The following is a 72,089-nucleotide window of genomic DNA, read 5'->3' as shown; positions in this document are numbered from 1 at the left end:
TCCAATCTACCAAGAGAAATTTCACCGGAAATGAAAGGGTCTTTTCTTGAGTTCCAAAAGCCAGTGCACAAGAACACAATGGAGATCTCTGACTCAGTGGAAACTCTGGCTCAGTGCCAGCAGCCTAACCCCAGCCCCATTCTCTGCAGCCCTTTTTGCCCACCCTAGCTCCTACAAGTTGTGCACAAGTTGTTCATATTCCCAGAATCCTGTTAAGCATGTATTACTTGGGATATTGAAATAAATTCTTTTCAAAATTGTCTACTTTTCAACTCATTCAACACCTATAGCATTTTAATCATTATCACAGAAACAATATTCTATGATCACATCTGCATTAGTCTGTTAAGGCTACTATAACAAAATTCTAGTCATGTGTAACTTAAACAACAAAAAGTCATTTTATCATAGTTTTAAAGGCTAGAAGGCCCATGTCAAGGTGCCAGCAGATTCTATTTCTGGTAAGAGCTCCAGCTTGCAGGCAGTCCTCTTCTCACTGTGGTTTCTTCTCTGTATACACACAGAGGAAGCTTCCTTGTATCTCTTTATTATCTCATAAGGGCACCAGTCCTATCAGCTTAAGGTTCTACATTTAAAAGCTTATTTAGCCTTTATTACTTTATAGATTCTATTTCCAAATACAGCTACACTAGGGGTAGCAAGATGCTAAGTCACTTCAGTTGTGTCCACCTCTTTGCGAGCTTATGGACTTTAGCCCACCAGGCTTCTCTCTCTGTGGGATTCTCTAGGCAAGCATACTGAAGTGCTGCAATTTCTTCCTCCAGGGTATCTTCCTGACCCAGGGATTGAACCCGGGTCTCTTAAGCCTCCTGCATTGGCAGGTGGGTTCTTTACCACTAGTGCCACCTGGGAAGCCCCACACTAGGGGTCAGGGCTTCAAACCATGAATCTTGAAGGCACACAATATGGTTTATAACACCATCCAATTAAATTTAAAAGCAATAAAGCTGTCTAACCCATACATATTAGGAAATTAAAACTTACTTTAAATAATGTAAAAGTAAATAAATCTTCACTACTTTTACAAATTTATAACACCAGTTATTTCTTTTGTTTTGCGTTTCTAAGGCAAGAGTGGAAAGATGTTTGCTGTTAGATTATTATAGCAAAAGTTAAAGTTAAATAAGTTAACAGAGTAAATACATTTATTTAAATACCTTACTTCTGTAGTTCAGTGTCCATCCTGTCTGGCTCAATTGATAGTACTTGGTTTAAAAATATTTTATTGTACAGGTTTGATTATTCCAATTATTAATGTATAAATTTTCATAAATTTGGTTGTCACTGTTTGGTTAGTTGGAAATAATCTGACCTCTGGATCATGACAGACTATATCCTCCTGTATAATAATTATTTTCTACTGCTCCTCTTTTCACATGGTTAACATTATTAAGGTATTAGTAAATATGCTAAAAGCCTTCTAAATGTATGTTTGGATATGTATGTATGCATGTGTGTGTGTGTGTGTGTGTGTATACCTTCTTTATATAAAATTTCAATATTAAAATTGCTATGCAATTATTTCTATTCTTTTTATACAGACATCCCAATGAGGCAAATAGGCTCTCTTTTGATTAGTTTTATCCATAGAACTCAGTAGGAACAAGGGTGATATGAGTATTCATTGTTCACTTTTAGAATTATGTAAGTATCTTGAATTACCCTATGTTACCACTTACCAACTTTCAGTGCAAAATAATTGCTTGTGTTGTTAACTGAGAAAGGGAAAGGTGGCCACTGGTTGGATCTCCTTGCAGTCCAAGGAACTCTCAAGAGTCTTCTCCAACACCACAGTAAACCTTCCAATTCTAGTACACTCAGGAATGTTTCCAATTGTATTTCCTAAGTAAATGTAATATCCAGCAGACTCAGTTCAGTTCAGTTCAGTTCAGCAGCCTCAGTTCAGTTCAGTTCAGTCGCTCAGTCATGTCCGACTCTTTGCCACCCCATGAATCGCAGCACGCCAGGCCTCCCTGCCCATCACCAGCTCCCAGAGTTCACTCAGACTCACCTCCATCGAGTCCGTGATGCCATCCAGCCATCTCATCCTCGGTTGTCCCCTTCTCCTCCTGCCCCCAATCCGTGCCAGCATCAGAGTCTTTTCCAATGAGTCAACTCTTCACATGAGGTGTCCAAAGTACTGGAGCTTCAGCTTTAGCATCATTCCTTCCAAAGAACACCCAGGACTGATCTCCTTCAGAATGGACTGGTTGGATCTCCTTGCAGTCCAAGGGACTCTCGAGAGTCTTCTCCAACTCCACAGTTCAAAAGCATCAATTCTTTGGCGCTCATCCTTCTTCACAGTCCAACTCTCACATCCATACATGATCACAGGAAAAACCATAGCCTTGACTAGACGGACCTTTGTTGGCTAGACAAATTCAAAACTAAGTTAGGTCTTCAGTGCTCATCATGAAGAATCAGATTCTAGATTTTTTTTTTTTGTAGCACTTGATGATAAACTCATTGCTTCATTGTACATTAACTTCTTTTACACAAAACTTTGGTTGATGCTATTTTATCAAAATTTCAACAACCAATGGATCATCAAAAGAGCAAGAGAATTCCAGAAAAACATCGACTTCTGTTTATTGACTATGCCAAAGCCTTTAGTTGTGTGGATCACAACAAACTGTGGAAAGTTCTTCAAGAGATGGGAGTACTAGACCACCTAACCTGCCTCCTGAGAAATCTGTACACAGGTGAAGAAGCAACAGTTGAAACTGGACATGGAACAACAGACTGGTTTCAAATCAGGAAAGGAATGCCTGAAGGCTATATATTGTCACCTGCTTATTTAACTTATATGCAGAGTACATCATGAGAAATGCTGGACTGGATGAAACACAAGCTGGAATCAAGATTGCTGGGAGAAATATCAATAACGTCAGATATACAGATGACACCACCCTTAGGGCAGAAAGCAAAGAAAAACTAAAGGACCTCTTGGTGAAAATGAAAGAGAAGAGTGAAAAAGTTGGCTTACAACTCAACATTCAGAAAACTAAGATTATGGCATCCAGTCCTGCCGAGAGCCAGTATGGGGAATCCCACCCATGGCAAAGGTCATGAAGAAAGGGGCCTGACAAAACACAAAGGTGGGATCAGGCCTCAAGGACCCCCCCTGGACTTTCTCGAGCATCTACACCCAAAACCAGAGCCTGCCTGCTTTACTGTGTTATGCTTTAAACTTATTCTTCTAACATTACAGGGGGGCTATCCCCCACCACCTTTTTCTGGAAAAAGTTAACTTAGAGCTCCAGCTAACAGTCTCCTACATTATAAAAGAGATGTCTCAGCTCAAACCCCTCTGGCATCTTTCTAACTTGCCTGAGAGGTCTGTCCAGACCTTTTACAACTGCGCATGTACATTGTTAACAGCCTCCCAACTGTGAGAGGCACAAAAAGCTTAAAAAATTCTAGAAAAAATCATTAGACTAAAACTGATTAAGGGTTTCATTGTTGAGCCAATACTTGCTGCCAAGTATTCATATATTTTAATGTAACTTTATTTAGTACTTTGAGGGTGATGCAGATTAAAAAAAAAAAAAAAAACTTCAGAGAAAATGAGATTAACATTCATTAAGGAAGAGAGCCATAAAATGTTAACAGGCCTCTTGGCCAAAAGATAATGTAAATCACCTGAGACCTTTTGTATACGGAGAGATATGCGAAAAGAAAGCCTGATATCGATAAGGGTCAGGGCTGCTGACCCCGCATAACTTTGTATTATCCATTGATCTCTATGTACAACCAAAAGTATAAAAAAATTTCCTGAAAAATAAAAGACGGACCAGTTTTTTCAAAAATCTGGCTTCCCCCGTGTCAACTCTCTCTCTCTTTCTCCCTCTCCCTCCCTCTCCTTTTCAGGCTGATCCCTTGGAACATGGAGGCTCTCTGAGTTCACTTTTCTGCCCAGGCTTCTAAGAAGCAAGAGGGAGCCCAAGGCAGGACACCCTCAGCTATTCAAGCAGGTGCCGGTGGCCTACACGAACAGAGCAAGCCTCTTGTCTTGAGACTTTATTAGCTTTCTGTGTAAACCAAAAAATATCACCCTCTTTTCTCCTCTATTTTTTCACTATATTATTTTTCTCTAATCTCTCTTTAAATTTCTAATTAATCTCTCTTCGCCAACTCTGTCCCCACTTCAAATTCCCTAGATCCACTAGGGCTAGACCTGAACACAGTCCCATCACTTCAGGGCAAATAGATGGGGAAACAATGGAAACAGTGACAGACTTTATATTTTTGGGCTCCAAAATGTGACTGCAGCCAAGAAATTAAAGGACACTTGCTCCTTGGAAGAAAAGCTATGAGAAACCTAGACAGAATATTGAAAAGCAGAAACATCACTTTGCCAACTAAGGTCCATCTAGTCAAAGCTGTGGTTTTTCCAGTAGTCATGTATGGATGTGAGACCTGTACTATAAATAAAGCTGAGCATTGAAGAATTGATGCTTTGGGACTGTGTTGATGGAGAAGACTCTTGAGAGTCCCTTGAACGGCAAGGAGATCCAACCAGTTTATCCTAAAGGAGATCAGTCCTGAATATTCATTGGAAGGACTGATGCTGAAGCTGAAACTCCAATACTTTGGCCACCTGCTGCAAAGAGCTGACTCAGTTGAAAAGACCCTGATGCTGGGGAAAATTGAAGGTAGGAGGAGAAGGGGATGACAGATGATGAGATGGTTGGATAGTATCACCGATGCAATGGACATGATTTTGAGAAAACTCTGGGTGTTGGTGATGAACAGGGAGGCCTGGCATGCTGCAGTCTATGGGTTCACAAGAGTCAGACATGACTGAATGACTGAACTGAACTGAACTTGGTTGGTGTTAGGGGCTTCTTTGGTGGCTCAGTAGTAAAAAATATCTACCTGTGTGGATTTCCAGCAAAGCAGGAGACACAGGTTCAATCCATGGATTGAAAAGATCCTATGAAATAAGAATTGTCAACTCATTCCAGTATTCTTGCCAGGAAAATTCCAAGGACAGCCTGTTGGGCTGCATCCCATAGGTCACAAAGAATTGGACATGATTGAGCATGAAAGACTAACCATTATATTTTTAAACAGAAATTATCTAGTTGAGGATTAAACCAGAGAATTCTACTCTTTTTTGATGGCTTCTGAAACTCTTTTAAGTACAATTTTGGGTGTCAAAATGACTTTGAATGTCATGGATGCTATGTGGCCAATCAATGCATTTGACAGCATAAATGATTTATTCTTTAAACACTGGCCTGGAAGAAGCACAAGCTGGAATCAAGATTGCAGGGAGAAATATCAATAACCTCAGATATACAGATGACATCACCCTTATGGCAGAAAGTGAAGAGGAGCTAAAAAGCCTCTTGATGAAAATGAAAGAGGAGAGTGAAAAATTTGGCTTAAAGCTCAACATTCAGAAAACGAAGATCTTGGCATCTGGTCCCATCACTTCATGGGAAATAGATGGGGAAACAGTGGAAACAGTGTCAGACTTTATTTTTTTGGGCTCTAAAATCACCGAGGATGGTGACTGCAGCCATGAAATTAAAAGACACTTACTCCTTGGAAGAAAAGTTATGACTAACCTAGATAACATATTCAAAAGCAGAGACATTACTTTGCCAACAAAGGTCCGTCTAGTCAAGGCTATGGTTTTTCCAGTGGTCATATATGGATGTGAGAGTTGGACTGTGAAGAAAGCTGAGCGCCGAAGAATTGATGTTTTTGAACTGTGGTGCTGGAGAAGACTCTTGAGAGTCCCTTGGACTGCAAGGAGATCCAACCAGTCCATTCTGAAGGAGATCAGTCCTGGGTGTTCTTTGGAAGAAATGATGCTAAAGCTGAAGCTCCAATACTTTGGCCACCTCATGCGAAGAGTTGACTCATTGGTGAAGACTCTGATGCTGGGAAGGATTGGGGGCAGGAGGAGAAGAGGATGACAAAGGATGAGATGGCTGGATGGTATCACCGACTTGATGGATGTGAGTTTGAGTAAACTCCAGGAGATGGTTATGGATAGGGAGGCCTGGCATGCTGCGATTCATGGGGTCTCAAAGAGTCAGACACGACTGAGCAACTGAACTGAACTGAACTGAATGTGTCCCATATCAGAATCATTGACAGAGAGAGAATGTCATTTAATATTCATTCCTTTTATGATACTCTGGGAATTAAGAAAAAAGCTTTTCATTATCAGGCTGTCTATGCAAATAGCATTATATAATAAACTAATTTTTTTTAAATTAATTTTAATAAATAAACAAAACACGTGTTTATTTTATTGTAAATAAATTATAAAAATAAAATTTTATTAAAATTAGTTTATTTAATAAACTAATATCCCTGAAGAAAGTAAAAATTAATTTTGATAATTAAAACTAGATTTTAAAAGTAACCTATTCTTTCTATAAGTGGATATATCTTTAATTTACTGCTGTTTTAATTTACTTCTATTCTAACTTGTGTGTAACTAATACCATGCCATATAAAATTACTGCATTCCTAGCACTAACTACGTATACAAGGAAATCCAAATTACAAACATGATTCATCATGGGTTCTTTTTTCACAGCTGTGATGCTAAAGAAGACAAAATTAGTATTTTTTTTTTGTCTAAATCAAACAAGAGGACAGGCTATGTATATATTTAAACCTTAGCACCGAAGTAATTTGCTGGTAGACTGGATGTGGTGTGTCAGAGGAAAAAGATATGATTCAGACCAAGTAGAAATGTGGAATTGAATTAAATGAGAAATATTGAAAAACGAAGAATTTGGGGGAACATAAATAACATTGTTTTTGCTTTGTAGTGTACTGTTAGTCACTCCTGTCATGTCCAACCCTTTGCAGTCCCATGGACTATAGTCTACAAGGCTTCTCTGTCCATGGGACTCTCCAAGCAAGAATATTAGAATGGATTGCCATTCCCCTCTCTAGAGGATCCTCCCAACCCAGGGATTGAACCAGGGTCTCCTGTGTTGCAGGCAGATTCTCTACCATTTGAGCTACAGGGAAGACCAATTTTTGCTTTGGACAGCTTGATTGGATATCCATGTGGGAGAGAATTATTAGGGAGACAATTGAATTTAAAGGCCTGCAGTTCAAGAAGATACTGGGTTTGAAGATAAAAAAAAATTAGAACTTTTCATCTTTGATTTTTAATACCAGTGTACTAGATGAAATTACTGAAGGAATGTGTGTAAACAAAGAAGAAATTATAACCTAGGAGGAAACATAGAATAGTCTTCGGAGGCCAGATGAAAACACCTACTCTGTCTCCAGCTTCTAGTATGTAAGGTGTGTGAGAATAAACCCTGTCAAAAATGCTTTCAGGGCACCATTAAGGTTTAATCAGGGCAAAAAGGGAAATAAAAAAACAATTAGACAAGTGGCATGTAGGAGATTTTATTAATAGTTCACTGTGCATTCAAGACAGTGAATGTGTTCAAAACAGTGACAGTGAATTCAAGACAGCAGAGAGTAAGAGTTTCTGCAGTGAGGTGGGATATGTGACTGGACCAGAATAGGAGAACTACAGGGGTATATGGGAATGAGAAGTCAGGCAATGACATATAACAGTTGAGTCTTGTGATTCTTATGGTGACAGGATATAAGCAGAGATGTCTTGTATGTTGAGAATAGTCTTGATGATCTATGTATGGAAAGGGTCTGATCTTTCTATACAGTGGTGAGGAAAGAGGGAAGAGGCTTTATCACTTGGAAACTGTGGGTCTCCTTTTCAGTGACAGCAATGACAGTGACAGGACTATGAGAAGCTCTGTGAACAACCATGTTTTCACCTCTGGTGATGATGTGGAGAACCAGGGCCATGTGAGTCTCTCTTTATCACCTTCTGTCAACAATTTGGTGAATCTGCCAAGGTTCATAGCTATGCATTCTTACCAAAATGCTGAGCTCTGAAAGTCTCAGATTAAATCAGGCTATTACACTGTCAAAATTATCATTAAAATTTGCTCAATAATTTTCTTAGTAAAGCCCCATGGAATACACAATTTAAAATTTCAATATGTTGAATTTCAGTGATGTGACTAAGGAGCACAGAGTACATAAACAGCATGGTCAAGATGTTGCAAAGATGTTGAGCATTCTGTAGGACACCCCATTGTTTTTTCTTAAAGATCTAAATATTTAATTGGCAATCTAAGCTCATATTATAGCATCATGAAACTATTGTCTGATACTATTCTTTTCTCTTTTTACCTCCTTTGATGTTTTTAAAAAAGGATGTGAAAGTAAGCATACCTCCACTCATATGTAATGCCTATTTAAAATATTTGTGTTAATATATACTAGCTGGTTTTGTTTGGGGTTTCCCAGTGGTTCAGATGGTAAAGAATCTCTCTGCAGTGCAAGAGACCCAGGTTTGATCCCTGGATTGGGAAGATTCCCAGGAGAAGGGCATGGCAACCCACTCCAGTATTCTTGCCTGAAGAATTCCATGGATAGAGAAGCCTGGTGGGGCTACAGTCCATAGGGTTGCAAAAAGTCGTGTTGAAAAGATGGTGTTTAAAACTCAAGATTTGTAGGAAAGTAAATTTTAGTCTTATTGGGCTATGTGATTGATCCTAAGCCTGGAATGGTCAGTATTTCCTGTCTACAGGGTTATTCAAGGCTGGATTACTTTCAAAAGCAAGCATAAATCTACATAATATTCTTGCTGTAGGTTCACTTGCATTCAATTACTTTCTGTTATAGTAAGCAAAAAGAGAAAAGAAATATTAAGCTTAGAGACTGGTGATAATATAATCAAAATCAAGATGAGCTGAGTGAAGCATATAGAAATCAATAATGTTATCAATGATTACTATTACAATTAAGTGTAATTTAGGATTTTTGACTTAAGTTATGGTTTAAATCTAATATGCATGAACTAGGGGCATACCATTAATTGATTGATCCATTTTTAAATACTCATAAGTTGTCTCAGGACAGTATAACACAACTAAGCAAGTTAAATTATACACATGTGATACTACAGTTAATGGTAATGTTTCATGGATGCATGAAACATTTGAAGATAGGTGAAACTTTGTCACTAATAATAAGGTTTAAAACTAGCACTGCCATTGTATTATTTTCATAATTAAAATCCAGCAAATTAAAATGATAATTGCTGATAATGTGTATTTATCTCAATAAAACTTGTACTGCAATTACATTTTTACAAATCCAGCTTCAGAAATGCCCTTGTTATACTGCACTATGGTCTTCATCTTTTTTTCCATTAACAGACAGTAGACTTGCATAGTCAAAGCTCTCTTTAATAAAGTATGTGGTCTACAAACACTGAAGTTTCTTTGTGAGTAATAGCATATGATAAGGTTCTCAACAGGATTCAAAATATACCACTAAATTTTCATTTCAATGAGCAGCATGTTCAATTCCCAAGGCTGGGGACATTGTAACTCTAATTTATAGAGAAAATATACAATATAGTGTAGTTCCCACTGGAGAAGAGAATGGCAAACCACTTCAGTATTCTTGCCTTGAGAACCCCATGAAGAGTATGAAAAGGCAAAAAGATAGGACACTGAAAGATTAACTCCACAGGTTTGTAGGTACCATACTACTGGAGATCAGTAGAGACTTTATTTTTTGGGCTCCAAAATCACTGCAGATGGTGACTGCAGCCATGAAATTAAAGGACACTTGCTCCTTGGAAGAAAAGTTGTGACAAACCTAGAAAACATATTAAAAAGCAGAGACATTACTTTGCCAACAAAGTTCATCTAGTGAAAGCTATGGTTTATCCAGTAGTCATGTATGGATGTGAGAGTTGGACTATATAGAAAGCTGAGCACTGAAGAACTGATGGTTTTGAACTGTGATGTTGGAGAACACTCTTGAGAGTCCCTTGGACTGCAAGGAAATCTAACCAGTCCATCCTAAAGGATATTAGTCTTGAATATTCATTGGAGGGACTGATGCTGAAGCTGAAATTCTAGTACATTGCCCACCTGATGTGAAGAGCTGACTCATCTGAAAAGATCCTGATGCTGGGAAAGATTGAAGGCAGGTGGAGAAGGGGATGACAGAGGATGAGATGGTTGAATGGCATCACTGACTCAGTGGACATGGGTTTGGGTGAACTCTGGGAGTTGGTGATGGACAGAGAGGCCTGGCATGCTACAGTCCATGGGTTCACAAAGAGTTGGACAAGGCTGAGCATCTGAACTGAACTGTTAGGTTAGTTTCAGTGAGTATCATATTCTTCAGTAATTTGTTCTCTGTATGTATTTCTAGATATGCTTTCAGAGTAGATATATTGTTCTCACATTTGCTTTTAATAATACTAGGGAAAGGGCAACTACTCCCAATAAAGACATTTGTACAGAATGCAGTAAATTCCTTACAGGACCCCTATATATTTTGCCATAGTATAAATCATGGTTTGTCACTGCTAGGCATATATCTGCATACATAATGATTTACAATTTTACATGTCACTATTTCCAAAAAATCTTTATTTGGCTCGATCCCTTTGCTCAAAAGGTTGAAAGTGTTTTAGTGCCAAGCCAAATTTTCTGAGCTCATTGGAGAAAATACAACTGGAGAAACTGTGACTATTACTGTAAGCAGGCAGTCTTTAACTCTGGAGTCTTTAACTCTGTGATTTCCTCCTGGAAATATTAGTAACTAGTCCTCATGTATCACATAAATATTTCAAACACTTCGTAGTTATGGAATGAGAGAAATGAATGATTATATCATGGAACATATAAAGTAAAATACATCAATCTAAAATCTGAAAAAAAAAAAAGCTAATTTTGGCATTCAAAACAGTTCATGAAAAATAGATATGAGTTTAATTTATCCATATATGCATGCTAAGTCACTTCAGCTGTGTCTGACTCTTTGTGCCATGGGATTCTCGAGGTAAGGATATTGAAGTGTGTTGCCATGCCCCATTCTGGGGGACCTTCCCAACCCCGTAATCAAACCTGTGTCTCTTATGTCTCTTGCATTGGCAGGCAGATTCTTTACTACTAACACCACCTGGGATGCCCAATTTAGTCACAGTAGACATAATTATGTGATAAATTTGAAAACGCCTTGACTTCTGAAAGTATAAACAAATAGTAGCAAAACAAGACATAGGAGATAACGAATCCTAAAAGTCATCATTTATTGGAACATAGGTATTTTTATAACTAATGTCATAGGCTTATTGGTACAACTAACATCCGACTAGTTTGACCATAATTATTTTGTAAAGGTGAAGTCTTATAACACCAAATATTAATAATAAGCATTGTACTACTTAGTAGGAACATTTTCATTGAAGATTTGAATTGAATGTTGTTACAGTTAGCCAATATGATACACTAAGGTTCCAAAATCACTGCAGATGGTGATTGCAGCCATGAAATTAAAAGATGCTTGCTCCTTGGAAGGGAAGTTATGACCAACCTAGATAGCATATTCAAAAACAGAGACATGGCTTTGCCAACAAAGGTCCGTCTAGTCAAGGTTATGGTTTTTCCAGTGGTCATGTATGGATGTGAAAAGTTGGACTGTGAAGAAAGCTGAGCACCAAAGAATTGATGTTTTTGAACTGTGTTGTTGGAAAAACTCTTGAGAGTCCCTTGGACTGCAAGGAGATCCAACCAGTCCATTCTAAAGGAGATCAGTCCTGGGTGTACATTGGAAGGAATGATGCTAAAGCTGAAGCTCCAGTACTTTGGCCACCTCATGAGAAGAGTTGACTCATTGGAAAAGACTCTGATGCTGGGAGGGATTGGGGGCAGGAGGAGAAGGGGACGACAGAGGATGAGATGGCTGGATGGCATCACCGACTCGATGGACATGAGTTTGGGTGAACTCTGGGAGTTGGTGATGGACAGGGAGGCCTGGCGTGCTGCGATTCATGGGGTCACAAAGAGTTGGACACGACTGAGCAACTGAACTGAACTGAAGGTTCAATTTATGTTGTCTTCATTTATGATATCTTACTCTTTCTGATATTGCTAATTATAAATCTCTTGAATAAACCTGATTAGTGAAATTGTATGTTACCTATTTAAATAACCATGACATTTCTAACTCAAAGTAAATAATAGCTCTGGGCAACAATAAAATGTGACAGATGGCCCTGTTCATTTATTTGAACACTGTAAGCAAGAGCAGAATCACTCATGGAAAATCATGATTGGTGGAATGAATAAGTGGTAATTGCTTCACATTAAATAAACAAAAGACACTATCATATATTAATACATCACAGTTTATTACAGTTTAGACAGTTATTATAATCAGCACTGACAGCAATTGAATAGATTGGTTGCACCCAATGGTGCTGTTTATTAATTTATCTTAACAAATAATGGTATTGTGTCAAGGTAAATTATGTTTCTTCATGTTTCAAGTTTTTATTGAAACTTAAGTTGAACAGAATGCTTACTCATTTGTCCTTTTTATATGTAAAATTACTTTAGATCAATATTTTAAATAGAAATAGCTCTGATTTTGAATGGATTTTTAAATAATAGAATAAAGGATGCTATTTGAGCTGTTAGTCAAACTGTCAAATTTTATTGAGAAATTCATAGTTTTGTCTGTAAACTAGGAGTAATAATCTTTCCCATGTAAATTTTAGTGTGTTTACACATGTAAATATGGTAGAATAGGAGAATAAGTGATTGTTTTAAAAAATAGTATAAAGATTATGATACAAGAAATTTAATTGAAGATAAAGGACCTTTTTTTGGTTGAGGACCATTTTTAATGGACTTTATTACATTTGTTATATTATTGTTTCTCTTTTATGTTTTGGTATTTTGGCTGCAAGTCACGTGGGATCTTCCTTCCCCAACTAGGGATTGAACATGTGCCCCCTGCATTGGAAGGTGAAGTCTTTACCACTGGGCCACCAGGAAAATCCCTAAAATAAAGAACTTTTAAGCACTGGAGTGGCCAGCAGCTGAGAGGAGATACCCCACTTCCAAGGTAAGGAGCAGCGGTCACACTTCACTGGAGCAGCCCTGAAGACGTACAAGAGATATCCCATGTCCAAGGTAACAGAAGCCCCACTAAGACGGTAGGCACTGAGAGAGGGCATCAGAGGTCAGACAGACTGAAACCACAATCACAGAAATCTAGTCAGTCTGATCAAATGGAACACAGCCTTGTCTAACTCAATGAAACTAAACCATGCCATGAAGGGCCACCCAAGATGGACAGGTAATGGTGGAGAGTTCTGACAAAATGTAGTCTACTAGAGAAGGGAATGGCAAACCACTTCAGTATTCTTGCCTTGAGAACCCCATGAACAGTATGAAAAGGCAAAAAGATAGGACACTGAAAGATGAACTCCCCAGGTCAGTAGGTGCCCAATATGCCTCTGGAGATCAGTGGAGAAATAATTCCAGAAACAATGAAGGGACAGAGAGAAGGAACAACAACATCCAGTTGTGGATGTGACTAGTGATAGAAGCAAGGTCCCACACTGTAAAGAGCAATATTGCATAGGAACCTGGAATGTTAGGTCCATGAATCAAGGCAAATTGAAAGTGGTCAAACAGGAGATGGCAAGAGTGAACGTCGACATTCTAGGAATCAGCAAACTAAAATGTACTGGAATGGGTGAATTTAACTCAGATGACCATTATATCTGCTACTGTGGGCAGGAATCCCTTAGAAGAAATGGAGTAGCCATCATAGTCAACAAAAGAGTCTAAAATGCAGTACTTGGATGCAATCTCAAAAATGACAGAATGATCTCTGTTCATCTCCAAGGTAAACCATTCAATATTGTGGTAAACCAAGTCTATGCCCTGACCACTAACATTGAAGAAGCTGAAGTTGAATTGTTCTATGAAGACCTACAAGACCTTCTACAGCTAACACCCCCAAAAGATGTTTTTTCATTATAGGGGATGGGAATGCAAAAGTAGGAAGTCAAGAAACACCTGGAGTAACAGGTAAATTCGGCCTTGGAGTATACAATGAAGCAGGGCAAAGGCTAATAGAGTTTTGCCAAGAGAACGCACTGGTCATAGCATTCCAACAACACAAGATAAGACTGTGCACATGGACATCACCAGATGGTCAACACTGAAATCAGGTTGATTATATTATTTGCAGCCAAAGATGGAGAAGCTCTATACAGACAGCTTAAAACAAGACTGGGAGCTGACTCTGGCTCAGATCATGAACTCCTTATTGCCAAATTCACACTTAAAATGAAGAAAGTATGGAAAACCACTAGACTTTTCAGGTATGACCTATATCAAATCCCTTATGATTATACAGTGGAAGTGACAAATAGATTTAAGGGACTAGACCTGATGGACAGAGTGCATGATGAACAATGGACGGAGGCTCGTGACACTGCACAGGAGACAGGGATCAAGACCATCTCCAAGAGAAAGAAATGCAAAAAAGTAAAATAGCTGTCTGAGGAGGCCTTATGAATAGCTATGAAAAGAAGAGAAGTGAAAAGCAAAGGAGAAAAGGAAAGATATACCCCTTTCAATGCAGAGTTCAAAAGAATAACAAGGAAAGATAAGAAAGCCTTCGTCAGAGATCAGTGCAAAGAAATAGAGGAAAACTAAAGAATGGGAAAGACTAGAGATTGCTTCAAGAACATTAGAGATACCCAGGGAATATTTCATGCAAAGATAAAGGACAGAAATTGTATGAACTTAAGAGAAGCAGAGAAGGCGATGGCAGCCCACTCCAATACTCTTGCCTGGAAAATCCCATGGATGGAGGACCTGGTCGGCTGCAGTCCATGGGCTCGCTAGGAGTCAGACACGACCGAGCAACTTCATTTTCACTTCTCACTTTCATGCATTGGAGAAGGAAATGGCAACCTGCTCCAGTGTTCTTGCCTGGAGAATCCCAGGAACGGGGGAGCCTGGTGGGCTGCCTTCTATGGGGTTGCACAGAGTCGGACACAACTGAAGCAGCTTAGCAGCAGCAGCAAGAGAAGCAGATGATATTAAGAAGTGATGGCAACAATATGCAGAATAACTGTACAAAAAAAGATCTTCATGACCCAGATAACCATGGTGGAGTGATCACTCACTAAGAGCCAGACATTCTGGAGTCCAAAGTCAAGTGGCCTTTGGAAGCATCACTATAAGCAAAGCTACTGGAGGTGATGGAATTCCAGTTGAGCTTTTTCAAATCCTGAAAGATGATGCTGTGAAAGTGTTGCACTTAATATGCCAGCAAATGTGGAAATCTCAACAGTGGTCACAGGACTGGAAAAGGTCAGTTTTCATTCCAATCCCAGGGAAAGGCAATGCCAAAAAAGGTTCAAACTACAATACAATTGCACTCACCTCACACACTAGCAAAGTAATGCTCAAAATTCTCCAAGCCAGGCTTCAACAGTATGTGAAACAAGAACTTTTCATTTCAGATGTTCGAGCTAGATTTAGAAAAGGCAGAGGAACCACAGATCAAATTGCCAATATCTGTTGGATCATTGAAAAAGCAAGAGTGTTCCAGAACAACATCTACTTCTGCATTATTGGCTACACCAAAGTCTTTGACTGTGTGGATCACAACAAACTATGGAAAATTTTTCAAGTGATGGGAATACCAGACCACCTGACCTGCCTCCTGAGAAATCTGTATGTAGATCCAAAGCAAGAACCACACATGGAACAACAGACTTGTTCCAAATCAGGAAAGGAGTACTTCAAGGTTGTATATTGTCACCCTTATTATTTAACTTATATGCAGTGTACATCATGCGAAATGCCAGGCTGGATGAAACAGAAGCTGGTTTCAAGATTGTTGGAAGAAATATCAATAACCTCAGATATGCAGATGACACCACCCTTATGGCAGAAAACAAAGAAAAATGAAAGGGCCCCTTGAAGAAAGTGAAAGAGGAGCATGATAAAGTTGGCTGAAAACTCAGCATTCAGAAAACTAAGATCATGGCCAGTCCCATCACTTCATGGCAATAGATAGGGAAACAGTGGAAACAGTGACAGACTTTATTTTCTGGGCTCCAAAATCACTAAAGCAGGTGACTGCAGCCATGAAATTAAAAGATGCTAGCTCCTTGGAAGACAAGCTATGGCATACCTAGACAGCATATTAAAAAGCAGAGACATTACTTTGCCCACAAAGGTCCATCTAGTAAAAGCTATTGTTTTTCCATTAGTCATGCATGGATGTGTGACTTGGGCTATAAAGAAATCTGACTGCTGAAGAATTGATGCTTTTAAACTGTGGTGTTGTAGAAGACTCTTGAGAGTTCCTTGGACTGCAAGAAAATCCAATCAGTCCATCCTAAAGGAAATCAGTCCAAATATTCATTGGAGGGACTGATGCTGAAACTGAAACTCCAGTACTTTGGCCACCTGGGGCAAAGAACCGACTCTTTGGAAAAGATCCTGATGCTGGTGAGGATTCAAGGTGGGAGGAGAAGAGGGTGACAAAGGATGAGATGGTTGGATGACATCATTGACTCAATGGACATGAGTTTGAGTAAACTCTGGGAGTTGGTGATGGACGGGAGGCCTGGCGTGCTGCAGTCCAAGGGGTCGCAAAGAGTTGGACATGACTGAGCAGCTGAACTGAACTATTGTATATAATGGAGAAGGAAATGGCAACCCACTCCAGTATTCTTGCCTGGAGAATCCTATAGACAGAGAAGCCTGGACATAGTGATGGCAAAGAGTTGGATATGACTGGGTGACTAAACAACAGCATCATATGTAAAGTTATATGTAGCATCATATACTACAGTTATATGTAGCAAGGATCCTGCCAAACAATGTGGTCTACTCAAATTATATTTGCTTTTCCTTGCCTTTGTTCCGTACATGTACTGCTCAGAATAATTCCTGTTTCTGTTTCCTAATGTAGCCAGTCTTTTTAAAATGTGATTTGGTATGAATGCTTAGTATGTGATCTATCTTGACAAAATTTTAAGTGTACAATAGGCCATTGTTAACTAAAGCCACAATGTTCAATAGCAGAGCTCTAGAATTTATATAATTGAAACTTTGTACCCACTGAACATCGTCATCTCATTTCCCTCACCCCTCATCCTCTAGCAGCCACTGTTTTACTATCTGGTTTTATGAGTTCAACCATTTTTATTACTATAATACATACAAGTGAAATCATATGGTATTTGTCCTGGTGTGAATGGTTTACTTTACTTAGCATGCTATTCTGCAGGTTCATCCATGTTTTCACTTATGGCAGTATTTTGTTCTTTTGAGTGAATATTCAGTTTTATGTCTATACCATATCTTGACTAATGATTATGCTGTAAGAAATATGAGTGAAGTTACCTTTTCTTATATTCAATTCTTTTAGATATATATTTAAAAATGGGATTGCTGGATCATATGCTGATTCTATTTTAGTTCTTTTAGAAACTTTCAATTATAATGCCAATGAAAAAGCTCTTTGCATGGAAACAATGTGATCTGATTTATATTTTGAATGCTTGATTTTGTTGCTTATGGAGGACTGATTGGCTTGAATCAAGATAATGGAGATAATGTAGATAACTGCATTCCAGACAGTAGATTTATTTATGCATCATAGATGCTTTTTAAAACTGCTAAATCATGATACAAAATGCTAAAGAAAGATATATGATTCTTTTTCAGAAATTACAGATTTACAATTTACTGATCAATTGAATTGGTTTATTTTCTATACAAATCTATTCTTTAATTAAAATATGCAGTTATCTATGAGTGATTTACATTGTTGACTAAATATCCTCATATTTGAAGATCACATATTCCAAAGAACACAGCTGTTACATGCCAATGTATATGTGAAAAAGCATCTGCACAATTAATTTAAATTTTGAAATTTGACTACAAAGCAAATATCTGAAGTATTAAAATTAAATGTTAATGATCATCAGGCTAGGAAATAGAAAAATCCTGTAGGTCATAAGGCAAGTGCAATATAAATAATTTACATCATTTTATTAATATGAATTTTCTGGGTTATTGACATACACTGCTCTCCATTTTGCTTATTTCTGCTCTATCAAAATTATATATAACTATTGGTTCCCTGAGTATGTTGAAAGGGCAGTATCTTTTCAATTTATATAGACACCAAAGAAAAAAATCGAAAGCTATCTTGTTATGGAGCTATTTCTACTGACATTTCACCACAGTCCAGAATTTTTCAATTTTGGATGGATTCACATTAGCAAATTTCACAGTCATCTTTTTTTTTTTTTTGGAGTTTATGTAAAAATTTATTTGACCAAAATGTAGAAAAAGTGATACTATTACATATGATACAGTTGCAAGAATCTAAATGGAAAGTGTGGGTTTTATTCAATTGCACAATTTGCCAGTGTATCTCCTGGGTTGTGTGGCGCTTAATAAATAGGAGTGAGGGGCAGAGGATTCAGATAAGCTAGAAGCAGGGTGATTTTTTGAGTCAGAATTGTAAACTTGAGTTGGCTCCCACACTGCTGGGGAATGTGGAATGTTTCAGCTCTGAGATGTTAACGGAGAAAGCAGAAATATAACAAAATACAACACATTATGTGCAGCCCTGTGTACAAAATACTCCATATCCAGTTTAATCAGGAGTTTCTTGGTCTTTCATTAACTTGGTCCTGAAGAGGAATTAAAATTCTAGATAAGTAAATCTCCAATTTGCCATTCTCTCGAGTATAGAGATGAAGTTACACCAATTTTTTGGTTTTTACTTTGCTGTCTGAGAGGGCCATTCTGCCTAATATTTGTTCACAGAAAAACAGTCTTGCTCAGTTACTGATGGTTCTGAAAAAGACTGCTTCTCTGAATAGGACTGACTGCTCCAACATTCGCTCCTCCTGAGTGGATGGCCTCCTATCAGAGCAGATAAGCACGGATCATTATTGGAATAAGACGTCAGCTCCTCAGAGAACTTTAGATTGAAAGAAACATATAGAAGAGCATATCAAGGATCTAGTCAAAACACATTCGGCTAATTATTATGACTCTTTTCTAAGCATTCTCATGTTGACTGCTCAGAGGATGTCTGTTCTGTTCTGCATGGTGGAGTGCGGAAAACAGCTGGGATGATCAAGTTAACCTCTCTGTGGTTTATGACTTCCCACAGTAACCCCACCCCCCCTTTTTTGGTCTGGATGGAAAATCCCCACCCATTTTAATGTGATGATCCCTAGCCTCCTACCACATGACCAACGGTGGACATTCTCCAACCTTTTAAACTGACCCATGACTAGACATCAGAATCTGTGTTTTTGAAAGTGTGGGGTTGTCTATTCTCCCAGGAACCAAATGCCCTCAGTCTTAAAAGAGAGTATGTATGCTCAATAGGAAATACCCTGCCTACCTTAGGAATATATGCAATTTAAGGATAAAAAGAGAGCTGAAAAAAGGTGTCATTTTGAAAAACAGGAAGGAACAGATTAACTGGTGCTCAAAGCTTCTCTGATACAAAATATTTGGTCATGAATTCATAATTTGCTTGACATTTCCAGCAAAGCGAAGAGGCAATAACAAAAGAAACTTCTTACAAGAGAAGAGAAAGACACGGCGCTCTGGAGCTTCTGTTGGAACAAGACTCTTCTGTTTCGGTTATATACAGTTTAGTTCGTTTAGTGTCTGATCCAGTGTCTGATGTAAGCCCACGTTCTAGAGGCTGCATCTGAAAAGTATTCTGAAAATGAGGACAAATACGAAGAAGAAATTAAACTTCTCTCTGACAAACTGAAAGAGGCTGAGACCCGTGTCAAATTTGCAGAGAGAACAGTTGCAAAACTGGAAAAGACAATTGATGACATGGAAGAAAAACTTGCACAGTCATCTTTAATTGTCATATGAATTGGAATATTTTTTCAAATTGACTAACAAGTTCTCTTTATGTAGGATGATAAACCAGAGGAGAGAAGTATAATCAGAAGTTTATAATATAGTTAGTGGTATGATCTGCCTTTATTTGTGCTTAGTCACTCAGTCGTGTCTGACTCTTTGTGACCCCATGAACTGTAGCCTGCCAGGCTCCTCTGTCCATGGGGCTTCTCCATGCAAGAATACTGGAGTGGATTGCCATGCCCTCCTCCCTACCTTTATATCAGATATGTATAATTTTCTTCCAGTTATCTGAACGTAGTAAAGAATGTGTTACCTTAAGACTTCCTAGGTTAAAGAACTCACTTTTTTAGTATAAAAGATGAAAATACTAAATATTTGCTTAATCAAATACTCCAACTTTTAGAGCAGAGCCATGGGGCCAGATTCAGAAAGAAAAAAAATCCAAACAAAACAAAACAGATATCTTGAATCCAAAATTAGTGGTGAAATCCCAAAATAGAAACAGTGAAGAACATGAACACTTTATGTAATTAGTCATGAGTGGCACTCACTGATTGATTTCCAGGCTTTAGGAAATCATATAAGGTTTTCAGATTGTACAAGGTGGGACACTACATTAATCAAGTAACCCTAATAAGTGATTCTGTTAGGTCATTATGTCATCCTTATTTTATAAGTGAAGAAAAAGAGGTATAGAATGTTTATACAATTTGCCAAACTAATAGGCAGTGAGTAAATATAAAATGGGCTGTTAGGGTTCACAGTTTTCCCTCTTAATCACTACACTATGCTGCCTTCTTCACCCATATAAAAATAAATGTTTTCCAAAGCTATTAATACACTTTTCAAAGATTCTGACACTTTACTCACTAATGAATTCCTCAAGGTTTTGGTGAAGTAGACATATGAATGTTCCTATAAGGGGATTTAGATGCAAAATGAGTGATTTATGGATTATAACCCCACTCTAACTTCTTTATTTTTATAGATCTCTATTCGGAGATTATTTTCATCCCTGTTGGTTTCCAGTCAGTCATCAGAATAAGCTATTCATCGTTTGCTTGGTTGATTTTTCTGGGACTGAATCTCAAGAGTGGCCAATGATTATATACTGTAAATCCCTTAATATAATGACACTCTTGAAATTCTCTTCAGTTAAAGATGGCTTATTGATTTTTAGTTGGCATGGCAGGATCCATGAGAGGCAAAACGACCAGGGTGAACTGAATACTGTAAACAACAGGGTCAGGGTGAAAATTAGAAGCATCTCATGTGCCGGAGTTGAGTAGCAGCTAAGATCACATGATTGGTAAGCTGCTAATCTTCTACTTATGAATAATTTAGAAAATGGAACCTGTATTTGAAATCATAAAATCATGAGTACTGAATTAATTCCTAAGTCAATTTAGTTCACAGATTCAGAAGACCTAGAGTAATAAGAAAAATACATTCTCAGAATCTTCTTCCTGGCATTCTCCAAAGAGAAAGGACTAAATGTACAATCAGAAAATGAAACCCTGAGATTTTCTGAGTATTTTTCAACGGTGGCTCTATTTTTTTTTTTAAATTAATCTGGAGATTAGAACATGCAGTGTTCTAATCTTAATTTACAGTGGAGGCTATAGCACCGAGCAATGAACGATGGCTTGAATGGAATTCATCTCATGATAAGCATACTTGGACTCTAAAACTAATCCATTATTATTTCAAAAATTTACTAGATCTATAGCTAAGGAATAAATATGTTCTACAATCATAATGTTTTCCATATTGTCATATGACCAAAGAAATAAGTTTATTATGAGGAAGTCCAAATGGAAATTCCTACAAACATGTGTTTATTTCCCAATATGGTAGAACACAGTTCTTGAATCAGAATACACAGGTTAAGATCACTATTCTAACACTGAATGCTTTGTGACATTATTCAAATATCTTAATAATTTTGGCCTATAAATTCTATGTATGTACTTGAATATTATATATTTTAAATTTCTGTACATTTTAAGGAACACATAACGATGTCTGCACACAGTAATCATATATTAGTGTTTGATCAATCTATCAATCAAAAACCACAGCTTTGGAAAAATTCAAGAAACATTATTCAACTATCTAAAATATTTTATTGGAGTATAACTGTTAGATGTTGGGTACATACATCTCCTCTTCCTTGGATTTCCTTTCCATTTAGGTCACCACAGACCACTGATTAGAGTTTCCTGTGCTGTACAGTCAGTTCTCATTAGTTACCTATTTTATACATAGTAATCTAGATATGCCAATACCAGTCAACCATCTAAAATTTTTAACCAAAATAATAAATATTTCTCTCACATCCCCTTATAGTTATCAATTATTTCAGTTCAGTTCATTCACTCAGTCGTGTCCAACTCTTTGCGACTCCATGAATCGCAGCACGCCAGGCCTCCCTGTCCATCACCATCTCCCAGAGTTCATTCAGACTCACGTCCATTGAGTCCGTGATGCCTTCCAGCCATCTCATCCTGGGTCGTCCCCTTCTCCTCCTGCCCCCAATCCCTCCCAGCATCAGAGTCTTTTCCAATGAGTCAACTCTTAGCATGAGGTGGCCAAAGTATTGGAGCTTCAGCTTTAGCATCATTCCTTCCAAAGAACACCCAGGACTGATCTCCTTCAGAATGGACTGGTTGGATCTCCTTGCAGTCCAAGGGACTCTCAAGAGTCTTCTCCAGCACCACAGTTCAAAACCATCAGTTCTTCGGCACTCAGCCTTCTTCACAGTCCAGCTCTCACATCCATACATGACCACAGGAAAAACCATAGCCTTGACTAGACGGACCTTTGTTGGCAAAGTAATGTCTCTGCTTTTGAATATACTATGTAGGTTGGTCATAACTTTCCTTCCAAGGAGTAAGCGTCTTTTAATTTCATGGCTAAGTCACCATCCTCGGTGATTTTAGAGCCCAAAAAAATAAAGTCTGACACTGTTTCTACTGTTTCCCCATCTATTTCTCATGAAGTGATGGGACCAGATGCCATGATCTTCGTTTCCTGAATGTTGAGCTTTAAGCCAACTTTTTCACTCTCCTCTTTCACTTTCATCAAGAGGCTTTTGAGTTCCTCTTCACTTTCTGCCATAAGGGTGGTGTCATCTGCATATCTGAGGTTATTGATATTTCTCCCGGCAATCTTGATTCCAGCTTGTGTTTCTTCCAGCCCAGCATTACTCTTGATGTACTCTGCATATAAGTTAAATAAGCAGGGTGACAATATACAGCCTTGACATACTCCTTTTCCTATTTGGAACCAGTCTGTTGTTCCATGTCCAGTTCTAACTATTGCTTCCTGACCTGCATACAGATTTCTCAAGAGGTAGGTTAGGTGGTCTGGTATTCCCATCACTTTGCATGGATTTATCTCTGGGCTTTCTATTTTGTTCCATTGATCTATATTTCTGTCTCTGTGTCAGTACCATACTGTCTTGATGACTGTGGCTTTGTAGTAGAGCCTGAAGTCAGGCAGGTTGATTCCTCCAGTTCCATTCTTCTTTCTCAAGATTGCTTTGGCTATTTGAGGTTTTTTGTATTTCCATACAAATTGTGAAATTGTTTGTTCTAGCTCTGTGAAAAATACCACTGGTAGCTTGATAGGGATTGCATTGAATCTGTAGATTGCTTTGGGTAGTGTACTCATTTTCACTATATTGATTCTTCTGATTATGAACATGGTATATTTCTCCATCTATTAGTGTCCTCTTTGATTTCTTTCACCAGTGTTTTATAGTTTTCTATGTATAGGTCTTTAGTTTCTTTAGGTAGATAAATTCCTAAGTAGGATAAGTATTTTAGATGCTATGTTAGAAGAGAGGAGACTCTTTTCATGAAAATTCTGATGTCAACAGTATTTGTGGAGTAACTGAGCATTAAGTAGATTTGGAAGTATTGAGATATTCACCTACAGTAACATGTGTCTGCATGTTATTTTATGCTCCACTAAAACAAGTCGTGAAATGCTTGGTAGGCTTTTCATAGACTTGAAGGCAACACATATAATAATTCTCTGTTCAAACTAGGGAAGCTATAGAAGTTTAGCATTGAATCAGCCCAGAAAGCTTTCTGAATGATGTAAAGTGCCATTATACAACTGTACTGTTAATCCATTATAACCCCATTGGTCTAGTGTTGCTTAAGTGTCTATTGCAAAGGTAAGTTTGGCTTAACTCTATGGCAAAGCTCATTAAAATAGCATAAAATTTTCTTAGGATAAAGTTCTCAATGTACCCCAAGGATTGGGAGAAAAAAAATCTATGCTATCTTAATAGTTTTTGAAAAAATTGTTATTTCCTTGTTCCTGGACAATAATATAAGCTAAAATGTATAACTGTGAAATATGAGATGATTATCCAAACTGAACTGCACATGGTGACTTGGGAGTTAATAAGTTTTATTAGCAATAAATTTAGACATTTCCAGCAGCATTTTATTTTAAGATTAGGGTAGTACATATGAGATTATTTCAGGCAATCTAGATAGTTACACGAAATTTGCATTAGTTGATTCATACTCTCCACATGCCTGTGCTGTCCTTCGTGTCTCATCTCGAAACACATATGTGACTTTATCATTAATCTTTATGACCACTGGTCTAAGGAGAAAAATACCCAAGCCTAGTTTACGGATAATGTTATACTGTTTCCTTGACCTATTATACTGTTTGTGTGTCCTGCTGAAAAGTTTATTACAACCGCATTGAAATCCTGCTTTTATGTAATTCTAAATTATGGTGAAGAAAGTAAAACCTCTTAGTAGTCAGGACCTCAACAGCACAATCAAATTTTCAACTTTTACCTCAAACAAGAGAAGAAGGCCTGAGATGAAGTATCTATGAATAATACTTTGATAAGGTAATCAGACATTTAAAAGAAGTAAATGAATGGATTAAAAAGGAGTTTGCAAAGGCGTATATTAATGAATCTCCTAATTTATGACCATAGGAAAGTATAAATATTCATGTTTTGTTGAATGGTCAGCAAAAGCTCTAAAAGCAGAGAAAACTTATAATAACACAAGATGATCTAGATTATTCATTTTGTGATGTTAGTTCAGCCTTATTCCCTAGGTGGCAAAGAAAAGAGACTCTGGTTGCAAGACTGGAGATGGCAGAATCTCAATGGTATGGCCATCCTGTTAGTAAGACTGACTTGGTTATTGCCAATGCTTACTCTACAGTACCATAAATCTCATCACTGGTCATACACCTAGTGGAAGATGATCATATTGGAATCTTTACCATTCTAAAGAAGGCAGAGACTTATTTGCACCAATATAGAGAGTTATATTATTATTATATTATATTATTATTATATTATATTATATTATATTATAGAGAGTTGTTATTATTATAGTCACCTAGAGCCAGACATCCTGGAGTGCAAAGACAGGTGGGCCTTAGGAAGCATCACTACAAACAAAGCTAGTGGAAGTAATGGAATTCCAGTTGAGCTATTTCAAATCTTAAAAAATGAAGCTGTGAAAGTGGTACACTCAATATGTCAGCAAATTTGGAAAACTCAGCAGTGGCCACAGGACTGGAAAAGGTCAGTTTTCATTCCCATCCCAATAGGCCCATCACTTCATGGCAAATAGATGGGGAAACAGTGGCAGACTTTATACTTTTGAGCTCCAAAATCACTGTAGAAGGTGACTACAGCCATGAAACTAAAAGATGCTTACTCCTTGCAAGGAAAGTTATGACTAACCTGGACAGCATATTAAAAAGCAGAGACATTACTTTGCCAACAAAATTCTGTCTAGTCAAAGCTATGGTTTTTCCAGTAATCATTATGGACCTGAGAGTTGGACTAAAAAGAAAGCTGAGTGCCAAAGAATTGATGGTTTTAAATTATAGTGTTGTAGAAGACTCTTGAGAGTCCTTTGGACTGCAAGAAGATCCAACCAGTCATCCTAAAGGGGATCAGTCCTGAGTGTTCATTGGAAGGACTGATGTTGAAGCTGAAACTCCATTACTTTGGCCACCTGATATGAAGAGCTGACTCATTTGAAAAGACCCTGATGCTGGGAAAGATTGAAGGTGGGAGGAGAAGGGGACAACAGAGGATGAGATTGTTGGATGGCATCACCGACTCACTGGACATGGGTTTGGGTAAACTCTGGGAGTTGGTGTTGGACAGGGAGGACTGGCATGCTGCAATCCATGGGGTCACAAAGAGTTGGACACAGCTGAGTGACTGAACTGAACTGAACTGAGAAAATTGTTGAGGATTATACTGCCCCCATTACCCCTGCAGGATTTTTGTTCTTATATTTGCAAAATATCACATATACTCAGTGGCAGCCCACCAACACTGTTTCTGAGTGAAGAACTTACTTTACTATAATGAAAGAAAAAAGGACAAATAATTGGTTTTATATATTAATATTTCATGGCCCTGATATTGGCAGACTATATTAAAATCTTTTAATTTCTCTTAAATATGATTCAGAATGCTTGGTGTGGTCTATATAAACTTACCTTATCTGGCTTTTGCCTTCTTTTTTACTTTTAGTTTTTTTTTTTTTTTCAATTTTTATTGGAGTGCAGTTGATTTATAATGTTGTATTAGTTTCAGGTTACATCAAACTGAATCAGTCAGTTATACATATGACTACAGTTATAGCCATTCTTTTATAGATTCTTTTCCCATATAGGCTATTGCAGAGTATTGAATAAAGTTCCCTGCATTGTACAATAGGTTATTATTAGTTATCTATTTTGTATATATTAGTGTGTCTATGTCAATCCAAATCTCCCAATTTTTCCCTCTCCACCTCTTTCCCCCTTGGTAACCATATTTGTTTTCTACATCTCTGATTCCATTTCTGTTTTGTAAATAAGTTCTTTGTAAATAGGTTCATTTTTTACTATTGTTTTTAGATTCCACATATAAGCGATATCATATGACAATTGTCTTTCTCTGACTTCACTAAATATGACAATCTCTAGGCCTATTTATGTTGTTGCAGATAGCATTGTTTTATTATTTTTCATGGTTTCTGTCTTTCTCAAAGCCTAACCTCCAAATTCTCTTTCCTCAAGTCACAGTGATCCATCCAGACAGACTTTTTTTATGCTTTTCCTGGTACCTACCTCATCCAACATCAAAACGCTTGTATGAGATGTTCCTGAGCCTGTAATTCTCTCTACTTCTCTGTCATTCCTTAAACTCAAATTTAATCATTATTTAGATGTCAGATGAAATGATATTATCACAAAGAAACCTCCCCTTACTTCATACACTACATTAGGGCTCTTTTTCCTCTCTATACTTTTTCCTCTTATCACAATATAATTAGTTGTTTAATAACTATTTCTTGTGTGTCTCCCTTTGGAATTCAGCCTGCAAGTCATAGATCATTTTTTATGTATCTATTTCTAAATTTATATCATTTAACAATATATTTATACATAATAGGTACTTAAAGTATTTTTTAATAAATGAACAAAAAAGTAATTTATTTCATTGTAAGTTAATTTTTCATAACTGTAGTCTTATAGTGAATGAAAAAGAGGAAGGATGTTCTTCCTGTCACTTCCTCATTCTTTCATGATATCATGGTGATGAGTTACATGGAGAGGACCTTTATTCTAACATATCCTCCTAGTATACAGACTTATATCTGTGCCCCATGTCACTTCATCTAACACTAATTGATACAGTAGTCTGCCCATGGAGAGTACCCTAAGCACTTCAAAAATATTGCATGTTCTGTTTTCTGTCTATATTATCAAATCATTTATGACCTCTTTGATTTTTATGAGAACATTTTAAAATTATGGGCAAGTAGGACATTTGTACTTTGGCCACCTCAAGCAAAGAGTTGACTCATTGGAAAAGACTCTGATGCTGGGAGGGATTGGGGGCAGGAGGAGAAGGGGATGACAGAGGATGAGATAGTTGGATGGCATCACCGACTTAATGGACATAGGTTTGGGTAAATCCCGGGTGTTGGTGATGGACAGGGAGGCCTGGCATGCTGCGATTCATGGGGTTGCAGAGAGTTGGACATGACTGAGCGACTGAACTGAACTGAGGACATTTGTAATAAGCAAATTATATGCTAGTAATGTGTTCCTGTCTACTTAAAAAAAAAATTAGTTGCACATCCAAACCTATTGTTCAGATTATGATGATACACTCGTCAAAACACAGTGCAGTTATGAATAGGAGGTTGATTTCATGTTTTAATTTTAATGGAGATTGGATATTTGAATTCTGTAGACATGTGTCTGAGTTTAATAACCATCAAATGCATGTTCAGATTGAATGACTGAGTCAATGATTTCTCCAAAAGTAGTTTTTAAGAGAATTTTAAATACATAAGAATAGTAATAGAGCAACTCATGAATACTATATGTTTCCAAAATTAATCACAAGTCAACTTTATTATTTATATTCGTGGGATCTTATTATATTATTTGGAGATATTGATTGAGTTACAAAGGAATGGAATGCTAATACCTTTTGGAAGGGGTAAAACAACTAAAGGACATTAATAAGCTAGGCAGAAATTAGCCCAGTAATCTCATTAGCTATTTATTTTTAATTTGAACTTCCATTTTTCTGAAAGAGATTATTTTCTAAACTGTAGATTTAATAGTTTGTGAACAAAATCTTAAAGTACTAAAATAAACAAAATTTTGTATTTTGTAATTTTAGAGTAGTAAAATAATGTTTTTTTTTAAATTCTTTTATCTGCAGTATAAGTTGTTTATTACATGATGTTGGTATAGTTCCAGATTATTTTGGATATTTCAAATACTTTAAAGATGGTATAAAAAAGTTAAACTAAAACATGTTTGCCTTCACAGACTCCCCACTAACACCATGTCACTTTACCACTGCATTTAGATGCCACCAGTTTTCCTTGTGGCTCAGATGGTAAACAATATGCCTACAATGCAGGAGACCCAGATTTAATTCCTAGGTTAGGAAGATTCCCTGGAGAAGGTAATGGCAACCCACTGCAGTATTCTTGCCTGGAGAATTTCATAGACAGAGGAGCCTGGCAAGAATAGTCTATGGGGTCCAGGAGAGTTGGACACCTGAGTGACTAAATCTTAATCTCTTACTGGGTGTATAGTGACTGAACAACAACAACTAGATGTATATAGGGAAGAGATGGAAGAAATGGAAAGGAGCAGGGCTAAATAATCATTATAATACAGCACTTTGCTGTTGTTTATTCACTAAGTCATGTCTGACTCTTTTGCAACCCCATGGACTATACCCCACCAAGCTCCTCTGTCCATGGGATTTCCTAGGCAAGAATATTGAAATGGGCTGTCATTTCCTTCTCCAGGGGATCTTCTTGACCCAGGGATAGAACCCACATCTCTGGCATTGGCAGACAGATTCTAATTTACTGTACCACCTGGGAAACCCACAATATGGTACAGTCCAAGATTAAAGAAACATACAGTAAACATGTAGTATCTGAGAGGAGATTGTACTTCAGGAGACATGCTAACTATATTTTGCTATTTTCTTGACGAGATCTACAGGAGTTTTTAAATCTATTCCTTTAAGAAAGAACAAGAAATAGAATATTGCCTATAGAGCTAAGGAAAATGTTGGTGTTAAAAAAGAAGATATTTATGATTGATTATAAAAATATTTATTAAATGAGTTATGGTTTTAGAGAAGTTATTAAAAGGGCATTTTCCAGGAATAACTTTTAGCTAAGTAAACTAAAACATGAAAGTGATCATCTAACATGATATAGTATCAGTTCAGTTCAGTTCAATTCAGTTGCTCAGTCATGTCCGACTCTTTGTGAACCCATGAACCACAGCGGGCCAGGCCTCCCTGCCCATCACAACTTCCGGAGCCCACCCAAACTCATGTCCATTGAGTTGGTGATGCTATTCAACCATCACATCCTCTGTTGTCCCCATCTTCTCCTGCCCTGGTGTTTGAGTCCCTTTGAATGCAAGGAGATCCAATCAGTCCATCCAAATGGAAATCACTCCTGAATATTCACTGAAAGGACTGATGCTGAAGCTGAAACTCCAGTACTTGGAGATTGTCCACCTGATGTGAAGAAATAACTCATTTGAAAAGACCCTGATGCTAGGAAAGCTTAAAGGTGGGAGGAGAAGGGGATGACAGAGGATTAGATGGTTGGATGGCATCACCAACTCGATGGACATGAGTTTGAGCAAGCTCCAGGAGTTCATGCTGGACAGGAAGACCTGACTTGCTGTAGTCCACTCGGTCACAATGAGTTGGACATGACTAAACTGAACTGATAGTAGTTCAGATGAAAAATTTTCTGAGTATTCTAACATTGGATTATTCGAGAAAATGGAGAAGATTCTAAACTTATTCATAAGGAGGGGCTCAATGGAGTTTAGTCTGATTTGGAGGCCATAGCTATTTGCATAGGGAGTGATGAAAGAAGTAATTCTGAATAAATCCAAGATGCAAGTGACCAAATAGAGATAAATAGAGATATTTTGGTAAACAGAGATATTTTGACCAAATGTAGAATAAAGTAGTGAATATTTTGACTGGTTGGTGGTTTTGTTTATTTGGGTCTAGAAGAGGAGGGCAATGGGGAAATAGACATGATAAATTTAGAGATGGATATGAATTTTAAAGAATTTTGTAAAGATAAATACTTTCCCCAAATATATGGTAATTTGACAAAACATTCAGCTTTTATTTATTTATTCATTTTTACAATTGAGTCTTTTTCTTTCTCCTTGTTTTTGAAGTGTCTCCCAGGTGAGAGGGCAAAGATTCATGGTTCATGTATAATTTACTTTCAGAAGTTGTAAGGAAGAACTAGCACTTATAAGACAGTATTCTTAAAACTCACAAAGGAGCTACAGATGTATGCGTCTTAAGGAATATTCAGAAAATTAAAGTTTTATTCTTTGGTGCTATCATTTGGCAGTCCTGCCAGGAGGACACAACTATGGCTTTTCTCCTTCAAATCAGTTTTGTTTTAAAAAGACTAAAATACAAACACAAGTAAGGAGGACTAGATAACTGTAACTAGCTATTTTTGAAAAAGATTAGTATAGCAAAATTTCTTCTAATATTAATTTAAGTATAATTGAGAGAGCATTCTTGCATTGTACCATCCATCATAGGCACCGAATTTTGAAAAAATAAATAATTAAAAACACATTTATTATCTTGTCTAACTTCTTGTTCCACTGTGTTCATCTAGGAGAGTTGCTAAAAGGGCAAAGAATTTGTTTTTCAAATTCAAACACATTTTATGGTAGCAAAAAAATAAATGCACATTATAATGGAAGTCTTTACAAGTATTTTCTTTAATAATCTAAGATCAGTTCATTGAAAAATTAAAACACATTGGTAACTGTGAGTCTTACTAGAAGGAGAGCAAACATTTGCTAATCTCCTTTCATTTTGGTACACATTCTAAATTTTTCCATATTATCTTATTTAGTTATCACAGTGACTACTTAAGATAGAAATTATTGTTTCAATCATTCAAATGAGGAAGCAAATGTTCACAGATTTTATATGCTGTAGGTCCCTCAGCTAGTAAGTAGTAGGTAGAGTTTGAACTTGGATGATACTTAATTCTATCTCATGTATAATACACAAATAGAAAATTAAAAAAAAGACTTTGAAAGGTAATTCCACAAGCAAATATTTTAAAATTTTGCCTCTGTACTTATAAATATGTCATCATTTCTCCTGTAATCTTTCAAGGCTTCATTCTTAATCTCTTATCCTGATTTGATCACTTCTGTTTATTCCAGGATTTTGTTCAAATATTTTTTTCTCTTCTCTCCTATATATGCAGTCCCTCCTTCTTCACTGGATTCTGCGTTCACAGCTGGAGAATCTGTGTTAACAGCTGAAAAGCTTGTCAGTGTTTGAAGCTGACTTAAAACTAAAAATGTAACAGGTTTCTTGACCATAAACTTTTCTAACTATTGCCCTACCTCCTTCCCTTTTCAATCAGTTTCTCTACAATATGGTAAAGAAACTGCTGTCATTGTGGGACATCCAGTTTTGATCCCTGCCTCTGGAAGATCCCCTGGAGAAGGAAATGAAACCCAGTCCAGTATTTTTGCTTGGAGAATCCCGAGGACAGAGGTGCCTGGCAGGCTGCAGTCCATGGGGTCACAGAGTCAGATCTGACTGAGTGCCTAACAGTTTCAGTTTCTCTACAATATAAATGACCATCTCTGTGTTCACTCTCTCACTTTCATTATACCCTAAACATTTAAGAATTTAGTTTTCACTTGAAGAATTCAAATAAAACTAGTTTCCTTGTTGGTATAAAATATGCACTGAATTTTTCAGTTTTATTCTAATTTAACCAGTATAAAGCACTTGACCCCATTGACTAATTATCTCTTGAATTTTCTCTTTAACTTATCTCCTACTGATATTCTACCTTAATTATTGCTCCTCTCTTTGATTGTTTGTTTTTGGCCTCCCTTTGTCATGTGGAATCTCAGTTTCCTAACCAGGGATCAACCTGGATTCTCTGCAGAAGTGTGGTGTCTTAACCACTTGACAGCTGCTAAGTTGCTTCAGTCGTGTCCGACTCTGTGCAACCTCATAGACAGCAGCCCACCAGGCTCCACCATCCCTGAGATTCTCCAAGCAAGAACACTGGAGTGGGTTGCCATTTCCTTCTCCAATGCATGAAAGTGAAAAGCGAAAGTGAAGTAACTGAGTCGTGTCCAACTCTCAGCAACACCATGGACTGCAGCCTACCAGGCTCCTCCGTCCATGGGATTTCCAAGCAAGAGTACTGGAGTGGGGTGCCATTGCCTTCTCCGACTTGACAGCTAGGGAAGTTCAACTCCGATTGGCATGCATTAAATATTTTCTTCAGGCCATGTATATGTGTTGACATTTGTTTTTCTTACTGACTTCACTCTGTATAACAGGCTTTTGTTTAATCACTTCACTAGAACTGACTCAAATTCATTCCTTTTTATGGTTGAGTAATATCCAGATGTTCAAGCTGGTTTTAGAAAAGACAGTGGAACCAGAGATCAAATTGCCAACATCCGCTGGATCATGGAAAAAGCAAAAGAGTTCCAGAAAAGCATCTATTTCTGCTTTATTGACTATGCCAAAGCCTTTGACTGTGTGGATCACAATAATCTGTGGAAAATTCTGAAAGAGGTGGGAATACCAGACCACCTGACCTGCCTCTTGAGAAACCTGTATGCAGGTCAGAAAGTAACAGTTAGAACTAGACATGGAACAACAGACTGGTTCCAAATAGGAAAAGGAGTACGTCAAGGCTGTATATTGTCACCCTGCTCATTTAACTTGTATGCAGAGTACATCATGAGAAATGCTGGGCTGGAAGAAGCACAAGCTGGAATCAGGATTGCTGGGAGAAATATCAATACCCTCAGATATGCAGATGACACCACCCTTATGGCAGAAAGTGAAGAGGAACTAAAAAGCCTCTTGATGAAAGTGAAAGAGGAGAGTGAAAAAGTTGGCCTAAAGCTCAACATTCAGAAAACGAAGATCATGGCACCTGGACCTATCACTTCATGGGAAATAGATGAGGAAACAGTGGAAACACTGTCAGACTTTATTTTTGGGGGCTCCAAAATCACTACAGATGGTGATTGCAGCTATGAAATTAAAAGACGTTTACTTCTTGGAAGGAAAGTTATGACCAACTTAGATAGCATATTCAAAAGCAGAGACATTACTTTGTCAACAAAGGTTCGTCTAGTCAAGGCTATGGTGTTTCCAGTGGTCATGTATGGATGCGAGAGTTGGACTGTGAAGAAGGCTGAGCGCCAAAGAACTGATGCTTTTGAACTGTGGAGTTGGAGAAGACTCTTGAGAGTCCCTTGGACTGCAAGGAGATCCAACCAGTCCATTCTAAAGGAGATCAGTCCTGGGTGTTCTTTGGAAGGAATGATGCTAAAGCTGAAGCTCCATTACTTTGGCCACCTCATGCGAAGAGTTGACTCATTGGAAAAGACTTTGATGCTGGGAGGGATTGGGGGCAGGAGGAGAAGAGGACAACAGAGGATGAGATGGCTGAATGGCATCACCGACTTGATGGACATGAGTTTGGGTGAACTCTGGGAATTAGTGATGGACAGAGAGGTCTGGCACACTGAAATTCATGGGGTCACAAAGAGTTGGACAGGACTGAATGACTGAACTGAACTGAATATTCTATTATATAAATGTACAACAACTCTTTATCCATTCATCTGTGATAGACATCTAGGTTGCTTTTGTCTCATAGCTAGTGCAAATAGTGTTGCAATGAACACTGGGGTACATGTGTCTATTTTTTTAAAATTTTAATTGGAGGTTAATTTCTTTAAATTATGGTTTTCTCAGTGTATATGCCCAATAGTGGTATTGCTGGGTCATATGGTAGTTTTATTCATAGTTATTTTTATTTTTATTATTTTTTTTAAGGAATCTCCGTTCCATTCTCTATAGAGGCTGTATCAATTTATATTCTTACTAACAGTGCAAGAGTTGTTCGTAGATTTTTTATGATGGCTGTTCTGACTGCGTGAGGTGATACTTCATTGTAGTATTCACATTTCCCTAATAATGATTAATGTTGAGCATCTTTTCATGTGTTTCTTCACATCATATTTTAAGACAGAATGCTCATAATTCTTAGTATAATTTTAAGCTTTAATAACTTCATAATTATAAGTAATATGAATTGAAAACTATTTGAGAGTTTAATTATTTAAATTTCTTTTACATTGAATTTATTGAATTTTAAGTAATAAAATTTTAGGTTTTCTTTTTAACTGCTTTGAAGAAAGCAAAGAAAAAATATATAATTACAGATTTATTATTTGAGATACAGGATACAGGATGCTTGGGGCTGGTGCATGGGGATGATCCAGAGAGATGATATGGGGTGGGAGGTGGGAGGGGGGTTCAAGATTGGGAACTTATGTACACCCATGGCGGATTCATGTCAATGTATGGCAAAACCAATACAGTATTGTAAAGTAAAATAAAGTAAAAATAAAAATTAAAGAAATAATTGTTTCACTCTCTGTGGTTAAAGATGGAAATGCTGACCAAATAGCTTTATGTGAGTTCCATTCTCATTTACCTATTAGACTCCTTGAAATTCTTCTGTTAGCAGTTATCCAGGCATATAAAAATCAACATGCCCATATCTTTCTTGATTCTTTCTCATATCAATTCTCCTCAAATGTTTCCCTTATTTCAAAGGATAGAATCTATTTATCTAAGCTAGAGATCTTTTTCTCCTTCAACTCTTAATATGCAATAAGCCACAAGTTCTGACTACTCTTCTCTTTACACAATTGTATATATCCCCTCCTTTGCTGTCAGTAATACTGATGATGTAATTCAGAGACTCATAATAGATTGTCAGTATAATTCAGTAGGCTTTAAACTAGTCTTCCTATATTTTCTAACTTCTGAAATGTCATATTTTAAAATGTGGACAGCACAGTATTAAATATGAATATAAACATATGTACAAACACACAATTTATAGATTTTCAAGTTCAGGTAAAGCCCCGTTGGTCAAAACAGACCAGTGTTCCAGCAAAACACTCCTGTACAAGAATGGTAGATTTAAAAAAAATCATTATTAACTTTATTTGTCATTCTTTATAGACATTTGTCCATTTTTACATTAAAAGTAGGGAGTATCTACTTACACTTAACTTTCTATAGAACAATTTTGTACCATAAACCCTTTTTACACAAGGGAAAAAATGACTGAAATCATGCCCCAAGATGTTCCCCAAATGTTTTTGTGTATATGATTACACGTGTCTATAACTCTACAAAGCTAATTCCTTCTTATATCAATGTAGTGTGTTCAATATCCACACTTGACCATTCAGATCACCAAACTTTCAGAAGAGATTAAAATAATAGCTATCATCTCTCAATCAGATGCAATTCCAAATCTGAGTGACTGTGTAAGCACATTCATAGTTAATAGCTGCTTGAAGTTAAAAACCTTTTCCTGTTTCAGAGATGTTTACATTAAGACATTTAGAAATGGTTCATAGTACACAACAGTCCAAATATCACTTTTAACCTGTCCTGTGTAAGGAAGTTAAACATTTCAAATTCAGCGCATTTTTCCAACATGAATAACACAAACTATTCTAAATGTTACTTATTACAGTGCATATTTCCAAATAGTAAATGGAATAAAACTATATTAAATGGTTATATCATCCTATTTGAGCATATTATGGAATCTATATCACAAAAGTCACCTCACAGCAATACTATATAATTCATTCTAAAAGAACAGGCACACACAAAAGAGAACGAAATTTGATTTTTTAAAATAAATTTAAAGTGTACTATTTAGTTCAAACTACAGTAAAAAATTTATTTTAATGAAACAGCCAATTCCAAACCCTCTTTTTTTCCAAGTTTGGCATAAGGAAAGTTCAATCCATTCAAATCTTCTGGTTTGTCATTCTATAAATGATTCTATCATTCCCAGGATCAATGTTCCAAATATTGTAACAGGTGACAATCAGAGTCAAGGCCAAGCCGATCATCATCCAAAGTACCAGGCTGAAAACCACTGGATATTCAAAATTATATTTATAGGCAAGGTTATAGGGAGTTGAGAGGTCCTTCACTTGTTTTGTCTCAAGGATAGTCTTTGTCTTCCTCATAAGAGATGTGTCCAATGATCTTACAGTCACTAACTACCACTGCATTCCCACCATAGAGATTGTACATGTCATCTGCACACTTTTGCAGAGCATCAGCAAGGATCTTAGAGGCATCTCTAAATTGTTTGCAGTCTTCCCCATAATTTTTACCAACTTCTTCCAGACCTGGTAGCTCCAGTGAGTATAAATCAGGAGAATGATCCTTGGCTAGATGCTTATGTCAGGACAACAAACTTGAAATATCGTGTAGCACTTGCAGTTCAGAAAGAAAAAGATCAACTTCATTGTTCCTACTCAGAGAATTGAGGGGAAGTGAAATGAGAGCAGAGGTTTCTTGAAACAGTTGATTGTGGAGCTATCTGAGCATTACTGAGAAATCTTTGAAAATCGAGTTTGCTTTCCCCACCATGTACACTCTTTCCTCACTGGGAGCCAACTGAAAAAACCACTGGAGTTTATTCAAAAATAAAGAGTGAATGGAATTTGCCATGCCGTCAAGACTAAAAGGAACTGCATTCTCCAAAGTGTATGAAATGACCTGCCTGGGGGTAGAGCAAGCTTGTCCACTCCTTTCACCATCACCATAACAGTAGACTGAGGATGGTGGCATAGGTTACCTACTGCGAGGCCCGGCCAAGAAAAGTCTTCTTTCACAGAGAAGCCCATGGACAATGCAGCCACGTTTGGGATTCGCTCTCCCGGAATAGGGCAATTTCCATTCTGGAAAACAACAGATACTGGTGATCTTAATATACTAAATATGTTCCCTAAGATGCCTGATACAGGTAAGCATAATAGTGCTGGCTAAGAACTCTCTGTTCCCTGATGACTTTTACTCCACCCTTCAGGGCCAGGCTCGCAGTGTCACTCTCAGGATCCAGTGAGACACCCATGGGCTGGGTTTAGAAGAGAGGTGGATCAGTTCCTTGTGCTGCCCTAATACTGTGCAGTCTAAACAGCAGGGAAGATGCATGAGGCAGGACCCAGATGTCAATGATGGGAGCCTCACAAACTTGCGGTTGAAGTCAAGGGCAGTCACAGCCAGATGGCAGGGTCACAAGGAGGTACATCACCAAAGATTACGGAGCCAGACACAGCGAGATCATATAAACATAAGGGTCTGTATAGAAATGACAGTCATCAAGTTCCATTTGCTGCTTATGTCTGGAGTAGAGACAGCAGATGCCCTCAGGAAGCTGCCGTCGATATTGGCAACACTTTATTTCACTCCGTGCAGGAAACACAAAACAGACACAACTCCCTGTGCCCTCCAAGAGCCGCTGTGTGTATTTGTTGAATGAATGAACTCAGTTCAGTTCAGTCACTCAGTCGTGTCCCACTCTTTGCAACCCCATGAATCGCAGCATGCCAAGCCTCCCTGTCCATCACCAACCCCCAGAGTTCACTCAGACTCACGTCCATTGAGTCAGTGATGCCATCCAGCCATCTCATCCTCTGTCGTCCCCTTCTCTTCCTGCCCCCAATCCCTCCCAGCATCAAAGTCTTTTCCAATGAGTCAACTCTTCGCGTGAGGTGGCCAAAGTACTGGAGTTTCAGCTTTAGCATCATTCCTTCCAAAGAAATCCCAGGGTTGATCTCCTTCAGAATGGACTGGTTGGATATTCTTGCCATCCAAGGGACTCTCAACAGTTTTCTCCAACACCACAGTGCAAAAGGATCAATTCTTCTGTGCTCAGCCTTCTTCACAGTCCAACTCTCACATCCATACATGACCACTGGAAAAACCATAGCCTTGACTAGACGGACCTTAGTCGGCAAAGTAATGTCTCTGCTTTTGAATATACTATCTAGATTGGTCATAACTTTTCTTCCAAGGAGCAAGCATCTTTTAATTTCATGGCTGCAATCACCATCTGCAGTGATTTTGGAGCCAAAAAAATAAAGTCTGACACTGTTTCCACTGTTTCCCCATCTATTTCCCATGAAGTGATGAGAGTGGATGCCATGATCTTCGTTTTCTGAATGTTGAGCTTTAAGCCAACTTTTTCACTCTCCACTTTCACTTTCATCAAAAGGCTTTTTAGTTCCTCTTCACTTTCTGCCATAAGGGTGGTGTCATCTGCATATCTGAGGTTATTGATATTGGGTGACTGAATACGTGTGTCTGAATACGTGTGTCTCGGCTCCCCACTCTCCTCCCAACTAGGGGATTTTGGGAGCAAGTGGCAGTGAAATCAAATTCTGAAGGAAAGCATCTGCTCCTAAGAAAACACAAGCAGGGAGGTCAGGACTGACATGAAGGTAAGGGAGTCAGGTTTTGTCCCCACACTGCCCAAGATACCCTAATGCAGGAGGCCCCTTTTCATTGCTTTTCCAGTGATCTGCCAAGATGGTGACAATTTATCCCTGCTTTCTCTGAGGGAGGCTCACGCCACAGCTCAGCTTGTCCACAAATGTCAACCAGCCTGGTCCCTCTCCTGGCCACTCTTGGAATCACCTCGGGAGCTTTAAAAGCTGCTAATGCCTCTAGAATAGTAGATTATTTAAAAAAATACATTTTTATGAAGGTGAGTTACATTGATGAAGTGTTCATTGTTCTCTGAAAGTCTTTTTCTTTACCTTTTTAAAAATATATATATTTATTTATTTTAATTGGAGGTTAATTACTTTGCAATATTGTATTGGTTTTGCCATACATCAACATGAATCTGCCACAGGTATACACGTGTTGCCCATCCTGAACCCCCCTGTGCTAATAACACTTATTTTACTTGGAATGTGAACCTTACTCTCTTCAGTGCAGTATACATTTCTTTAGGGAGGGCCCATTTTATATTTATTTTCTTATTCCTACAATCTTATATAAAGTTTGTTATATAGTTATTTAACTGTTCAAAAATGAATGGGAGGATAATTAAATGAACATAGACATTAATAAAGGGAACAAATAAATGACTATCAAAATATGTTTAGGAAATACTTTTTAATACCAGTGCAGCCCCCAAAAGGTAGTTTACATGGTACTTTTCATTGATTTCTATATGGCACATTCTGTCAATACCATAATCATAAGTTGCTTTTGGTACTTTGTTGATTCATTAAGTAAAATATTTTATTCCCAGTGGATTTTTAAAAAAGCATAAAAGTGTTAACTGAGATAGAAAACGTGTATTGTAGCTCTGTTGGTAAACAATCTGCCTGCAAGGCAGGAGACTTGGGTTTGATTCCTGGGTTGGGAAGATCCCCTGGAGAAGGAAATGGCAACCCACTCCAGTATTCTTGCTTGGAGAATCCCATGAACAGAGGAGCCTGGCAGGCTACAGTCCATAGGGTTGCAAAGAGTCAGGTACTACTTATCGACTAAACCACCACCACCACTTCTTATGTTAAGAAGCATGGGGCACTTTCAATATTAAGTAAAATATAAAAGAGCATAAAAGTGTTAACTAAGATAGAAGATGTGAATTTCTCATTAAGAAGCATTGGGCACTTTCAATATTTAAGTAAACACTTTTACAAAATTAGAGTTAAATCGTTTGAGAAAGAATTTGGAACTTAATATGATGTACATGGATGGGGATTCCCTGGTAGTTTAGCTAGTAAAGAATCCCCCTGCAATGCAGGAGACCCAGGTTCGATTCCTGGGTCAGGGAGATCTGCTGGGGAAGGGATAGGCTACCCACTCCAGTATTCTTGGGCTTCCCTGGTGGTCAGCTGGTAAAGAATCCACCTGTAATGTGGGAGACCTAGATTGGATCTCTGGATTGGGAAGAACCCAGGAAAAGGGAACTGGCTACCCACTCCAGTATTCTGGCCTGGAGAATTCCATGGACTGTATAGCCCATGAGGTAGCAAAGAGCCTGACACAACTGAGAAACTTTCACTTTTCATGATGTACATGGTCCATAGAATCTACTTTGATGCTGTTCTGATTAGATTGCCTTGCTGTGGTCCTGTTGCTGGGTGGTAGCTTGATTGTTTGCTATGTGATAGACTTTGGTTGCTGTGTGATAGACTTTGTAATGCTCAACTCTGTCAGTCAGCCATACAACTGGAGCTAAAGATAAATTCAGGGCTCTGTTTAGCTCTGTGACCTTCACTGGTAATGAATCCTGTAGCCTCATTAGTTGCAATTTAAAGCTTTTTAAAATTAATTGCCTTTTCTTTAATGAAGTTTTTGCTTGCTTGGAAATCAGAACAATGCTAAATACTTCAACAAACTTAACAAAAATTTATTACAGGCTAGTTGTGACCTTGAAGAGGCTTTTTTCCCCAATTATAATGGCATGTATTATATAGAATGCATAGGAAGGACTTTATTTTAATTATTATAATCATTCTTTATGAGTTAAAAACATTATATTGCAATCTTGTGTACTTCACTATGATACATTAAAATCTCTTCTAAAATCACTTATGCTTATATTCAGGATTTTACATTTTCATTTGTTTAGCTTATTTGGCCATGTGATTGTCATATTGCTCCAGGCACAGAAGCAACCACTCTGACACTAATGTTTTTTAAACTACATTACATTATACATATGCCTAACAGAAGTATGAATCAATGCCAGCATTGCAAAGGAAAAAGAATTCATGAAATGTAGTGTTACATAGAAGAATAATTTACTCTGGAGGAAACCAGGGTTTTAATTTCCATAGTTTGAACTTCTATTTTTACCTGTGCACAAAAACAAGTTGAAATATTTATTCATTGAATCAATTGCATAGTGTGTGTATATAGATAAAGATAGTCATAATTTTTTCAGCCAGAGTTTGTGTCTTTGGGTATGGGCTATTCTATAGCTGCTAGATTATTATGTTTCATAATTATGTTGGGACATATTTTTTCTCTTTAACTGCAGAAGGCATTCACTTTCATTATTCAGAGTGCATATACCTGGGTTGTTTTTATGAGAGTAAGGTGAATTTTCAATGCATCATTCATAAACCAGAGTTACCAAGATATCATTCCTTTAGAGCTACGAAATGAGATAAGCTTTAGGATGAATTTAAAAGTTCAGTGTATGAAAAAATCCCTGTATCTCACTGGGTCGTTATAATAATTAAATGAGAAAATGTCTCTGAAGCAATTAAGACAAAGCTAACTCAGATAACCAGTGTATTAGGAAGTTCAATAAAAATAAGTTATTTGTATAGTGAAATAATGTTGATAAAATATGTCCCACTTAACCAAAAATATGTTTTATAAAAATATTCCATTAAGTCTGGATTAATTTGGTACTTCCTTGGTGGTACAGTGGATAAGGAGCCACCTGTCTATGTAGGGGACACAGGTTCAGTCCCTGGGCCAGGAAGATTCCACATGCCACAGGGCAACTAAGCCCATGTGCCACAGCTCCTGGGTCTGTGCTCTAGAGCCCATGCCCTGCCACAAGATAGTAACCCCCACTCACTACAACTAGAGAAAGCCTACACAGCGACAAAGACCCAACACAGCCAAAAATGAAATCTAGAGGAATTTGAAAGTCAAAATAAAAGCATACAATTAACTGGACATTAATATACAGATAAATTATCTGGTTAGATTTTTCCCCCATATTGGCTCAACATATCCCAGGTTATTTATGAACTCACTTATTTTCCTTTAAATGGCTTGCCATTGAAAATATTTCTATATATCCATTTGCTGAAAAAAATTTATCAAATACCATCACTTTCAGTCCCAATATTAAAACATTAGCACTTAAAAAAGGAAAGAAAACTACTGAACTTTCAGGGTATTTAAGCTACAGAGAATTTCAGGAATATTCAACCTTTCCTTCCCATTTTAGTATGAGGAAATTGAGGTAGAGTGGCATAGGTGGTATAAGTAATGTCTCTTGCTTATTCAAATTTTAGTACACTCTAATCAGTGCTATAAATAGATATGGACATTTTCAGAAGCAGACACTCTTTTTTCAATAGGTAGGAAGAAGGGAAAGAAGTGAGGGAAAAGAAAAATGAGAGAAAAACAAATGGAATTACAAAGCCAATCACATAAGGCAAGGAGAGGAAGGAACTATGTGTGTTATGGTCCCCAAATACATTTACCTAGGAAGCTCAGAATATCACAACCTTCAGACTTAGATGTGCATTTTAAAGCAGACTATGAGTTTTAAAAAGTTACAAATTGCCGGGGTCCAGCCCTGGTGGATCCGGGGAATTCAAAGCGGGGACAGACTGCGTAGGCAAGGAGAACTTATTTGTTAATATAAGATTAGATTAGGAAGAAATAGTGTAGTAGGAAAACTAAGTGGAGAAAGAGGGCTGAATAACTTGGATTACGTGGAAGACCAATAAAATTCCAGACAAGGAATTTGCACCATCTATGTTGGGCCACCGTTGCTCGCTTGAGTATCTAAGGGTGTCTCGCCTTAGGCTCCCTTTCGCACAGGTCTTATCAGCCAGGGCAAGTAAGTAGACTTGGCGAGCCTCCACACCCCAGATGGGAATTCAGCCTGCAATTAAAGAGGAGAGGGAGAGAAAGGGAGAAAAGGAAAGAGAGAGAGACACAAGGGGAGCCAGATTCCCAAGAAACTAGGCCGAGAAACTGGTCCATCCTTTATTGTTCAGAAGGCTTTTTATACTTTTGATAAAACATGGAGATCAATGGGTAACACAAAGTTATGCAGCATTAGTAGTCCAGACTTATCAAAACCAGGCTTTTCTCTCTGCATACCTAATTGTATACACAAGTCTTAGGTAATTTACATCATCTTTCGGCCAAAATGGCCAATTAACATTTTACAGCCTTTTTTCTGATAAGGGTTTGTCAACCAGAAGACTTATTTGTGTTGATCTTCCCAAAGTCTGGTGCCATTCTCAGAAAGCACTAAATAAAGTTACATTCTTACATAGCAAAGCTACAACAGTTTATAACAAGTGAAAGGAGTACAGTGATTTATAACAAAAGAAAAGTAATTAACTCAAAAGTCTAGTGTTGCTAACATCAAAACTACTATATATCTTTTTCCATATCCCATTTACATTGATTAACATCCTCCCAGGTGCCTAAAAGATAAAGAATATGGAGGCCTGGCGGCAATCATTAAGTCAACAGTGAAAACCCATCACCAATATGATTTTTAGCTCTTTAGAAAAGGCTTTAAGATGCTTTTAAGCTCTGTGGCTCTCGCGGTTGGGGGCCTGTAACCAATTCACAAGCTGTAAGAGGTCTGAGGAACCTGTTAGGCAAGCTAGAGAGTTATCAGAGGGGGTTTAACTGAAACATCCCTTTCAAATGCAGAAGGCTAAAGCCCTGAGTTGACTTTTTTCCAGAGAGTATCAGAAGAGTGGAAAAGCAGAGTACAAAAGCCGGCAGATTTTTGTTTTTTTGTTGGGGTACATGCTCAGGAAATTCTAGGGGGACCCCTGAAGTCTGATCACGACCTTGCGTGTGTCAGCTTCCTTCCTCATGACCTTGTCACAGGTGGGATTCCTCACACTGGCTTCTGGCAACAAATAATACCATATTCTTGCATGTGATAGATGCCTAGCAAAAGCAAACCAGAAAGCAACCTTCTTCTGTTCTCTGTGTGAAAAAGACTTCTAGATAGTAGTGTTTGTTTCACTAGTCATAATCCATATCAGTATTTTATTGTTTATAACAATTGAGATGTTTTATTTTAATAATTGAGAGTGTATAAAATAAACTTCAGCAGAGCATAGGTGTTTACACACTCCATAAAACATTCAGTTCAGTCAGCAAACCCATGGACTGCAGCATGCCAGGCCTCCCTGTCCATCACCAACACCAGGAGTCTACTCAAACTCATGTCCATAAGTCAGTGTGGCCATCCAACCATCTCATCCTCTGTCTTCCCCTTCTCTTCCTGCCTTCAATCTTTTCCAGCATCAGAGGGTCTTTTCCAGTGAGTCAGTTCTTCACATCAGGTGGCCAAATTATTGGAGTTTCAGCTTCAGCATCAGTCCTTCCAATGAATATTCAGGACTGATTTACTTTAGGATGGACTGGTTGAATCTCCTTGCAGTCCAAGGGACTTTCAAGAGTCTTCTCCAACACCAGTTGAAAATCATCAGTTCTTTGGCACTCAGCTTTCTTTATGGTCCAACTCTCACATACATACATGACAACTGGAAAAAAAAACATAGTTTTGACTAGACAGACCTTTGTTGGCAAAAAAATGTCTTTGGTTTTTAATATGCTATCTAGGTTTGTTATAGGTTTTCCTCCAAGGACCAAACATCTTTTAATTTTGTGGCTGTAGTCACAATCTTCAGTAATTTTGGAGCCCCCCAAAATAAAGTCTGTCACTGTATCCATTGTTTCCCCATCTATTTGCCATGAAATGATGGGACCAGATGCCATGATCTTAGTTTTTTTAAAGTTGAGTTTTAAGCCAGCTTTTTCACACTCCTCTTTCACTTTCATCAAAAGACTCTTTAGTTCTTCTTTGCTTTCTGCCATAAGGGTGGTGTCACTGCATATCTGAGGTTATTGATATTTCTCCCGGAAATCTTGATTCCAGCTTGTGCTTCATCCAGCCCCCCATTTCGTATGAGGTACTCTGCATGTAAGTTAAATAAGCAGGGTGACAATATACAGCCTTGACATACTCCTTCCCAATTTGGAACCAGTCTGTTGATGTTTGGTTCTAACTGTTGCTTCTTGACCTGCATAAGATTTTTCAGGAGGCAGATAATGTGGTATGGTATTCCCATCTCTTGAAGAATTTTCCACAGTTTGCCATGATCCACACAGTCAAAGGCTTTGATGTACTCAATAAAGCAGAAATAGATTTTTTTTTCTGGAATTCTCTTGATTTTTGATGAGCCAACAGATGTTGGCAATTTGATCTCTGGTTCCTTTGTTTTTTCTAAATCCAGCTTGAACATCTGGAAGTTCATGGTTCATGTACCTTTGAAGCCTAACTTGGAGAATTTTTAGTATTGCTTTGCTAGTGTGTGAAATGAGTGCAGTTATGCAGTAGTTTGAACATTCTTCAGCATTAAAATGGTTAATTTTTTGATGATAGGGATTTTCCTCAACAAACATAAGCAATCACTGTGCCTTCAATTCTGTTAGCCATGTTGTACCTTTCAAGACAGCTTTGTTAGAATCATTGCCAAGCTTTCTTGAAATTGAGTCCTGGCTTAGGCATGTGGAATTACTACATTCTCTCTTGTCATGTTTTGTGATGACTTTTTTCCTAAGCTCTTTTGGTGTATGCAAAGAGAATGTAGTCAGAGCAGTTGGCCAGAAATTCACAGATTTCCTTTGTGAAGGATGATGAGTTGCTCATTTGTCCAATCTCCTCTTTTATTTTTTACTGAAGTTCAGTTGATTTACAGTATGATATTAATTTCACATGTATACCAAAGTGACTTGGTGATATGTATAAATATGTATATATTCTTACTCATTTGAAAATTCTTTTTCATTAGAGTTTATTACAAGATATTGAATATAGTTCCTTCTGCTATACACTATATCTGGTCTTTTGTTTTATGTATGATAGAGGGCATCTGTTAAACTGATACTGCCTATTTACTCCTTCCATCCTCTTCCCCTTGGTAACCAAAAGTTTGTTTTCTGTCTGTGAGTCTTTCTTTTTTGTAAATAAGTTCATTTGTACTGTATTTTAGATTCCACATATAAGTGATATCATATATTATTTGTCTTTGTCTGACTTACTTCATTTAGTATGATAACTTCTAGGGCTATCCATGTTGCTTCAAATGCCATTATTTCATTCTTTTTATGACTGAGTAGTATTCCATCATGTGTGTATGTATTAAATAATGTATTATATATACCACGTCTTTTGATTGACACTTAGATTTGCTTCCATGTCTTGGCTATTGTAAATAGTATTGCTGTGAGCACTGGGGTACATATATCCCGTTTCAAATTGGGGCTTTCATATTTTTCAGATATATGCCTAGAAGTGGGATTAGTGGATTGTACAGCAATTCTATTTTTAGGTTTTTAAGGACCTTTGATAGCATTTTCCAAAGTAGCAGCACCAATTTGCATTCCCACTAACAGTGTAGGAGGGTTTCCTTTTCTCCTCAGGTTCTCTACCATTTATTATCTATAGACTTTTTGATGGTGGCCATCTGACCACATTAGGTGATACCTCATTGTAGTTTTTATTTGCATTTGTCTAATAATTAGTGATGTTGACCATCTTATCGTGTGCCTGTTGACCATCTGTATGTCTTTTGAAAAATGTCAATTTAGGTCTTCTGCTCTTTTTTTCGGGGGGGGGGTTAGGTTTTTCCTTTCCTGTTATTAAATTGTATGACCTGTTTGTGTATTTTTGAAATTAAAAGCCCTTTCAGTCACATCATTTGCAAATATTTTCTCCAGCTCATAAGTTTTTTCTTTTCAGTTTGTTTATAATGTTCTTTGGGCTTTCCTTGTGGCTCAGCTGGTAAAGAATCCACCTGTAATGTGGGAGAACTTAGTTTGATTCCTGGGTTGGGAAGATCCCCTGAAGAAGGGAAAGTCTACCCACTCTAGTATTCTGGCCAGGAGAATTCCATAGACTGTATAGTCCATGGGGTCCACAAAGAGTTGGGTACAAAGAGTCGGACTGAGCGATTTTCACTTCACTTCATTTCATGACGTTCTTTGCCCTGCAAAAGTTGTTAAGCCTGGCTAGGTCCCATTTATTTCTGTTTTTATGTCTGTCGTCTTGGTGACTGGCCTAAGAAACCAATGCTACAAAGTGTCATATCTTGTATTTAAGTCTTCAAGATCTAATCCCCTCTTGACATGAAAGGTAACAATGGGTAAAGAGATCATTGAAATTTGCCTGGAATCTGAGTTAAGGATTATGTATTATAGGTAATCCCTGAAACTATGTATTGATAATGCATGGCTTCATAGTCACAGAAGCTACATTAAGGAGTCCAAGTTCATATTTCTCACCACATGACAGGCCAATAAATCAAGGGACAAGTTGTTGGGGCAAGAAATAGTGACTTTATTCAGAAAGCCGTAAGACCAAGAAGATGGTGAATTAGTGTCCTTAAGAACCATCTTTCTGCGATCTGGATACTAGTTTTTTTTGTTGTTGTTGTTTTTTCTTCTTTTTATAGAACAAACAGGGAGGAAGTGAGGAGGAAGTAAACTAAAAAGGTCAAAATTTTTGCACGTATTTCCTGGTTTTGGCCAGACTCTATAAGGCTTGTGTTCATTTCTTCTATTCTGCAGCCATTCAAAGTTCAGTACAGTTCAGTCACTCAGTAGTGTCTGACTGTTTGTGACCTCATGAACCACAGCACGCCAGGCCTCCCTGTCCATCACCAATTCCTAGAGTCTACCTAAATCCATGTCCATTGAGTTGGTGATGCCATCTAACCATCTCATCCTCTGTCATCCCCTTCTCCTCCTGCCCTCAATCTTTCTCAGCATCAAGGTCTTTTCCAATGAGTCAGCTCTTCACAGCAGGTGGCCAAAGTATTGGAGTTTCAGCTTCAACATCAGTCGTTGCAATGAACACCCAGGACTGATCTCCTTTGGAATGGACTGGTTGGATCTCCTTGCAGTCCAAGGGACTCTCAAAAATCTTCTCCAACACCATAGTTCAAAAGCATCAATTCTTCTGTGCTCAGCTTTCTTTATAGTCCAACACTCACATCTATACATGACTACTGGAAAAACCATATCCTTGACTAGATGGACCTTTGTTGGCAAAATAATGTCTCTGCTTTTTAATATATTGTCTAGGTTGGTCATAACTTTCCTTCCAAGGAGTAAGTGTTTTTAATTTCATGGCTGCAACCACCATCTGCCGTGATTTTGGAGACCAAAATAATAAAGTCAGCCACTGTTCCTGCTTTTTCCTCATCTATTTGCCATGAAATGATGGGACTGGATGCCATGCTCTTAGTTTTCTGAATGTTGAGCTTTAAGCCAACTTTTTCACTCTCCTCCTTCACTTTCATCAAGAGGCTCTTTAGTTAGGCTGGATCAAAATGTTTCTTGTAAGCCGAAGAAAGGTGTTGTTTAGGCATGGAAAGCAGGGTCCCTGGAGATGGACCACTGTGTATTCTTTAAACTATAGTCAATGTTCCTCTGGACTAGTGACTCAGTTCAGTTCAGTACAGTTCAGTCGCTCAGTTGTGTCCAACTCTTTGCGACCCCATGAATCGCAACACGCCAGGCCTCCTTGTCCATCACCAACTCCCGGAGTTCATTCAGACTCACGTCCATTGGGTTGGTGATGCAATCCAGCCATCTCATCCTCTGTCGTCCCCTTCTCCTCCTGCCCACAATCCCTCCCAGCATCAGAGTCTTTTCCAATGAGTCAACTCTTCACATCAGGTGGCCAAAATCCTGGAGTTTCAGCTTTAGCATCATTCCCTCCAAAGAAATCCCAGGGCTGATCTCCTTCAGAATGGACTGGTTGGATCTCCTTGCAGTCCAAGCGACTCTCAAGAGTCTTCTCCAACACTACAGTTCAAAAGCATCAATTCTTGAGCACTCAGCCTTCTTCACAGTCCAACTCTCACATCCATGCATGACCACAGGAAAAACCATAGCCTTGACTAGACAGACCTTAGTCGGCAAAGTAATGTCTCTGCTTTTGAACATGCTATCTAGGTTGGTCATAAACTTCTTTCCAAGGAGTAAGCGTCTTTTAATTTCATGGCTGCAGTCACCATCTGCAGTGATTTTGGAGCCCCCCAAAATAAAGTCTGACACTGTTTCCCCATCTATTTGCCATGAAGTGATGGGACCGGATGCCATGATCTTCGTTTTCTGAATGTTGAGCTTTAAGCCAACTTTTTCACTCTCCTCTTTCACTTTCATCAGGAGGCTTAACTTGTAGCAAAAAACATAGAACACAAAAGTTAAAGAAACATCTAATATGGAGTCAGATTTATTCTTCCCTATTAGAGCTGTGCCATTTTCTGGCATATAAAATAGATTTTTTTTTTTTTTGTAGCATAAATATTTGCCAACTTTGGTACAATAACTCACATACTTCATCTAGAAAACTCATCTATTCTGGGTCAAAGAACATTTAAGTAATGCAAGAAAGTACTTTCACTATTCTCCAGATCCTTCACTTCTCTTATTCTGTTGGCTGCTTCAGTTCTTTACATCAGTATAAACTTTGAGAGAAGACAAGATTTCTATTTTAATGAATCTAATTTGAAAATCTGAATCTTTGTATACTCAGTATTCCCGCAAAAGTTTTAAAGTATTATTTATGACATTGTTAAACACAGCAAATTAAATTTGAAACTAAACACTTCATATGAGGCTAAAACAGTACAAGGGCTTCTCTGGTGGCTCAGATGATAAAGAATCCACATGCAATGCAAGAGACCTGGGTTGAATCCCTGGGTTGGGAAGATCCCCTGGAGGAGGGAATGGCAACCCACTCCAGTATTCTTGCCTGTGGTCTCCTTAAAATGGCCAGCTATTATTGTAGCCCCTTTTGAGGAATTTTGTTTGTATAATCATTTCTTTCTCAATGCTGCATAGATATTTAATACAAAAATTCATATATCCAGTTGTATAATTTAAATTGTCAAAAGTAGATATTTAGTGAGATATATATTGAGTTATCTAGTGAGATATCTCTACTAGAGAACCTATGGTAAGACTAAATATTGCAGTTAAACATGCACTTAATAACTGATCCTCTTCAGTTAAAAGCAATGTAGAAACAATCATCTCATATTTAAAACAATAAGTAAAGGAGGGCTTACAGTTTCTATACTATTGATAAAATTTACTCATCAATTTAAATAGAAAATTGTTGTTAGCATTTTATACTAAAATAACATTGGTCATGCATTTGACATGCACTAGATTACACATATTGAAGGTTGAGGGCTCTTACTGCGTTCAGTTAATTGAACTCCCACATCAAAGTCTTCCATTTTTAGTTAGACCTGCTTTTCTTCTGGCAGAAGTACTCTTCCACTTATCTCCACATATGCCTCCTTTTGAATGTTAAGAATAGATTTACTAAATGTAATCTCTGACAATCTTACTTAGCTAAAGTGTCTTCCTCTCTTCAGTCATGAAGTCACTCTGTGTTCATGTTAGTGTTTATTGGACCTGAAATTAACTTACTTATTCAGTTGTTCATAATTGTTTTTTCTGTCTCTTCCCAATACAGTGTTAGCTCCTGGAAGTCAGAGAGTTTGTATAGTTTGTTTCCAGTTAAATATCCCCAATACTTAAAAAAAGATTAGGTACACAATAAATAAAATAGAAAAATACATAAACTAATTCCTGGAGTTTTCTGGAGTTTCATGTATTCTCTTATGTTGCATGTTTTTCATATGTTGATATGACACAAATTTGATAAATTTGATAATCTTTCTAAGATGGAATTCATTCATTTCATCTCCAATGAAAGGAGGCTACAAGAATACCTATAGATAATACTGAGTTTTGTTATTACTGAAACACCTATGCATGAAATTGGTTCAAGTTCCAATTTTTTCACCCAAAAGGCTTGCAGTCAGAAATACACTTTCATAATATTATTATGCAATTTACAATCCATTGACTGTTTGCTTCAGTTGCCAACCATTTTCATTCCTTGGTAAATGCTGGATTTAACTGTGAACTATTTTAGAAAATATGACCATTCAGACACATCCCAAGACATTCTGATTCAATACATCTTAGATGGGACTGAATATCTATATTTTAAAACTTCACATGTGACTCATGGAGGCTACTGCACTAGGCATTATTTTTCTTTATTCATTTTTTAGAGTGGGTTAAAATAGTAAAAATGGAAAAATGAAATGATATGTAAATAAAGTGAATAGTAAAGGAATATAAATTAAGCAGTTCACACACTGGTAAATTATCCCTTGAATAAAAAGTAGTTAATTGATTTTGCATGTCTCCTACTTTCCTAGCCCTTTGTACTATATAGAAAATACTAGGAATCAGTGACAAAGAGAAGAGAGGGGGAAAAAAAAAAAGAAAGACCATGTTAGTGAATTAACTGGAGTCAATGAATGCTTCTCTTTGGCAGTGAAATATATTTCTTACTTTGCATTCCAATAAACTCAGTTTCCAAAACTGCATTTAAAAGTCATTGAACTAATTTCTTCTTTGGTAATAAGACCCTGCTGTGTTCCCAGTTAATTTACTTGATTATTTTATAATGAAGGCCAAGAGTCCTTGTCTTTCAAATTCATTTCTATGTGCAAATTCTATAATTTCAGAAGGGTGCTTAAAACATAGGAAAAACTTGCTTATTCATTCATTTACTTTAGCCTAAAGGAGTAATCTTAATATTCTGATTTATATAAAGTATAATTAATGTTAAATATCCTGAGACATATAATGAGAACTTGGCTCAAGTTTCCCATATTTTCACCCTCCCTCCCCTCAGAATCTCACTTGGGTAAATTCACTTGCGTAAATTCACTAAATAGTTTTCCATTGCCAACCTGATCTATTATGTTGTGGCTGAGTAAGCCAGTATTTTATTTTCCCTGTAATGTATGCACAAAAACCTTACAATTGTACCACGTTAATTTTCCATACACATGGCTTCACCCAACTCTTTTTATTTAACATTCCTAATTCATTAGTGTTTGAAAGAGAGAAATGCATAGTTAGAGAGGAAGAAAGTAGCAAAGATGAAGAGCATTTCAGTAAATTTCACTATCTTGAATCAAAGTAATTCTGCCCATTCAGGTTAATGTATTTCTATCCCATGTTTGTGAAAAATTAGATTATTCCCACTTTGTTACTCTTTTGTAAACCAAAATATTTTAGCTTTAAAAAATTTGTTTTAAAATAATTCAGTTCTTTTCTATAGAAAGTTTAAAATGTTGATTTTTTCTCTCTGGATTATCCCTACTGATAGTTTAGTTTGATTCTCTTAAGCAAATGTTTATTGTCCTTTTGTGTACCTAACAACATACTAAATAATTACTATACAGCAATTACTATAATGAAGTCCCTGTCCCAAAGAAATTTACCTGTAAGTGAAAAATATAGATATGTAAACACATTAATTCAGTTCAATAGAAAGTTTAAAAAAGATATATGTTCATATAACATAGAGGCAGAGAAGTAGAAGAAGGGAAACTAGTTAACATTGAAGTTAACTAGTTAATTTCTTCAACTAGAATGTTGCTGCCTTGCATACAGGGTTATCGTTACCTTCTTTCTAAATTCCATATATATGCCTTAGTTAAAATGTTGACGAAATGAATGAGCAAGAAGAAAGCAAAGAACTGATAAATAATCATAGACTAAATAATCATGAAGAAATGATGAGATAAAAGACATGTGCCATACAAGCGAATGAGGAAAAAGTTTTAATGAAGGGGGTATATAGTTCAATAGGGTCAAATATCATAGAGAATTTCTGCATGACTGGGCTGTCTAGGTTCTTAGGTTGTGGCAATATGAATGCAATGGATAACTCTTTACAACCTAAAGAACTATCTCCCAAATGGTGGAGAGAGACATCGTGTTCCAAGTTAGGGGAAAAGTAAGATATCAGAGGTAAAATGTAGGATCATAGATGTTGACTATTCTTTCAAAAAGCTGTCAATCCATGGATGATATTCTTTGTCTTAAGGCTGAGACTCAAAATCCAGAGTCTATCATGCTACAGGAGAAATTACCTTGTAATTCCCTCCTGAAATGGTCTCCAAACTTCAATGAAAATATTTATGTACATAAGTGGATGTTTAGATGGTCTTGGAGAAGGAAGGAGGGGATAATGAGAAAGAAGAGAGGCCTGCCTTACTTTAGCTCTTTGCTGCCTAACATGGGGAGAAAGCATCCTTCTATCATGTTAATTAACAACCCAAGATTCAGACAAAGGAAAGAGTTTGTCTGCAGCAGAGTTTAGGGCAACAGGAAAGGATTCCTGATCCAGAAGGATGGGAAACCTTTAAGACAAACAACAAATAAAATGATTTGCTTTATTTGTTGTTGTCCGTTATTTGGTCACTAAGTTGGGTCTGACACTTTGGGATCCCATGGACTACAGCATGCCAGGCTTCCTTGTTGTTCACTGTCACTTGGAGTTAACTCAAACTCGTGTCCATTGTGTTGATAATGCCATCCAACCATCTTATACTCTGCTGCCCCCTTCTCCTTTTGCCTTCAATCTTTCCCAGAATCAGGATCTTTTCCAATAAGTCAGCTCTTTGCATCAGATGGCCAAAGTATTGTAGGTTCAGCATCAGTCCTTCCAGTGAATATTCAGGGTTGATTTCCTTTAGGATTGACTGGTTGGATCTTCTTGCAGTCCAAGGGACACTTGAGAATCTTCCAGCATCACAATTTGAAAACATCAGTTCTTTGGTGCTCAGCTTTGTTTATGGTTCTACTCTCACATCCGTACATGGCTACTGGAAAAACTATAGCTTTGACTAGATGGACCTTTGTCAGCAAAGTAATGTCTCTGCTTTTTAATATGCTGCCTATGTTTGCCATAACTTTTCTTCAAATGAGCGAATGTCTGTTAATTTCTTGTCTGCAGTCACAATCTGCAGTGATTTTGGAGTCCACAAAAATAAAATCTGCCATTGTTTCCACATTTCCCCCTACTATTTGCCATGAAGTGATGGGACCAGATGCCATAATCTTCATTTTTTGAATGTTGAGTTTTAAGCCAGCTTTTTCACTCTCCTGTTTCACAATCATCAAGAGGCTTTTTAACTCCTCTTTGCTTCCTGTCAGGAGAATGGTATCATCTGCATATCTGAGGTTGTTGATATTTATCTCAGGAATCTTGATTCCAACTTATGCTTCATCCAGCCTGGCATTCCGCATGATGCACTCTTCATAGAAGTTAAGTAAGCAGGGTGACAGTGTACAGCCTTGAGGTATTCCTTTCCCAATTTTGAAACAGTCAGATGTTCCATGTCTGGTTCTAACTATTGTTTCTTGATCAGTATACAACTTTCTGAGGAGACTGATAAGGTGGTCTGGTATTCCTATCTCTTTAAGAATTTTCCATAGTTTGTTGTGATCTATATAGTCAAAGGCTTTAGCATAGTCAATGAAGCAGAAGTAGATTTTTTTTTCTGAAATTCCCTTGCTTTCTCTGTGATCCAAATTAATTTGCTTAATTTGATGGCTGATAATAGCAGAGACATTACTTTGTCAACAAAGGTCCATCTAGTCAAGGCTGTGTTTTTTCCAGTAGTCATGTATGGATGTGAGAGTTGGACTATAAAGAAAGCTGAGCACCAAAGAATTGATGCTTTTCAACTGTGGTGTTGGACAAGACTCTTGAGAGTCCCTTGGACTGCAAGGAGATCTAACCAGTCCATCCTAATACATATCAGTCCTGGGTGTTCATTGGAATGACTGATGTTGAAGCTGAAACTCCAATACTTTGGCCACCTGATGTGAAGAGCTGACTCATTAGAAAAGACCCTGATGCTGGGAAAGATTGAGGGCAGGAGGAGAAGGGGATGACAGAGGAGGAGATGGTTAGATGGCATCACCAACTCAATGGACATGGGTTAAGTAGACTCCGGGAGTTGGTGATGGACAGTGAGGCCTGGCAAGCTGCGGTTCATGGGGTCACAAAGAGTCAAACATGACTGAGTGACTGGACTGAACTGAACTGAATACTGATATGGAGAAGAAAAGGACTTGTACTAATTACACATCTCTGTAATGTCTTTGTCTTCCCTCAAAATGTTAAATTACGTATGGTCATGGATCTTATCTTACTTATCCCTATATTTCTAGTGTTTTTCATATAAGGTGAATATAAGTTGTTTAATAATAATTAGTTTTTCTTTATTGCTCGTATTTAAAATGATTGTTGGTGAGCTAATAGGATGCTATCCTTAAAAATAAATTAATATAACTGGCATATTGTCATTAATTCAATGGCATTTGTGGTAGAGTTTTGGAAAGATACATCAAATTTATAATTAAAGGAATAAAAAGATTCCTTGGAGAAAAAATAAGCATTGCTGAAGTTGGCTGATGTAATAACTGGTAACAGTAACCAAACTTTGACTAAGGAACAATAAGAAACTTTAAATAAAAAGTAATTAAATATTGCTTATGGTTTGGGCAAATAATAGCAAAGAGATAGTACTGATTCTGTAGTATGTGCCTAGCACTTTTTATGAATTTTTAATGTAATAATTTTCATAATCATCACTATAACTGAGATAGATAGTACTTTATCCCAATTTACAAAAGAAGTTATAAAAACAAGGATTAGTCCAGAAACATATTCAAACCCATCAGACTAATAAGCAGTGAATCAAAAGTCAACTCAGGTAATTTAGTTCCAAGGTCTACAAAATTCAGCAGTTTACCACACAACAAAAAACATGAATATAAATAAATTTAATAAATGCAGTTAATTTGAGGATACATACTGATAGTATTCAATCATGAATTATGTTTATATCAAATACTTTTTATTTATATCAAATACTATTTTTAAAATAGTGTGTTAGGGTTATATGACTGTGTAAATAGGAGAGAGAGAGAGGTTGAGATTTATTATGAGCAGTTGTCTCACATAATTATGGAGAGTAAGAAGTTTTAAGATCAGCAGTCCACAAGCTGGAAATCCAGGAATGTGAATATGTAGTTCCAGTACAAGGTCAAAGTCCTGAAAACCAGGAGAACTGATTGCATAAGATTTAGACTGTAAGCTGACAGGTTTGAGACTGAAGAATATCTGATAAATCAATCTGAATCTAAAGGCCAAAAAATAATCAGTCCCAACTCATATAGTCAAGTAGGAGTTTTTTCTTACTTAGCTACTTTGTTTTATTCATTCCTTCTATTGATGGCTGAGACAGATCCACATTAGGGAGGAAAGTCTGCATTATTCAGTCTACTGATTCAAGTGTTAGTCTTATTCAGACACGTCCTCACAGACACAACCAGAATGTTTGTTCAAATGTCTGGGCACCCTACTAGCTCAGTTAAGTTGACACATGAAATTAACTATCACAGGTCTAACTCATGTCAACTTGGCACCCCTTTGCACTAAGCTTAATAACCAAGGAAAGATGATAACAATGTCATAGTTCTCCCTAACATGATATAACAATCCTTATACAGTTGAAATCCTACTAATTCCTTCCCCACAAGATGGGAAAAAAGCCCTTGATTATTATTATTATTCTCCTTGATATTGCATAACTTAAATATTATGATGTAAAGTTAACATGCCTTTGTTACATGATAAAACATTAAGAGAGGGAAAATAAAGATATCTGCAATATGTATGTATATACCTGTATATACAAACACACAATTTATTCATAACAAAATAAACAAAATAATGAAGATATTCTCAAGACAATTATTTTCCTTGTTTCCATAACTTGTCACATGGTTATAGTTAGTATTTATACTCTACCTTCTCCCTGTACCTAGTCTGTATTCTTTTTGCCTTTAGCAAATACCTCATATCTCTTTGGTTCTTAATCTGGTGAGGTGACTGAGTAAGTTCATCCTGAAAGCTCTGAACAATTAGGAGTCATCCTGGATTAGGTTGTTGTAGTTTTCCACTTACCTTAAACATAGTGCATGGTAAAACTAAAAGATGCACTAAGACAAGCCTTAAGTGATCACCTGTATTCTAGACATACTCTGTGCTGTGTTTAGTTGCTCAGCCATGTCTGATTCTTTGTGACCCCATGGAGTGTAGCCCACTAGGCTCCTCTGTCCTTGGGGATTCTCCAAGCAAGAATCCTGGAGTGGGTTGCCATGCCCTCTTCAGGGGGATCTTCCCAACCCAGAGCTCGAACCCAGGTCTCTGTCACTGCAGGCGGATTCTTTACCATCTGAACCACCAGGGAAGCCTGTGAATACTGGAGTGGGTACCCTATTCCTTCTCCAGGGATCTTCCCAACCCAGGAACAAAACCAGAGTCTCCTGCATTGCAGAAAGATTCTTTATCAGCTGAGCTACCAGGGAAGCCCAGACATAGTCTATTTTACCTCCATTTTGCAGTATTAGTCCAAATTCCCCTTCAAAGTCAGGATCAATCACCCAGCCAGCACAGTAACTCCCTTCTTCACATGTTGATTCAAAAGCCTGAGGATACCAAACTTTCTGGACTGAAGTCTTAAATTCTAGTTTAACAGAACTTTGATGTGTCTCTTGATGGAGTCTTGATGGAGTCATTCCTCTCTTGTAGCTAGACCTTTAGGCTAGCAGAACTTAAGACTGCAGGAATAGAAAGAAAAACCTTGCTAGTGGCTCAGTAGGGGCAATAGTGAGTGGTGCTATTCCTATTTCTACCTCTGATTCCTTGACCTATGGGAGAAGCAGCAGCATATGTTGGCAGTTTATTCAGAGCTTATGCATTATTCTTAAGAAACTTGCCCCAGCCTTGCAAGGTATTTCCACATAGCTGGTACTAATATAATTGAGTCTTCAAGAGCCCATTCCACTGGTTGATCAAGCCAGCTGCTTCAGGAGGGTAGAGAACATAGTAATACCAGGGAATTCCATGAGCATATGTCCATAACTGTACTTCTTTTTCTGTGAAATGAGTCCCTTAATCAAGAGCAACAGTGACTGTGTAAAGTGTCATGATGGTGGATAAGGAATTCTATAAGTCACAGCTGGTGGTTTTGGCGGAAAAATTGAGTGCAAGGAAAATAAATACATATGAAGAGTGTCTATTGTAGTGAGAAATATTGCCTCTTTCATGGTGAAAACAGTCAAATATAATGTAATACCAAGCAAGTGACTGATTACCCTGGGGAGTGATGCCATATGGGAACTTTGGTGCAGCAGTAGCCTTAGTTAGGTTGACCTTGGTGTGAGAAAGTTCATGGTGTTGGGTCTGTGATTTTTCCACCATGACCACTGTCTTCATGAGATTGCTTGGGCAATGAAGGGATGACTGGGTAAAGAGATTGCCTGGTATCCACAGAACAAGTCATCTTATCCCTCTTCTATGAAATTACCACTTGGTGAGCATTCACATAAGATAAACATGTCTTCACTTTTTTTTTTTTTTGGTCCATTTAGAGAAGTCTATCCACATATCTCTTCTTCAAATTTCCTTGCAACGAGTTTTCCAACTGCATTCATTTCAAGTCCCTGGTCACCCAGCCAAACCATTGGCCACAGCTATGAACGGGCATATAATTCTGTGTCTGGCCATTTATTGTCCATGCAAAGTGAACAATCAGATGTATTGCTCAAAATGCTGCCTACCTGGGAGAATTCCTTTCATCATTGTCCTTAGGGATATCCTAGAAAGGGGCTACAATGCTACAGCTGTCTACTTTTGGGGAGTACCTGCACATTGTACAAAACCATCATTAAACTAGGCCTGAATCATCTTTCTGTAAATTGATCACAGTGAACTCTCCTTGAGACCACAGGTGCAGACTGAAAGAGAGAAAGAAGTAGCAAGAACTTGGGCCAAGAGCATTTGGACTATGTTTTCATGTAACTTACTTGTGCCTTTAGGCCCTGCGTGGGCCTGGTCTCATAAATACCTCTTCCATTTTATGATAGGATTAATTCTCTCAGGGGAGGGTGGAAAGGCACGGGGGATAGGAAGGCCTCTTCCATTGGGAATGGAAACTCATAAGAACTTAACAATTCAGTATCTCCAGTTATCAGGGTATTTCCCATGTCCCTATTCTAACTTTTAGGAAGGCATTCCCCCCTTTAATTAGGTGAAGGTGAAGTCGCTCAGTCGTGTCCGACTCTTTGCAACCCTGTGGACTGTAACATACTAGACTTCTCTGTCCGTGGGATTCTCCAGGCAAGAATACTGGAGTGGATTGCCATTTCCTTCTCCAGGGGATCTTCCTGACCCAGGGATCGAACCCAGGTCTCCTACATTGGAGGCAGATGCTTTAACCTCTCAGCCACCAGGGAAGCCCCCCTTTAATTAAAGGATCATTTTAACAATAGATACACTATATAGCTGAGAGTTCAACTTGCGTTGAAATTCAGTCAGGCATAGGATGAAATTCTGAGTTGGATTTTCAGCAGTGTAAAGGATGATGATGTTTCCTTTTCTCACCCTTTGTGATATCAGTCTGCTAAAGCTTCAGTTCAGTTCAGTTCAGTTCAGTCACTCAGTTGTGTCTGACTCTTTGCGACCCCATGGACTGCAGCATGCCAGCTCTCCCTGTCCATCACCAGCTCCTGGAGTTTACTAAAATTCATGTCCATTGAGTCAGTGATGCCGTCCAACAATCTCATTCTCTGTCATCCCCTTCTCCTCCACCTTCAATCTTTCCCAGCATCAGGGTGTTTTCAAATGACTCAGCTCTTTGCATCAGGCGGCCAAAGTTTTGGAGTTTCAGCTTCAGCATCAGTCCTTCCAAAGAATATTCAGACTGATTTCTTTTTGGATGGACTGATTAGATCTCCTTGCAGTCCAAGGGACTCTCAAGAGTCTTCTCCAACACCACAGTTCAAAACCATCAATTCTTCAGCACTTAGCTTTCTTTACAGTCCAACTCTCACATCTATACATGACCACTGGAAAAACAATAGCCTTGACTAGATGGACCTTTGTTGTCAAAGTAATGTCTCTGCTTTTCAATGTGCTATCTAGGTTGGTCATAACTTTTTTCCCAAGCAGTAAACATCTTTTAATTTCATGGCTGCAGTCACCATCTGCAGTGCTTTGGAAGCCCCAAAATAAAGAAAGCCACTGTTTCCACTGTTTCCCTATCTATTTCCCATGAAGTGATGGGACCAGATGGCATGATCTTAGTTTTCTGACTGTTGAGCTTTAAGCCAACTTTTCACTCTCCTCTTTTACTTTCATCAAGAGGCTCTTTAGTTCTTCTCTTTCTGCCATGAGGGTGGTGTTATCTGCATATCTGAGGTTATTGATATTTCTCCTGGCAATCTTGATTCCAGCTTGTGTTTCATCCAGCCCAGCATTTCTCATGATGTACTCTGCATATAAGTTAAATAAGCATGGTGCCAATGTACAGCCTTGATGTATTCCCTTTCTTTGGACTCCTTTTCCTTGACTTACTCCCTGGACTCTGTCAACCTTCGCCCCAATTTTAAGCCAAAGTCTGCTACATGCCAGCCTATTTGTGAATAAGCATGCACCTCCCAAACCCCTTCATGAATATGCATGTACCCTTAGCTTAAAACTTCTCTGGTTTTGCTGTTCAGGAGACATTGCTTTGGGAAAGATCCCTGGTGTTTTCTTTACTTGTTACAAGTGATACATCCTTCCTTCTCCAGGTCTTTATCTTGGCTGTATCTTTTAGCTTGACATCTACCAAGAGAAAAACCCAGTTTGGGTAACACTATGGTGATATTTTATATATTTCTATTGCCAGATCATGCCATAAACTATCAGTTTTCTTCTTATCACTAGAAATAGAATTATTAGCATCTCTAAATCTAATCAAATTAGAGATCCAGTTCTGGAAACTCCAGAACCAATTCAGAAAACTCATCCTTGAAATTGTGTTCTTCTAGAACCATCTTAGATACTAAAATCTGTGTTCATCATAGCTCTCCTGGGAAACAGAACCAATAGGATGTGTGTGTCTATCTGTGTCTATATATTGTCCAGTTGCTCAGTCATGTCCGACTCTTTGCAACCCCATAGACTGCAGCATGCCAGGCTTCCCTCATCATCCCATCCATCCCATCCCTTCCCTCAGCATCCCATCCCTTCCCTCATCCCACCATCTCCCAGAACTTGCTCAAACTCATTTCCATTGAGTTTGTGATGCCATCCAACCATCTCATCCTCTGTTGTTGCCCCCTTTTCTTGCCTTCAATCTTTCCCAGCATCAGGGTCTTTTCTAATGAATTAGCTCTTCACATCAGGTGGCCAAAGCATTGGTCCTTCAGCTGAATGTGTGTGTATATATATATATATATATATATATATATATATATATATATATATATTCAGAGAGAGAGAATTGGTACATGCAGTTATAGAGGCAATGAATTTCCATTACCTGTAGTCAGCATGTTGGAGACCCAGGAAAATTATTTGAGTCCACAGGCCACAAAACCAGGAGAGCCAATGAAATAAGCTGAAATCTGACAGGTAGGCCTGTGACCCAAGAAAAGAGGTGTTTCAGTTTAAGTTTGAAGTCCATAACAGTTCAAGTCCCAGCAAGAGGTGTTTCTCTTACTTAGCCTTTTGATTTTATTTTATTCAGATCTTCTATTGATTATATGAGGCTCACCTACATTAGGGAATGCAATCTGCTTTACTTATTCTTCTGATTTGAATGTTCATCTCATCAAAAAACACCCTCACAGACATACCCAGAATAATGTTTGACCAAGTAGCTGGGTACCCTGTGATATGGTCAAGTTGACAGAGTGTAGAACCACTATACTATACTAGGCTGTTGCTCAATAACAGTTGTCAAAATAAAGACCACAGAAGTGTTATTGATGAAGTAGGAGGCAGAGCAACTGAGAAAAATAGTAATTGGAAATTAGTAAAAATAAACATATTCTTTAAAAGCATGTACTGGAAAATAAATCATGTTTCCTCACTGCATGAGGGAAAACATAATGATGTGAAGAATCTTTGATATAAAATAAAAATAAATCTTTGTATTCAAGTGCATAGGACTAAGAATGTAGGGGGAGAAAAGTGTATAGTTTAAAAATCTACATTAAAAAGTTTGTGCAATAACCTGATATGAAGAGAAAAGGTAGGAAACGAATTTCTTGAAAAAAACTGGTACTAGAAATGCTAGGTAACTTAAATGAGTCTCATCATTCATTGGGAGAATTTCTTTAAACAAGGCCCATTAATTAAGATGTCATTGAACACAGAAAAGCAAAATCAATGTGATGGGGGCAGTGGATAAAAGTTAAGCTTGCCTAAAAAAGCATCTTAATAAAAGTGGAAAAATATAAAGTAAACGAGATGTATAATAAAAGAAAAATAATTTTAATGCATATAGTTTAGAATAAACATGAAATCACAATACTTTTAGACAAAGCATTGATGAAAGTATTCTAATCTGTAATTGTGACTCACCATTTATTGATTTGAGCAGGAACAACATTAACTAGACTGAGGAAGTAAAAGAATGTGTGTTTTGGCTCTCATTACTTTTTTATTCCAGAAAGATAATAAGTAAATAAATGTCCACATGCATAATTAGAAGGCAAATATATTAATGAAAATCATTAATATGTTAATGATTAGAGGTTGTTGATAGTGAATAAGAATATTAATTTATGGAAAGGGGTGAATTTGAGAAAAGAAATTTCTTACAGAGTGTAACAATTCAAGGATAGAGTCAGCTGAGAGGAGGAGCCAGAAATTATAGCATAAGATTATAAATCTCATAATGCAATCAGATGAATATGAGACAATTCATCATTAGCATATTTCTATGTAAAATATATACTTTAAGCTAAACTCTAAGGAAGAAATATTTCCTTGGGACTGCCGTAATAAATTAGACTTTTACATAGAGCAGAAGAAAGAAAACTTTTCTATTTCTCATCAGCTAAATATTGGAATTCCTCTACTTATTAGGGTCACTAAACAGGTCTAAAAGGGAAAAATTAATTAAATAAAATTATGGCTCAGTGAAAAGAAAGTTAGCACCCTGGTATTGGAGTCAGATTAAAATGTCTACAAAAATTAATCATGGAAAATACTCCTCCACTTCCTTTATTGGGTAACTTAGAAGGCTGCAAGATTAAGGGAGCTCCAGAATAAAATAGTTTTACAGCTTTGCTAGACTGTGATGTAAAGTTCCCTGCTGCTCCGGCTCAGGGTATATGACCTTAGAAGATCCAGTGTTGCTGGAGGAATCCACAGAAGCTAGCAGTTCTTTGTGAAGTCTTCAGCAAGCTGTGATAGACTCACAAATCTGACTTCTATGGTTTTGGAAATAGAACATATCTTCTGTTTCAAAGAAGTACTATTTAAATAGCAGTTCCTGGTATGCTTCTGGGACCCATTAGAAACAAAGAATCTGGCTAGAGGACACTGGCCAACTGTAAAATTAACTGGTTTTCTCAAGGTGGATATTTTCAGAATCAGTATATCATAAGGTACAAAACATACAACTCTCCAATAATAAGAGTGTATTTGGCATTGGTCTTAATCAATTTTAGATTCATGAGTAAATTATACAAAGAGGTGGACCGAGACAACCATCTCACTGACTTTGGTTGTGTTAATGCTTCTCTTTCAATTCAATGCTTTTTGCTCAGTGGAAGTTTTCATGTGACAAGTAGGCAGGGAGAGAAAACAAAAAACAGCCCTGATTTAGAGATATATGTATTTGCCTGAAATGTAGGAATTTGTTAAAAATGAAATATTGTCACACTAGAGCCTCACTTGTTACTGAGTCCAAACTCACTTTCTGCTTGCTGCATGACAAGCCAATGAATCCGAGAGAAGGGGTTGAAACAAGGAAGAGACTTTATTCAGGAAGTGGACTGACCGAGAAGATGGCAGGCTAGCACCTTAAAATAACCATCTTCTCTGGGTCTGGGTGCCAGGAACTTTTATAGGCTAGAGCTGGTGGGGAGGTGAGGAAGCAAAGTAAAAATATCATTAATCTTACAAACATCTCCTAGGATGGCAAGACTCAGGCAAGAGATGTGTTAATTTCTTCCTTCCTGCCATCTATATGTGAATAGGGTTCTGAAAAAAGGCATTTTAACAGTCAGGCAGAGGGGCTGGATTCTCTGAGGCAGGCATTCTGTATAATTATAATAGCAAAACTAATGAATAACAAGTCAAAGAGACAGTTCCAACATAGAGTCCAAACTGGTTCTTCTCTGCAACACACTCAGTGTTCCTAAGGAACAGTGAGGAGTGGAAATCATTCAGATGGACAGAGAAACATACAAGTGGTGCCTGTGGTACTTCCACTGTGTATGGAAGAAGAAGCAGCCTGAGATAAGAAAATCAGTTCAGTAACTCAGCTGTGTCCGACTCTTTGCGACCCCATGAACCACAGCATGCCAGGTCTCCCTGTCCATCACCAACTCCCAGAATTCACCCAAATCTATGTCCATTGAGTCAGTGATGCCATCCAAACATCTTATCCTCTGTCTTCCCCTTCTCCTCCTGCCCTCAATCTTTCCCAGCATCAGGATCTTTTCAAATGAGTCAGCTCTTCGCACCAGGTGGCCAAAGTATTGGAGTTTCAGCTTCAACATCAGTCCCTCCAATGAACACCCAAGACTCATCTCCTTTAGGATGGACTGGTTGGATCTCCTTGCAGTCCAGTGGACTGTCAAGAGTCTTCTCCAATACCACAGTTCCAAAGCATCAATTCTTCAATGCTCAGCTTTCTTTATAGTCCAACTCTCACATCCATACATGACCACTGAAAAAACCATAGCCTTGACTAGATGGACCTTTGTTGCAAAGTAATGTCTCTGCTTTTTAATACACTGTCTAGGTTACATCAGTAGAAATTCAAGGGCAATAATAAATGGTTTGGCTGATGGATCAGGCTTCTGAAAGGCACATAACTCTAAGTAGAAAGATCATACACAAAAAGTCTGGGTAATAAACAAATGAATTGACCCATGGAAATGAGTCTGTCGATATTTTTGTCTCACTATCAAATCCCACCAGAGAGCATCCACTCCAGAAGAAGCCTTCAACAACCAGGTACATGTGATTTGTTTCTCAGTTGCCTTCTGTTAACCTCTATTCTTACTTATACTGATGTTTTGCAAGAGGCTGCTAATGGAGTAGCATGGTAGCAAGGATAGAGGCCATATAAGTGTTCAACAGAATGGCTCCTCTAACACCAAGACTGATTTGATTACTGTTGCTGTTGTGTTCATCTGGTTGGTAGCAATGAATGATGCCAGGTCTTTCATAGGATACCATATTGTGAAAAGAAGGGCCTGTGATTTAGTGGAAAGTTAATTATGTCTGTTTCCTTCAATCCTGGAGGATTCAGTGATTCATCTTTATTGGAATTGACATTTGCTCTGATACAATTCTCTGCCTACATTTTTTCTGCTAAAGTCACTGGCTTAGAGAATTCTTGCCTTACCTTCATGGTATAACATATGATAAAATTACTAATCAAAGGAGACATCTCATGATGAAGATGCAAAACTAAACATAACCATGGGATCCAGTGATCCTGTCCATCACCATTCAGAAGCACTCATTCTAATAAAATAGTGAAATAGTCTATCAAGGACTCAAGTTCTAGGTTAGGTATGGCACACTCTGTGAGATTAGATTGCAGTCCTCATACAGTTCATACATGGAACAAACAACAGATATATGATATGGTATGTTTCTAATATGAGAATACACAAGTTTGGGGAAAACTGGGCCAAACTAAGGTTGTCTCCTTGCATCATCACTCTCTCTAGGTGAGAAACTTATTTGTGCCTCTCATTTGCCAAATCATGGGTCTCATTGGACTAAAGTTCTTAAGAAAGCTTTTATTTCTCTGGAGAGACTGTAAGGGCACAGTAAGTTTTAGTGAAACTGAGACTATTACCTAACAAACTGATTAAGTACTACCAGGCACTTATGGACCAGCAGACTAAGAAAGGAATTACTCTTCTGAAAGAGTTAATTGAATGAATGGAACTAATGTTGGTCCAACACAGTGGGTATCATCATGAATAGATTAAAAATTTGGTGATTTCATGAGGTTTCTATGTTATTCTTTGTCTGATGATAACAATGAGCTGGCATGGACAAGGTAACTAAGAGCTTGTACCTTACAGCTTAGTATAGCTGATGTACTGAAAAAATTAAATAAAATCCTAAAAAGGGATGCTGAGTATCAGTTAGAATGTTGAGACAAATTTAAATAACAGAGATTGTAGTTTGTCCCAATAACGATGGTATTTAAGTTTGTCTTTGAGAGATTTTACATCTTAAAGCGCATGTGGCAGAAATTGGATGGAAGCATAGACTGTGACAGGTACTTTTGCTGTCTGATCACATCCTTTCAGCTTACTATGATTTTAGATGCAATTGCAGCTGGTTCAGTAATGTCAGTTTCTTCCAAATTAAAATAAACAGTGTGGACTTTTCCAATTTTTTCTTCAGTATCTTCTCCAAAACCACAGGATACCAATTCATCTAATACCCCAGAAAAACCCAGATGTGATGGGGTAAAAGAACTGCTGGGGTTAAACCTCAGTTAATGGGCAGAAGAAGCTGGGAGGCGAATCTTCTAACCTCATATCTTTTGGAAGAAAATATTGGAAATGATTCTATATACTGCTTTAAGAAACTGAAGAAACTTAGCCCCAAATATTTATAGCAAATGTTTCAATTGTTGTTGTTTAGTTGCTAAGTCACGTCTGATTCTTTTGTGACCCCATGGACTGTAGCCCACCAGGCTCCTCTGTCAATGGGATTTTCAGGCAAGAATACTGGAATGGGTTGCCAGTTTCTTCTTTCTCTAGGGATCTTCCTGATCCAAAGACTGAACCCACATCTTCTGCATTGGCAGGCATATATTTTTATCACTGAACTACCTTGGAAGCCCAAATATTTCAACAATGTATATCATTATTTTTGCTTTTCTTTATTAGCTGTATCACTTTGCCTACTTTCTACTCCATCTTTGAAATCATCTTTCAAATAAACTACCTACATACCAGTCGTTGTGTTAGGCTCTATTCTGGTGGAATCCAAACTCAGAAGGCAGAGAATATCTTATTTGTGACTGTGTTTCTAATTTGTTTAGAGTCAATTCCTGGTATATGGTAGTACTCAATGGTTCTTTATTTTCAAATAGTCAAGATTATTAACCATAGGGGAAATAAATATATAAGGGACTATTTAATCTGACTAGAATGGAAATAACAACAGAAATATTGTATGTGTCCTTAAACTTTTTTTTTTCTAAACAGAGTAGAAATTAGAAGGATATAAAATGAAGATGAATATAATTAGATGATAGATAATGAGTACTGAACTGAAACTTCCCCCCCGCCACCCACCTCCCAAAGAAATAACAGAAAAAGAAAAGACAGTAACAGTCTTAAAGGGTTGGAAAAAATAATGATTAAAATGTCAACTCTTTCAATCCATCTCCTCACCACCACTCTCTAATTCCTATTTGAGTCATCAGTTCAGTTCAGTCGCTCAGTCGTGTCCAACTCTTTGAGACCCCATGAATCACAGCACACCATGCCTCCCTGTCCATCACCATCTCCCGGAGTTCACTCAGACTCATTTCCATCAAGTCGGTGATGCCATCCAGCCATCTTATCCTCTGCCGTCCCCTTCTCCTCCTGCCCCCAATCCCTCTGAGCATCAGGGTCTTTTCCAGTGAGTCAACTCTTCTCATGAGGTGGCCAAAGTATTGGAGTTTCAGCTTTAGCATCAGTCCTTCCAATGTACACCCAGGACTGATCTCCTTTAGGATGGACTGGTTGGATCTCCTTGTAGTCCAAGGGAATCTCAAGAGTCCTCTCCAACACCACAGTACAAAAGCATCAGTTCTTCGGTGCTCAACATTCTTCACAGTCCAACTCTCACATCCATACATGACAGCTGGAAAAACCATGGCCTTGACTAGACAGACCTTTGTTGGCAAAGTAATGTCTCTGCTTTTGAATATGCTATCTAGGTTGGTCATAACTTTCCTTCCAAGGAGTAAGTGTCTTTTAATTTCATGGCCGCAATCACCATCTGCTATGCCTGTGTAATTCTATTCCTATGCACATCATTTTGCTGTTATTGATTTTGTTTTCCCTTGCAACGTGACTTTCATAACTCTAGTTTTATGTCAATTTCTAGTTTTGTATCACAACTAGACTGTCTGGACTACATATCTTAATTTACAAAAAGAAAGTTTCCTTGGTGTATTGCGGCTGTAACAGTGGGGTCCTGTATTGTGCTTCTCACTCAACAGTGCTTAAAAGAGCAGAATCCCACAAACACACTGGCATTTCTCTAAAAAAATGATATATGTGTAAATATATGTGTATATACTCATACACACATGAAAATGATTGCTAAAGATTTTGCACAGCAAAATAATACTTTTCCATTTTAATAGTGTATCTTTATCTATAAAGTGTTAAATAATATAGGAAGAACTAAAGAGCCTCTTGATGAAAGTGAAAGAGGAGAGTGAAAAAGTTGGCTTAAAGCTCAACATTCAGTAAACAAAAATCATGGCACCCAGTCCCATCACTTCATGGGAAATAGATGGGAAAACAGTGGAAACAGTGGCTAACTTTGTTTTTCTGGACTCCAAAATCACTTCAGATGGTGATTGAAGCCATGAAATTAAAAGATGCTTACTTCTTTTAAGAAAAGTTATGGCCAACCTAGACAGCATATTAAAAAGCAGAGACATTACATTGCCAACAAAGGTCTGTCTAGTCAAGGCCATGGTTTTTCCAGTGGTCATGTATGGATGTGAGAATTGGACTATAAAGAAAGTTGAGCACCTAAGTGTTGATGCTTTTGAACTGTGGTGTTGGAGAAGACTCTTGACAGTCCTTTGGACTGCAAGGAGATCCAACCAGTCCATCCTAATAGAGATCATTCCTGGATGTTCATTGGTAGGACTGATGTTGAAGCTGAAACTCCAATACTTTGGCCACCTGATGCAAAGAGCTGACTCAGCTGGAAAGACCCTGATGCTGGGAAAGATTGAGTGCAGGAGAAGGGGACAACAGAGTATGAGATGGTTGAATGGCATCACCGACCCAATGGACATTGGTTTGGGTGGACTCTGGGAGTTGGTGATGGACAGGGAGGCCTGGAGTGCTGCGGTTAATGGGGGTCACAAAGAGTCGGACACGACTGAGCAACTGAACTGATACTGAATATAGGATTTCCTCTTTATTTACAAGTGATTGTATAAAGCAAATAAGAGAAAATGTTAATTTCATAGTTTAAGAAGTTTTTACTTGGAATATTTTTCAGTCACTAAGTTGTGCCCAAATCTTCGTGACCCAATGGACTGCAGCATATCAGGTTTCCCTGTCCTTCACTATCACCTGGAGTTTGCTCAAACTCATGTCCATTGATTCGGATATGTCATCCAACCATCTTGTCCTCTGTCATCCCCTTCTCCTACTGCCCTCAATCTTTCCCAGCATCAGGGTCTTTTCCAGCAAGTTGGCTCTTCACATCTGGTGACCAAAGTATTGGAGCTTCAGCTTCAGTATCAGCCCTTCCAATGAATATTTAGGGTTGATTTCCTTTAAGATTTATTGGTTTGATCTCATTGCTCCAAGTGACTCTCAAGAGTCTTCTCCAGCACCACAGTTCAAAAGCATCAATTCTTCGGTGCTCAGCCTTCTTTATGGTCCAACTGTCACTTCCATACATGACTACTGGAAAGATCATTGTTTGACTATACAAACCTTTGTTGGCAAAGTGATGTCTATGCTTTTTATTTTTTATTTTATTTTTTTGATGTCTATGCTTTTTAATATGTTGTCTAGATTTGTCAGAGGTCTTCTTGCAAGGAGCAAGCTTCTTTTAATTTCATGGCTGCAGTCATCATCTCCACAGCGATTTTGGAGTCCAAGAAAATAAATTCTGCCACTGCTTCCGTTTCCCTCCATCTATTTGCTATGAAGTGGTGAGACCAGATGCCATGATCATCATTATTTGAATGTTGACTTTTAATCCAGGTTTTTACACTCTCCTCCTTCACCTTTATCAAGAGGCTCTTTAGTTTCTCTTTGCTTTTCCTGTCATTAGAGTGGTATCATCTGCATATCTGAAGTTGTTGATATTTTTTCCTGGCAATCTTGATTCCAGCTTGTGATTCATTCAGGCTGGCATTTCATGTGATGTACTCTGAATAGAAGTTAAATAAGCAGGGTAAATATACAGCCTTGATGCACTTCTTTCCCAATTTGGAACCAGTCTGTTGTTCTATGTCCAGTTTATAACTATTGCTTCTTTACCTGATACAGGTTATTCAGGAGGCAGGTAGGGTAGTTTTGTATTCCTATCTCTTGAAGAATTTTCCACAGGTTGTTGGGACCCACACCATGAAAGCTTTTAGCATAGTCAATGAAGCAGAAGTAGATGTTTTTCTGGAATTCCTTTGCTTTTTCTTGTGCTCCAGCGGATGTTGGCAATTTGATCTCTGGTTGATCTGCCGTTTCTAAATCCAGCTTGTACATCTGAAAGTTCTGATTTCATGTACTATTAAAACCTAGCTTGAAGGATTTTAAGCATTTACTTGCTAGCAGGTGAAATGAGTACAATTGTGCTATAGTTTGTACATTCTTTGTCATTACCGTTATTTCGGATTGTAATGAAAACTGATCTTTCCCAGTTCTGTAGCTGGAATCTTTTAGATAGTTTTAAGTAATTGTATTAAATGTTTTGGATTTTATAAATACTATTAATATAAGCCATCATCTTTGATATGGTATTTTAAAGGAAGTCCAGAAAATTTGATGCAAGTTAAATGCTTAAGAACATATTAAGCTAGAATATTAAAGCCAGCCAAAAAGGCTATTGAATTCCTTGAGCTTTTCTTGGCCTAAAACAACTTATTTTTAAGCAAAATTGTATATAATTTACAGTAGTGCTGAAACATTCAAAATTCCTTTGTTGAAAAATTGGCTCATCATTGTTTCACAGCTACAGATTTTCCTGTTTATATTTCTGGCAGGTCAAGAGATTTCATATTTTATTATTCTCTTTTTTGCTAAGCAAGAATGACTGGTTAAGAGTGCTAGAAAGAAAATGTTTCCCTTCTGGGAAACATTTAATTAGTTTGACTTTAACTCAAAAAGAGATTCTGCTAGCTGTCAGCTCATATTTGGATCTCTAACTAATTAAAGCTCCTAGGAAGCCTATTAAAATTGTTCAAAAGCCAAACCCCCTTTTAAAAATCTCCAACATTGCCATTCAAGGAGTGATGGTGATATTATTGCTCACATATCTTGTTTATTACATTTGCGTTGAAAATGAGCTGGAATATGCAATCTATTTAATTCTGTCCTTTTTTTTTCCTTTTGTAAAATGCTTTGAAATGCATCAACATTTGACATGCAGCACTTTTATTAAGCTGGTAGATATCTTGATAAAATGGATGTAAGAACAATTTAAAGTCCCCTTTCCTGGTACAGTTCCAAGATATTCCATTTTTGTATGTTTTGATTTTCAGAGCACTAGTTATTATACTTGTAAAAATCCTGTTAAATTAGAAAATGGAAATTATTTATCTCATTTTTCTTATTCAAACCACTATAAATTTAATTTGGTTCTGCTGAACTCAGAGACATGGCAGTATCTAGAGTAGGATTTTTAAGTTTGAGACTTGTTAAGAAAATAAAATGATTTACTGTCCATGATATTTGTGTATTTTAAGAGAATGAAGTTTGTCCTCTAATTGAAGTCTCTGGTTTCCCCCATAAGAAATAATGTGACAATCTCCACAGATTCACAATCTCCTTAAATTCACACACACCTACCTATGTTTTACTCCCCCCACCCCATTTTTACTAGTTCTACTCAGTGTTGTGGAATCTGCTTCCTACCTGGGGAATTGATTGTTAGTCTTGGCCTTTGTGCATGCACATGCTCAAAGATCAATGTACCAAAGCTATTAATTGACTTCTATGAGAAGTTTTTCTTTCTCCAATGTTTTCTGCAGGATGATAGCTATGGCTTTTAGATACTGCTGCTCTCTTTCCCTTTGATTGGGCCACACGGGCTGCACTGTGTCTGGAAAGCAAGTCAGCTCCAAATTCATAAACTTGAAGAAGGAGGTTGTAAAACCCTTGTT

The 72,089-nt window shown here is 37.7% G+C and overlaps 1 protein-coding gene across 1 annotated transcript; it reads right to left on the bottom strand.

The window, feature by feature from the left end:
• Nucleotides 1–36,251: 36,251 nt before the first annotated feature.
• Nucleotides 36,252–70,473, bottom strand: LOC138435314 (renin receptor). Its single transcript, XM_069579818.2, is given in 4 exon segments — nt 36,252–36,519; nt 36,521–37,025; nt 37,028–37,289; nt 70,252–70,473. Coding segments are annotated over 4 exon segments (1,257 nt in total).
• Nucleotides 70,474–72,089: the final 1,616 nt, after the last annotated feature.

Source organism: Ovis canadensis, chromosome 1 (genome assembly GCF_042477335.2).
Source record: "Ovis canadensis isolate MfBH-ARS-UI-01 breed Bighorn chromosome 1, ARS-UI_OviCan_v2, whole genome shotgun sequence".
NCBI lineage: Eukaryota > Metazoa > Chordata > Mammalia > Artiodactyla > Bovidae > Ovis > Ovis canadensis.
This window is presented reverse-complemented; position numbering and strand designations above follow the sequence as displayed.